Source organism: Moschus berezovskii, chromosome X (assembly GCF_049115385.1).
Source record: "Moschus berezovskii isolate FMDL1 chromosome X, NW_MosBer_1.0, whole genome shotgun sequence".
NCBI classification, from domain to species: Eukaryota; Metazoa; Chordata; class Mammalia; order Artiodactyla; family Moschidae; genus Moschus; species Moschus berezovskii.
Window position 1 is genome coordinate 110,275,531 of NC_142488.1, and position 71,732 is coordinate 110,347,262.

At 44.7% G+C, this 71,732-nt stretch overlaps 2 protein-coding genes and 1 non-coding gene across 3 annotated transcripts; all 3 read left to right on the forward strand.

The window, feature by feature from the left end:
• Positions 1-4,486: 4,486 nt before the first annotated feature.
• SLC25A43 (solute carrier family 25 member 43) lies at positions 4,487-47,418 on the forward strand. Its single transcript, XM_055393333.2, has 5 exons — positions 4,487-4,879; positions 12,528-12,769; positions 17,775-17,947; positions 44,862-44,996; positions 45,822-47,418. Exons 1-5 carry the CDS (start codon positions 4,605-4,607, stop codon positions 46,020-46,022), a joined length of 1,026 nt encoding a protein of 341 aa, XP_055249308.1. The 5' UTR covers positions 4,487-4,604; the 3' UTR covers positions 46,023-47,418.
• On the forward strand, positions 32,165-32,237 carry TRNAE-UUC (transfer RNA glutamic acid (anticodon UUC)). The gene has a single exon. It is a non-coding gene; the product is annotated as a tRNA-Glu (tRNA).
• A 10,036-nt stretch (positions 47,419-57,454) lies between the features above and the next one.
• SLC25A5 (solute carrier family 25 member 5) lies at positions 57,455-60,230 on the forward strand. Its single transcript, XM_055393583.2, has 4 exons — positions 57,455-57,648; positions 58,626-59,112; positions 59,293-59,433; positions 59,822-60,230. The coding sequence occupies exons 1-4, from the start codon at positions 57,538-57,540 to the stop codon at positions 59,977-59,979; spliced, it is 897 nt and encodes a 298-aa protein (XP_055249558.1). The 5' UTR covers positions 57,455-57,537; the 3' UTR covers positions 59,980-60,230.
• The last annotated feature ends 11,502 nt before the right edge of the window (positions 60,231-71,732 follow it).

Below are 71,732 nucleotides of genomic sequence, written 5' to 3' on the forward strand. Positions count from 1 at the left end.
GGCACAGGGAACACAGTTGTAAACAAGAGACAAGATCCCTTCCTTTATGGAACTTGCATTCTGGTAACTGGAAACAGACGATAAACCAAGAAAGGAAAATAGCAAATAGGGGAAAATGCCACACAGAAGATTGAAATGGGGCGATGTGGCAGAGTGAATGAGGGTGTGGAGACTGGGTGGGCTGGTCAGCCTTCTGACAGGAGATAACACTGAAGCTGAGCTCAGAATGACAAGGAATCAGCTCTGCAAATATCTGAGGAAAGAACTTTCCAAGCAGAGGGAGCAACTAGAGTAGTGGTTCTCAAAAGGAATGGCGCTGCTTCCTAGAGAGCATTTTGGAAGTTTGGGGGGAGGGGGCCCACAGGGACTGGAGGACTCCATTGGCATTTAATGGGCAGGGCAGGGATGCTGAATAGCTGCAAGGCACCAGACTGTCCCGCATCCTTGTTGACTTTCAAAGATCCCACCAGGCAACCATATAAGTGGAAAAGCTGTTTCTCATTATCAGAGTTGAAAACTTAACTCTGCTTAACTCATAAAGAGGAAACATTTTTCACACAGTGTTTATGCATATGGAACTTCCTAGGAATGCAATTACCATGTAAATAGAAAGCAGATTGTATTCTATTTCATTCAGAAATTCACCAAGAGTTGTTCAATATTTCAAAGCCAACACCTCCAGGAAGGCAAGGCAAATGTCACCTAATGGGAAACACTGCACCTAATGGGAAAGGCTTCGGGGAAAACTGATGATGGTGGAGAGATTTTATTTTAATGGATAAGACTTACCCAAGGTAAAATGAAAAGAGGGGAAAAAAGAAAGCAGTACAAAAGAGCACACAGTCAAAAGTCAATCTCCCTTCCACCTCTGTTCCCACCACTCCCAGTTTTCTTCCCTAGAGATAATCTGACTATCAGGGTTTTTACATACTTCCAGTGGTTTTATCTCATTTTTTTTGTTTAGAAGGGAGGGAGAGAGGGGAAATACTCATACAAATGAATATTTGTTCAAACATTTAAAAAAAGATGAGGAAAGATACACCCAGCAGAGAGAGTATAGCTCAGTGGTAGAGCATTTGACTGCAGAAAAGGTGTATGTGTGTGCATGCATACACACATCAAGCTCTTAATGTTGGCTTCTCTAATGTTACCTCAGAGGATGTTCAGGGAGACAGTTTTTTAAATACACTTCTGTACTGTTTTCCTTGGTATGACAGGTATATTCTACATTTGCAATTTACAAAATCCCATAAGGTTAAAGAATAAAATACAAATTAAGAGAGCAGGAATCCACCAACATTGGCATAAACACAACAAGATCAATTATAATCTTAGAAACATCAGCAAGCTAAACTAAGGTAATGTATTGAGAGAAGATTTCACTCTGTGAGAAGAGAAACAAAAAGTGAGAGCTGAAGAATCCAAAACCGTGCGCATCTCCCAAGGTCAGCTGAGAAGGACAGGAGGCTGCCCACTGGCCTGAATCAGCTAGCCACCCTTTTTCCTCAAGTTACAATACTACTTCTAAGATTATTTCACTTACTGCCTTTTTTCTCCTTTTTTTTAAGTTATCATACATTTATTTTTAACACAGCACCCCAGTTTCATATTGTGTGCCTTTTCCAAAGTTGGAGATCCTTAACTTACTATATTCTTCACAAACTTTTCAACAAATATGAAGAGGCACTGAAGTTAACAAGTCTATAAGTAGCAATCCAAATATATGACACCCTCAAGGACTAATTTATGTTTAAGATTAATCTACATAATGTTCCCAAGGCTTAGCAAATGAATGGGACTCTGGCTGAGTAAAATAGGAACAAACCTTGTTCTGTTTGCACATAGCCATGAAAAGACAGAAGGCAGCAAAGAAAATACTCTGCGGTTACTCATTTTACTGTGCAAGGTACCTACTGTGAAAAATTACTTTTGATAGTTAAAATAGACCATCAACTCACCATCTTTCCTGGCCCACAGCTGTGAAGACTAAAATGATTCTTCTTGCCTCTGGCTCACTAGAACATCGTATTCCTGCTGAAGACAAAAAGAACAGCAGTGCTCAAGAAAAAAGGATACCTGGTTCCTGAGGTGGGTGTGAAGAGGGAATCCATAGGGCCTAGACTCCATCTTAGGTCTGTTCATGCTATTCATGCTTGGCCACCTCTCCAATGGACTCTGAACTTCGTGCTTAGTGCCTATGGAAACTACAATAGAAAGATAAGACCACCTCTAGACAGGGGAATCTTGAAGGTCACATCCAGGTTACTCATCGCCTAAGAGAAAACATACTCAATCACCCCTGCCTCCGGACAGATCATAAATTCTTCCTGTATCTATTGGAGTGTAACCGCAGGCTTATTGACTATTAACTGTTTGAACATCTAACACATGAATGATGGGGTTATTGTGATTATATTTACCCTTCCTTTGTTTATGTATGTCTCAAGGAATTTGGGGTGGTGGGTTCGGACACGTACACATGGGGTATAAAAGGTTTTCACAAATGCTGGTCGGGGTCCTTGGCTAAGAGGAGACTCTGCCTTGGGCCTGCCGGTGTAATAAACTGCACTCCACTATCTGCATTGTCCTTCTGAGTGAGATTGTTTCCCGGAACGCATGGCTGTAACAGGTGTAGCTGAAATGCTCATATAAGTTGCCTTAAAGCCAAACAAAACCAGTACAACCCAGTCAAGCCAAACTCCACACAATGTGGTGATTCCATCAACTGTTCCATTCCAAGGGCAGAGCTCCCTGAAGGACCTTTAGAATCTAGTCCTGGTGTCCAACAGAGTGCTTTAGGACAGGACTAGTAACTGAAGGTTTCCTTACTGTAGTCCCCAAATTCCAACTCAAATCCTGTGAAATTCACGTCCTCTGGTCTTCAGAGTCATAAATCTACTTTCCTCAACCTCCCACAGCCATGAAATTAGCTTACAGCAAGACAGGAAAATTCACAAAACAAGAAAAATAAGCATCCCAAATGGTTGAGAGCAGAGCAAGACTTCTATAACTAGAACAAGTCCTCTTTTTCCATTTCCTTTTACTAAATTGAAGTATAGTTGATTCACAATGTTGTGTTTATTTTTGCTGTACAGCAAAGGGATTCAGTTGTATACATATGCATTCTTTTTCACATTCTGTCCCATGATTGTTTATCACGGGATACTGAATATAGTTCCTTGTAATCTACAGTAGGATCTTGTTGATCCATTTTCTATATGATAGTTTTCATAAGCCTATCCCAAACTCCCAAGCTATCCCTCCCCCACTCCCCAACCCCCTGGGCAATCAGTCTATTCTCTCTGTCTGTGAGCCTGTTGCTGTTTAATAAATAGGTAGAACAAGTTCCCCTGATCAAAACCCTGCAACACCTTTTAGAAAAGGATCTTTATATCATCACGTGTGTTAGTAAATGTAGAAAATAACAATACAAGCCTAAAAGCAACTGGGATGTCCTTTACTAACAGACTTCTAGACTACCTTTCCATTATTATTACTGAAACGGCTTTTTAAGAAGAGAAAACAAGGAGGAATTTTGAATTTTTAAAAACTTATCAAAATCCTTCTTAGACTCTGGCCAAGTCACTGACTGCTAACCCTTCTTTGCCCCTGTGGCCCCCTTTAGCTCACAAAACCACCGAAAATGTCTCTACTCGAGAGACACTCTGCTGTCCCAGTGGACGTTTAGTGTAGCTGTTACAGAATGGTGTCACAAAACAAACCTGAATCCAGATGGCGTCTAGCCACTGTGTGCCTAGAACAAGTCAATCTGTCTTGGTTTCCTCTTCTGTAAAAACAACATTTAATCATAGCTAACACATTTGTAGTGCTTACCTGTATCATTTTTCATTTACTACTTAGAGCAACCCCTAGAGGAAAAAAAACTATAGGTGGAGTGAGGCACAGAGAGGTTGAGTGACTTCCTCAAGGTCACACAGCTGGTAAACTGCAGGGCTCAGATGCTAACGCAGGTTGGAGTCGAAGCTCTAAGCACTGTACCTACGGCCTCTCGAATTGAGAGTAATAAATGGGGACACACCTACTAAGCACTGTTTTGAGGATTAAATAAGATAATGTACGAAAAGCCTGATACTTGTCAAGTGTTGGATATCGTGTGCATGTTATAGAAGGTTTTTTCCTTTTGCCCTGAGAAATCTGTAAAGCTTTTCCTAGGGGCAGAAAAGAAGGTCGCAGGGATGAGAACAGAGGCGAGGGAAGGAAGGCGGCAAGGTGGAACTCGGAAAGGGAGAAAGGGGGTAAATAAGGCGGGGTAGGGTGCGGGGGGTGAATATTCCGAACACACGTAGAGCGGCCTAGGCCTTGAAAGAACGCGGTGAGTGTTTCTCCACTGCAAACAGAAACGTCTTGGCCGAAAATTAGACACTAAACCGGCGCGGCCACGGCCTCAACCCCGGACCAGCCTCCTCAACCCCGCCCCAGCCCCAGGCCCGCTCGGGCCCGGCCGCGGAGCGGCTTCCCGTCCGGTCCGCAGGTCCGCCCTACGGCGGGCGGAGCCTGGCCCGCCCCCTGCGCCGGAGCCCGGGAGCCCCAGGCCCGAGCCACGCGATCGGCCGGCCGCCCGGGGCTCGGGCCGCGGACGCGCGATGGCGACTTGGCGGCGCGACGGCCGGCTGACGGGCAGCCAGCGGCTGCTCTGTGCCGGGCTGGCGGGGGCGCTCAGCCTCAGCCTCACCGCGCCGCTGGAGCTCGCCACCGTGCTGGCCCAGGTCGGCGTCGTGCGCGGCCGCGCCCGGGGGCCGTGGGCCGCGGGGCTCCGCGTGTGGCGGGCCGAGGGGCCCCGCGCGCTGTGGAAGGGGAACGCGGTGGCCTGCCTGCGCCTCTTCCCCTGCAGCGCCGTCCAGCTGGCCGCCTACCGCAAGTAAGAGCCGGGCGGGGGCGGGGCCGGGGCCCGGGAGGCCGCCGCCGGGAGCCCCGCGGCCCGACGCCGCCGGGGTGCAGGGGGTCGGGCCGGCGGCGCGCCCCCGCCCCCTTCCGGATCTCGTGGGAACCCCTTGGGCCAGAAGGCGAGCTCTTCGGCCCCCAAAGCGCAGTCCCCGCCTTTTCTTCTTCACCATATCTGGGGATTTCTGTAGTTTGAGGGGGACGCAGCTCTGGCCCAGAGAGGCTGACGGGGCTGGACGGGCAAGGAGGCGGAAGAGGGTGAGAGGAGATTTGGGGGGAAGGGGTGAAGAAATCTCCGGATAAATGGCTCCTAACCCCCTTCCCACTGTCCACCAACTTGGAAATTTTGCCTTGGCTGGTTTGAGAGAGAGACCCCTGAAGATATGTGTATGGAAGAGGGTCTGTGTGACCAGAACCCCCAGAAGCCAGTGCTTGCTAGGGACAGAGGGCCCAATCCACTGCCACCAAAAGGCCGCGGAGTTCGACTCCCCGCCCTCTCCCCCAAGAAGCTGGCCTTTAGGGTCCTACAGAGTCTGCCTCACCCTCACTGCTCACTGGCCTCCTTTGAACACCTCCCACAAAAACAGCTGCTTTTTAGAAAAACTTCTAGAGATGTAGGTTAGCCTGATGAGTCTTAAAGTTTCCTCAAGAACTCAGAGATATTTCATTTTAACTGGAAACACAGCCTAAAAGAATGAAGTGGTAGGGATGGGGTTTCAGGTAGAGATGTTTCTGTAGTTGGGGGATGGTCCCCGGTTCCCCATTCACTGGGAACTGCAGCCAACTCTGAAGCTTGGCCTTGGCTCAGAATTAGAGAAACAGTCCACAGTCTTGACCACTGTAGGTCTGCCTTGCAGACTGACAGTCGAAGGATTTTGCCTTTGGCTCAGGGAGGCTGGAGCTGGAAGTCTTATCCGACAACTGACAAGCCCAGTGGAATCTTCCTTATCACTGATTCCTCGAGGCCACTGCTCATTTCACTTATGCCTGGGAATAGCGTTGCCTCTCTTACTCTGGGAAAGGAGGGTAGTGAGATGGTGGAGCCTTGAAGGCTCTCTTTCCTCCCCAGCCCCCTTGCCCTCAGCAACATCTGGCCTGCAGTCTGTAAACATTTCTCCTCTGTGTTTTAATGACTCAATTTCTCCTCACTTTACTGTATGGTCCACAAAGTATGGAACTCCTCCTCTGGAATGTGTACCAAGGAGAGGGAAGCAGAACTTCAAAGGCTGGTTTAAGTACTGTGGCTTTGCTGCTAACCCTCTCCAATATATACAAACATCCCTCCATATCCGGGAGGGGATTGGTTTCAGGACAACCTCCACCCCCACATTCCCCCACCCCCTGCCCCAGATGCTCAAGTCTCTTCTATGAAATGGGGTAGTATTTGCATGTAACCTGCACAATCCTCCTGGATACTTTAAATCATCTCTAGGTTGCTTATACTACTTGATACAATGTAAATACTATGGAAATAGTTGTAAATATAATGTAAATGCTATGTAAATTGTTGCTACTGTGCAGCAACTTCAAGGTTTGTTTTTTTGGAACTTCCTGGAACATTTTTCTGAATATTTTCAATCTGCAGTTAGTTCTGGAACCCATGGATACAGAGGGATGACTGCATATCATTGGATTTTTAAGATTTTGGGATATCATTGACATGAAAAATTATGTTTAAGGTGTACAAGTTGATGCTTTGATATATGTATACTTTGTGAAATTATTGCCACAATCAAGCTAATTAACATCCATTACCTCTACCTAGTTACCATTTCGTGTGTGTGTGTGTGTGTAAATCGTTGGATATTTACAATATCTGTCCACAGGACAGGAAGTATGCCCACGTTACAGATGTACTGTTGGGCTCAGATTGGCCACACCACTCATCAGTGACAGAGCTGAACTCCACCACCTGGCCTTCCGACTCTAATACCCATGCCCTATTACTTCATACTGCCTTTCTGTCTGCATTCATTAAGTGCCCACTGTATGCATGATGCTGGGGACGATGCAGGGATGAAAAGGGCATGGTCCCTGTGTCCCAGAGCTTCCAGAGCAATAGAATAAAACTAGTGTACTCCAGTGTTCTTGCCTGGAGAATCCCAGGGACGGGGAGCCTGGTGGGCTGCCGTCTATGGGGTCGCACAGAGTTGGACATGACTGAAGTGACTTAGCAGCAGCAGCAGCAGCAGTGTGTCCATAGCTGTGACTGCCAAGGATAAAGTGCTATAGAAATTCACACCTCTGATGAGGAAGGAGATGTGAAGATGTTGCAGCAGAGAAAAACCATCCAAGTTTTGTCTTGGGAGAATGAGTAGGAGTTTTCTGGCAAAGATGGGGAGAAAGATATTGCAGGTAATGCCATAAGCAAAGGCACAGTGGTGGGAAGGCATGCGGCATAACTGGAGCATAAGGTGTGTCTCTGGCTGTAATGGAAAATACAGCCAGAAGAGCAGGTTGGAATGAGATCTTGGAGGGGCAGATTAGGGAGTTTGGTCTTTACTTGGAATGCAAGGGTAACTGTGGGGGATTTTGATGGGGGAGTGTTGTGATTAAAGCAATTCAACAGGAATTGTCACCTGGTAGCTGCAGAGGACAGCTAAAGAGGAATAAGGCTGGGGGCAGCAGGACCAGTTAGGAACCAGTTGCACTAGTCCATGTGGTGGCTGAGGATATCCGAAATGGGCTGATGGCAGTGGGAATGGAGAAAATATGTGTGGGAGAGGAAGAACACATAGCTACTCAGGCTAGGTTTGCTAATAATGTTTTCCTGAAAGGTTAGTTTCTTTCTGAAAATTAAAAGGAAATATTTCAGTGATAGGCAGCAAAGTGGTTGATCAATCATGATGCCAGACTTTGTACATTAAGACAATACCTTAGGTCCATCATTATACTGATTAATCTCTACCTCCTGATCATGAATTTGCAGAACAGTTAGTTGTGGGTAATGGTACAGCCTGTGATTGTGGGTTTGAATAAAAAAGCATAAACATACAGAATGTTCAGAAAATGCAGTGGTTCAGGGCTTCCCTGGTGGCTCAGTTGTAAAGAATCCACCTGCCAATGCAGGAGACACAGGTTTGATCCCTAGTCCAAGAAGGTCCCACATGCCACAACTATTGAAGCTGTGCTCTAGAGCCTGGGAGTTCTAGAGCCTGTACTCTGCAATGAGACGCTACCAAAATGAGACGCCTATGCACCACAGCTAGAGAGTAGCCCCCACTCGGGAAAAGCCCACACAGCAACAAAGACCCAGCACAGTCAAAAATAAATAAGTAAAAATTTTTTAAAAAAGAAAATGCAGTAGTTCAGTGACTTGTCCACAAACACAATTAATGGCAGAGCTGGAGCTTGAAACCAGGTCTTCTGCTTAGTCCAGTGCTCTGCTTAATGTTGTGATGATGACATATCTCCTTACTTGGATTTACAATGAAAAGAATCCACTCAGTAGAGTCAGGGAGGAGCTAGGTCCTTGTACTAAACAAATAAAATCTAACACAGTGGATGGCTATCAGATGTAGACCCTCACCCAACTTTATGCTACAACTGTTTGTCTAGCTGTAAAAGCATCGTTTTGGGTCCCTGAAACTCTGAAATTGTTCATCACCAACACCATTTCCTTATTGTGTAACCAATTCACGAGCTTGTGTTTGGCTGCCAACTTGTGTTAGGTTGAAGTGTTGGCAGTTCTAACTACATACATCAAGGGTGTGTGTAATCTCCGTGTGCCTGAAATGAAGGGGTTACTGCCGTTCATCAGCTTATCCAGTCTCACTGGAAAAGCTTCTGTACAGTGTGTGGGAGTGCAAGGAAGAGCAGGAAGGGGAACACTGCTGCCCCAGCCAATCAGACAAGCACTTAAGATGTGGGGATTCAGATGACGTCATTGATGGCCTATCAGGGTTGCCCTGCTTTGACTCTGTAAGAGGAATGATCTATAGTCTTTGCCTCTGTATAGTAAGAGTCTGAGAAAAAGGGCTTTCCTTGGTTCTTCTTTTCGATTTTGTGTATTTGTCAGCAAGACCCTCTTTATAAAGCAAACTGATAGAAGACAGGGTTCTTGCTAGTTCATCAGGTCATTCAGAGACCCTAATTTCTCTCGGGCCGCCCCTATCAGACATCTCTCTGGCAGGCCCGTTGAACTCTCATGATCTTATGCTGAAAACTCACACACTGTATATATTCAGTGACTGGGGAATGAATGCATGCACGAATGCCTTAGGATGGAGAATAAGGGGGAGGCAATCAGAATGAATAGTGTTTCTTTTGGCCTTCAAACTTCTCCTTCTAGATTATTCCAGCTTGCTGCAGACCACCCCTCTAGCCAAGCATTTCCACTTCCTCTGTCTCCCCTCCCTCTGCTAAGGTTCCCCTCCCACTCGACTGGCCAGGGGAGAGAGGGAGGAAGGACTCAAGAAGGGTGCAGGCAGTGAAACCAAGGCAGACAGCCCACTAGGGAAAACCAGCTTGCTTTACCCATATCTTTAAAAAAAGTTTGCACTGGTTCACTCAAATGACTTAAGTGAGGCTGACAAAACGAAGTCCAGACTTTCCTACAGCTTGAAGGAGACGTTTTTAATACATAAGTGTTTACTTGGGAGCAAAGGATCCAATTTAGAACTCTCTCGGTGGTTTCACCTAAACACTTATTCGTCAGTCAGGGGGCCCTGGCCTGCTGCCAAACTGAAAAAGCAGGAAATACACATCTTGGCTGGAGCTTTGGAAGCCAAAGTATTCAGGATGCTCTCATTTTTAAAAAGATACAATACTATTAGCTAGCTCTGTTCACCTTCCTTTTATTCAGATCCTTGTTATATCTCTCCCGCTCCCCCTACCCACTCTGACAGAAAATCTTATTTTTCCTGGTTTCCAAGCCCTCTTTTATTTTCTCCACATTTCCCAGGAATGAATAAAATTCCTTTGCTTCCTGGCCCAGGAACGTGCACCATGTAAAAGTCCTCTTAGAACAATTTCTGCCAATGTAGACTCTCATGACGGGATGTACTGCTTCCAGAAAGAGGGATTGTAACAAAGTGGCTTTCTAGTTTGCCTATAGAAAAGTCCACCCAAAACCATTTGGGACTAAATTGTGAAACTGCAGCGAAACACAAAGAATGGTCTAGCAAACACTCATACACCCACAGTGCAGAATTGATAGCATAAAAGAGAATTAGCTTAAAATATACAAAAAAGATACTTGAAGTATCTTTTAAGCTAATTGTGACCCCATGGACTGTAGCCCACCAGGCTCTTCTGTCCATGGAATTCTCCACTCCAGGCAAGAATACTGGAGTGGGTTGCCATTTCCTTCTCCAGGATATCTTCCTGACCCAGGGTTGAACCTGGGTCTCCTGCATTACAGGCAGACTCTACCAATTGAGCCACCAGGGAAGACCTAGTACAAGCAATAAAATATTGCAGATAATGGTAAAGTCCCCTTCATTCTCTTTTCCAGTCCCATCTGCTCTCCACCTACTTGGGAGTCTATTTTATACTTTTTTTACATGTCTATGTCTATCCATAATTACTTTAAGATGTGGTTTTGTAGATGTGTTTCTTGATTTAAATGTAGTCAGCCCTCTGTATCTTCAGGTTCTGCATCCACTAATTCAACCAACCACAGGTTGGAAATACTGTATTCAGGAGAAAAAAATCCAGAAAGTTCCAAAAAGCAAAACTTGAATTTGCCATGCCCCAGCAACTTTTTACATAGCATTTACACTGTATTCAGTATTATAAGTAATCTAGAGATGATTTAAAGTATGCATGTGAACCTGATAAGTTGCTTCAGTAGTGTCCAACTCTTTGTGACCCCATGGACTGTAGCCCGCCAGGAGCCTCTGTCCATGGGACTCTCCAGTCAAGGATACTGGAGTGGGTTGCCATTCCCTTCTCCAGGGTATCTTCCTGACCCAGGGATCAAACCCGGGTCTTCTGCATTGCAGGCAGAATCTTTACTGGTTGAGCCAATAGGGAAGCCCCTGACTTAAAGTATACTAGAGGGCAAGTAATACACCATTTTATATGAGGGACTTGAGCATCCACAGATGTTGGTATCTGTTGGGGTTTCCGAAACCTGTGGATACAGAGAAATGACCGTAGATAGTTACCATACACTATAGGTCATTCTGCAACTTGCTTTTTTCACTTAACTTTATGCTTTTATGATTTATCCATGTAAATACACGGTTCTAAGTGCATTCATTTATGGTATCATTATATGACTTCCACAATTTATCCATTCCTCTGCCAATGGACTTTTAGATTATTCAATTTCACTTACAAACAATGTGTTAATAATAAGTATCCCCAGCCAGGGGTTGAACCTGCGCCCCTGCATTGGAAGCTCAGAATCTTAACCACGGGACCACCAGGGAAATCCCTTGAGTTTTAAAAATATATTAGTTTAATCATTGTAAGAGAAGATGTACGACCCCACCAACTGTCAGAGAAATAACAAATAAAAACAGTAACAAAATACCATTTCTCACCCAGCTGACAGGAAGAGAGTCCCACACACTCCCCATCTGACTGGAGGAAGGAGTCTCCAAGTACATCTTGTGTCTTCATATGTACAAGCGTTTCTCTAGGATATGCACTGAGAAATGGAATTGCTGGGATGAAAGTAGGCTTTCTTCCAATTTTACTAGATACTGCAGAGTGACCTGCCAATGTACACCTCTCCCAGCAGTGGGTGAGCATTCCTGTTTCCATACTTCTCACCATCACTTAATGTTATCAGACTTTTTCATCTTTGCCAGTCTGCTGGGTGAGAAATGGTATCTTGTTACTGTTTTTATTTGTTACTTCTCTGACAGTTGGTGGGGTCGTGCATCTTCTCTTAAAATTATTAAACCAATATATTTTAAAAACTCAAGGAACTTCCCTGGTGGTCCAGTGGTTAAGACTCTGAGCTTCTGATGCACGGGGTTCAGGTTCAACCCTTGGTTGAGGAACTAAGATCCCACTGCCTGAGGCAGCCAAAAACAAAAAAACCTCAATTACTGGGAATGCTTAAAGTCATTGTTTCAAGCAATTCCATTGAAGTTGCAACCGAATCAAAGGAGCACATTTCACTTCAGTATTCATCGAGTACTTCTGAGCTTCCCTAGTAGCTCAGATGGTAAAGCGTCTGCCTGCAATGCAGGAGACCTGGGTTTGACCCCTGGGTTGGGAAGATCTCCTGGAGAAGAAAACGGCAACCCACTCCAGTACTCTTGCCTGGAGAATCCCACGGACGGAGGAGCCTGGTAGGCTACAGTCCATGGGGTCGCAAAGAGTCGGACACGACTGAGCGACTTCACTTCACTCTGTTCATTTACACCCTACAGGCAAGCCAGGGTTGACAGTTATGCAAATAAAAGGGGAAAATGCTTAAGATGAAGTGGGTGGACTTCAGGTAGATAGAAATAAGAAGGTTAGGTATCTCTTCCTTAGAGCTAAGTAGAATTACATAAATATAGTAGAATTGAATGTATTACTCATTTATCTTAATACATGAGTATAGTAATTTTTGCTTCATAAAGCATTTCCAAACGTGGGGAAATGTTGCTGTCATTAGTGTTGAACACTCCAACACAAGTCATAGCTGACTCCCTTGGGCCTTTCTCCCTGTTTTCTCCCAGGTTTGTCGTGCTGTTCACGGATGACCTGGGCCATATTTCCCAGTGGAGCTCCATCATGGCTGGGAGTCTTGCAGGGATGGTTTCCACCACTGTGACATATCCTACCGACCTCATCAAAACCCGGTTAATTGTGCAGAACATGCTGGAACCATCCTACAGGGGGATCCTCCATGCATTTTCTACTATTTATCAACAGGAAGGGTTCCTGGCCCTTTATCGAGGGGTTTCCCTTACTGTTTTAGGTAAGATGGAACTTGTCACCTTGTCCAAGAAAAGGCTGTGTTCTTGGATCTATACAAATGATTTGTATATCTTTGTTGGTAACCAGTGAAATCCACTTTACTGAGTTCAAAGGATATATATGAATGTATTGTATATCTTTGTAACCCGTTAAATCCATTTAACTGAGTTCAAGGTCGTTCAGTTCAGTTCAGTGACGTCTGACTCTTTGCAACCCCATGGACTGCAGCACACCAGGCCTCCCTGTCCATCACCAACTCCTGGAGTCTATTCAAACTCATGTCCATTGAGCTGGTGATGCCATCCAACCATCTCATCCTCTGTCGTCCCCTTCTCCCACCTTCAATCTTTCCCAGCATCAGGGTCTTTACCAGTGAGTCAGTCCTTTGCATCAGATGGTCAAAGTATTGGAGTTTCAGCTTCAACATCAGTCCTTCCAATGAATATTCAGAACTGATTTCCTTTAGGATGGACTGGTTGGATCTCCTTGCAGTCCAAGGGACTCTCAAGAGTCTTCTCCAACACCACAGTTCAAAAGCATCAGTTCTTCAGTGCTCAGCTTTCTTTATAATCCAACTCTCACATCCATCAATGACTACTGGAGAAAACTATAACTTTGACTAGATGGACCTTTGTCAGGAAAGTAATGTCTCTGCTTTTTAATATGCTGTCTAAGTTGGTCATGATTTTCTTCCAAGGAGCAAGCGTCTTTTAATTTTATGGCTGCAGTCACCATCTGCAGTGATTTTGGAGTCCAAAAAAATAAAGTCTGTCACTGTTTCCACTGTTTCCCCATCTATTTCCCATGAAGTGATGGGACCAGATGCCATGATCTTAGTTTTCTGGATGTTGAGCTTTAAGCCAACTTTTTCACTCTCCTCTTTCACTTTCATCAAGAGGCTCTTTAGTTCTTCTTCGCTTTCTGTCTTAAGGATGGTATCATCTGCATATCTGAGGTTATTGATATTTTTCCTGGAAATCTTGATTCCAGCTTGTGCTTCATCCAGCCCAGCGTTTCTCGTGATGTACTCTGCATGTAAGTTAAATAAGCAGGGTGACAATATACAGCCTTGATGTACTCCTTTTCCTATTTGGAACCACTCTGCTGTTCCATGTCCAGTTCTAACAGTTGCTTCCTGACCTGTATACAGATTTCTCAAGAGGCAGGTCAGGTGGTTTGGTATTCCCATCTCTTGAAGAATTTTTCAGTTTGTTGTGATACACACAGTCAAAGGCTTTGGCATAGTCAATAAAGCAGAAATAGATGTTTTTCTGGAACTCTCTCGCTTTTTCCATGATCCAGCGGATGTTGACAATTTGATCGCTGGTTCCTCTACCTTTTCTAAAACCTGCTTGAACATCTGGAAGTTCACGGTTCACATATTGCTGAAGCCTGGCTTGGAGAATTTTGAGCATGACTTTACTAGTGTGTGAGATGAGTGCAATTGTGCAGTAGTTTGAGCATTCTTTGGCATTGCCTTTCTTTGGGATTAGAGTGAAAACTGACCTTTTCCAGTCCTATGGCCACTGCTGAGTTTTCCAAATTTGCTGGCATATTGAGTGCAGCACTTTCACAGCATCACCTTTCAGGATTTGAAATAGCTCAACTGGAATTCCATCATCTCCACTAGCTTTGTTTGTAGTGATGATTCCTAAGGTCCACTTGACCTCACATTCCAGGATGTCTGGCTCTAGGTGAGTGATCACACCATTGTGCTTATGTGGGTCATAAAGATCTTTTCTGTACAGTTCTTCTGTGTATTCTTGTCACCTCTTCTTAATATCTTCTGCTTCAAAAATGACAGAATGATCCCTGAGTTCGAGGTCATATGGATTCAATATAGAGTTGACTAGCTTGGTTCTATTCCATAGCCATACACCCCACTCCTAACTTTGGCCAGAGAGGGAGTAGGACAGCCTGCAGGAGGCTCAGCACAAGTTGACAGGAAAAGAGTCCCACACACTCCCCATATGACTTTAGGAAGGAGTCTCCAAGTACATCCATACATGTATGAGCACAACCAGGGTAGCAACTGTAGCTTCTGTGATCTTCGGAACCTTTGCCAGGACTACACCTGCACAAGTCACCAGGACCCCCAATTGCCAATCCAGGAGACTGCCTTTTATCTGACCTTTGTTGCAGTATTTGATGAGCTCCATCACCCTTTATTCTAGAAACCTGTCTTCTGGGACCCCACTGTCTCTAGATGTCTTTTCCCACCTCTCTTCGGCTCTTTCTTGTGTGGCTCATCTGATGCTGCCAGCCCTCTACCTGTCGCTACTCCCTGGTTCCTTTCTGAGTTTTCTTCTCACTCTTCATTCCCTCCCCGGGTGGCCTCATCTAAGTTAGTGGCTTAAACAAACATTGTTATACTCTAATGACTCCCAATCTCATCTCTATAATAACAATGACTAACATCTGTTGCTCTTTATTATGTGCCAGGCACTGTCCTAAACGTTTTGCATACAGCTCCTCATTTAAGCCACATTTTACAGGTAAAATAGATGCTTAGGGAAGCTAAGCAACCTGCCCAAGACCACATAGATAGAAAGCAGAAGATCTAGCAATACAACCCCAGAGCCCTCTCTCTTAGCCCCTGACTACCACCAACTCATTATGAATGCCTGCGATTGGACACCCCCACCTGATGTTCCCTTGATACATCATCAGTCAGGACTAAACCTGATGTCCTCATTAGTTGCATGCCTGCTCCCTTCCTGTGTCCCTGTGAACAAGACTGCCTTTCTTTCACCCGGTGGCCTAAGCCAGAAGAAACCTCCTCAACTTTGACTCCTCCTCTCACTCCATGCCCACTTCAGCCGCAAGTGCTGTAAATTTCACCTTTTTAAACTCTCAAGTCTCCCTCCTCAGCCTCTCTGCCCCAGGTCATGCTCTCATCATCTTTCCTGCAGACATGAAAGGCTCCTGTCTGGTCCCAGTTCTGGGTCTCTCCTGCCCCAGTTCACCCTGTACCTTGCTGCAAGGGGTGTGCTGAGCTTTCTAAGTGCAAATTAATCATTTCATCAACCTCTTCCCACTGCCCTCCTTAAAAGCCTTCACTGACTCCTGTGAGCTACAGGGAAAAACCCAGATTCCTTCTGGCATACTAGGGCCTTCAGACCTGGCCCTGCCAGCCAATCCCTACCTCATCTCCTACCACGCTCTACCTGCACTCCTGTTTTGGCCATCAAGAAATACTGGCATTTCTTGGAAATACCAACTCTCTGTATATGCTGTTCCCTCTGCTTGCTCTGTCAGTGTCTGATGAACTCCTGCTCATTCCTGAAGACCCAGTTGAAAAGTTCTCTCTTCTGTGAAGTCCTTCTTGATTCCCTCAGGCAAAATGGATCCCTCTGATCCTTGTGTACCTAAAGCACTTTGTATAGCCCTCCTAGCCCCCCTGCTATGACTCGTTATCTGTCTGTCTCTCCCACTAGATGGAGAGCATCTCCAGGAATTAGCCTGCTCACTCCTCTTTGTATTCCTGGCACCTGGCAAAGGGCCCATCACATAGCATTAGCTCCACAAATGTTTTCTGAATGAAAATATAGCGTTGGTTTGTCATTTTTGTTTTTATTAAATAAGTACTACATTTTTCTAAAGATGAGCAACCCAACTAGTGTTAGCCCCTCTTTTAAATCTCATCTTAAGGGAGAAATTTAGTCCCCTGTAAACTTCAGATTGGTCCAAAATTTTCTGGAAGCTTCAAAGTGCCAACTACTGCACTACTTGCTCACCATCTTTTCCTGGAAAGGTGAGGCTGCTGGGTGGGAGGGGAGTTTGGTGGAGAATGGATACATGTATATGTATGGTTGAGTCCCTTCACTGATCACCTGAAATTACCACATGGTTAATCAGCTATACCCCAATACAAAATAAAAAGTTTAAAAAAAAAGATAACTAATAAGGACATACTGGATAGCACAGGGAACTCTACTCAGTACTCTGTAATGTCCTATATGGGAAAAGAGTCTAAAGAAGAGTGGATATATGTATATGTATAACTGATTTACTTTGCTGTATGGCAGAAGCTAACACAGCATTGTAAATCAACTCTACCCCAATATAATTTTTTTTTAAAAAGAAAGGTGAGGCTGCCACACAGTGCTGGGTGCCCACTGGGCCCTGATATGGCCACATCATTCCCAGAAGCAAGGTCATGTAACCTCCCCCGCTCACCACTACGATCTCATTCTTCAGTTTTCACAGAATGTTACCTTCTCAGCTGGAGATCAGTACCCCCTAAACTCCAAAGCTTGATTAAGTACCTCCCACTAACTTTTTTTATAGGAGTGATTTTTTTCCCAACAATCTATTTTTTATTTCAAACACCCCAAAATGTTAAGAGAATTGGAAATACCCTGGATAAACAAGGTCCTACTGTATAGCACGGGAAACTATATTCAATATCCTGTAATAAATGATAATGGAAATATATATGAAAAAGACTATATAACTGAATAGCTTTGCTATACATCACTTTGCTGTGCTGAAGCTAACACAACATTATAAATCAACTATACATAAATAAAATAATTTTTTAAAAAAAGAATTGGAAACCCCCATATATCCAGCATATACCAGGTCCTTCCATGAATGTTTTGGTTTATCATTTATCTATCCATCCCTCTAGCCATTTATCAGTCATGTATTTTTTGATGATTTTCATGTAAATTGCAAACATCACTACATTTCACCCCTCAACCTTTCAGCATGCATATTATTAACTAGAATTCAATATTTGTTTATGATTCTTCTAAAAGTGAAATGGACATAGAATATAGAAACCTCCAGGGAGTCATTCGATACATTGTGATCAATGACACAAACCATATCAAAATATACCACATTACCATTACCCAAGAAAGTGCCTGCTGCTTCTGCTGCAGTGATTTTTCACAAGCCCAGAACTGGTCCTGTTGCTTTCCCCAGGGTTCCTACTGGCACTTATGTTCTCAAACCAGTGCCTCCTGAGCCATCACAGCCTCCCTGGCCTTGTTTTTCAGGTGCTCTCCCTTTCTCTGCCGGCTCCCTTCTAGTTTACATGAACCTGGAGAAAATCTGGAATGGACCCCGGGATCGGTTCTCTCTCCTCCAGAACTTTGCCAATGTCTGCCTGGCTGCCGCAGTGACCCAGACCCTCTCCTTCCCCTTTGACACAGTGAAGAGGAAGATGCAGGTGAGGAGTTGTGTTTGGGGGGACCTTGCCTTGTTTGTGGGTGGGTGTAACAACAGCAAAGAACACAGAGCCTGAGGGAGACCAGGATCCAAAATGCTCATGACTGCTCATACAAACCCTCTGTAAAGCCCCACTCCGCGGCATTTCCGCTGTAACTTCAGGGCAATGGGCATGAGCCCACGCTGCCTCCCCATACCTACCCTCTGCTCTCTTAGGTCTACAGAGAAGTAGACCTACAGGTGAGGCCCACTTTTCTTCCCTCACTTCACAGCTGCCACTGCCCATTACATCAAGGTGGCTTCCACAGTGAGGACAGGTCACACTGGCCTTAACAGCCTGTCCTTACTTCAGTGAAACAGCCTGGAAAGAACCAAACTAAGCCAGGAACTGTCACTAACAAGGGGCCAGTAGTCCCTGATTCCCCTACTGGGGAAGTAACTGCATTTGAAATGAGTCGGTGTCTTAGTGGGCTTGGCCCTGCATTTTCCTAATTGTGACCTAGGAAAACTCAGTTTCTCTATAGACCACAGAGGCAAAAGCCTGATAGCCAAGGTCACATAGTGAGGAACTGAGCCTAGAATCAGCCAATTCTGATCAAAGAAAACTCAGAGTGGTCCAAGTAAGGATGAGGATTACAGGCAGGTTCACACAGTTGCGGGGTGAACTCAAATCCAAATGGGGCTTCGCATCTGCCCTGAACCATGCTCCTTCTCTGCTAGCCTCCCCTCAGGCTCCACATCAAAAGGCTTACCTGCCTTCCTGGACTTTTCTGGGCAAATCTGGATTTATACAATTGATGTATCCTGAAGAGCTGCTCAGATATTCATTTGGGGCCAGCTGAATCCAATTTTAAATGATCAGCCCTGGCTGAGTTTGTTTTTCCTCATGTCTGTAACTTCTCCCTCTATTGTCTTAGTGGCCCCCGACTTCCCCATGTGCTTTTTTTGGCTGAGCCATGCCTCACTTTCCTCGGCACCAAAAAACCTGCAAGTATTTATCTCAACCTATAAAGAAAAGCTGCCTTCAGGACAACACACATCACAGTTACACCCAATTCTGCTTTTCATCTCTCTGGATTGTGTTCCTTTTGTGTCCTTTGTCCAAACAAATTTTTGAAATTGTCACATTATTGTAATTGTCATGTCGACGGAAGCTGAGAGCCTGCCTAGTGTATGCTTATTGATAAAAACTGTTACCCTCATTTTAAGAATAACGTAATACATACACTTCAAAATGGTTAAAATGATCAAGTTTTCTGTTACGCATGTTTTACCACAATAAAAAAAAAGGAATACACATAGATTATAGAAAACTTGGGAAATACAGAAAAGCATGACAAAGAAAAGAATTACCTACAAGCCCAAAAGCTCTGCATTATAGTGATTAAGTTTTACTTCTGTGCGTTCATATGTATGTGCAGATGTGTATGCATAAATATATATGTATATGGAAAGTTATTTTTTCATAAAATTGCATTCCTACTATATGTAAAAATTATATAATAAATGAAAAATTATCTGTTTTTATCACTTATTATTTAATGGATATTGCCTCAGGCCATCAAATATTAAGAATGTCTTTTCTAATTATCATATAATATTCTACCACTTGGATATGCCATAATTATTTTCCATTTTAATATTTTTTTAACTAGAGGATAATTGCTTTACAATGTTGTGTTGGTTTCTGCTGTACAACATCATGAATGAATCATAAATATATATTAATATTTATATATATATATATCCCCTCTGTCCTGAGCCTCCCGCCATGTCCTGCACCTTTTAAGTCGTCACAGAGCGCCAGGCTGGGCTCCCTGTGTTATACAGCAGCTTCCCACCAGCTAGGTGTCTTACACACGATAGTGCACATATGTCAGTGCCACTTTCTCAATTCATCCCACCCTCTCCTTCCCCTGCTGCGTCCACAAGTCTGTTCTCTACGTCTGTATCTTCATTCCTTCCCTGCAATTGGGTTCATCAGTACTATTTTTCTAGATTCCATATATATGCTTTAATATACAATATTTGTTTTTCCCTTTTTGACTTACTTCACTCTATAGGACAGGCTCTAGGTTCATCCATCTCACTACCACTGACTCAAATTCATTCCTTTTTATGACTAATATTCTATTGTGTGTGTGTGTGTGTGTATAGATGTAGCACAACTTCTTTTGTGTGTGCCATAATTTTTTTTAAAAAAACAAATTTATTTTCTCAAAGTTTTGGAGCCAAGAAGTTTACTACCAAGATGTTGGCAGGGCCATGTCCCTTTCGAAGGCTCTAGGAGAGGAATCTTCCTTGTCTCTCTCAGCTCCTGATAGCCCTAAGTGTTCCTTGGTTTGTGGCAGTATAATTTCAATTTCTGCTTCCATCGTACCATAAATATTAATTTCTCCATGTTGAAATGTTTAGGCTGTTTCTAATTCTTCAGTGCAATAATACTTCAGTGAAAGCCCTTGTATTTTTTTCACATCTATAATGACACTGTTTAGCTGTATTCCTGGAAATACAGGCCACAAAATAAAAATAAGTCTAAGGTCTTAATGAAGTTTGCACCCCAGAAAGGCTGTTAGTTGACGCGTGCAACAGCAGTGAGTAGGGTGGTTTCACTTTCTGAATCCTTGTGAACCTAATAGCTGAAAAATGTTGTCATGTTGCTTTAATTTGAATTTCACTAATTACAAGCAAATTGCATGTTTTTCATATATCAATTTGTCATTAGTATTTCTTTGTAAATTTTCCATCTGAACCCATTGCCTATTTTTCTAGGCTATTTAGCTTCTTTTTTTCACTAATTGGTAAGAAGTCTTTATATGTTAAAGATATTAACCATTTGTCATTTACTGCATGCATTTGACATTTGGCTTCTAATGCCATTTATGCTGTTACTGTACTTATTTTACAATTTTTATGCAATTATATATACATGTTACTATTCTGGGGTTTTTAACTTTGCTCTTCTGTGTAAAAGGCCTACCCCATCCCACAATCATATGACTATTCACTGATATATTTCTTTAAATATTTTTATTATAATTGTTATACTTATCACTTTAATGTATTTAGAATTTACCTGTGGTGTGACGTGAGGTAATCACCTAAGTTTAAAAACAAAAATAATTTACCAATTGTTTAAGCACCATTTTTGAAATAATCTCTTTTCCCCACTACTTTGTTCTGTGACTTTCAGCCCATCCTAGATGTATTTATGTTATAGGGTCTGTCTCAGGGCTGTGTATCCTGAACTGTAGATTTGTCAGCCTGGCCTCATGCGGGCGCCACACTATTTCAATTCCTAAAGCTTTATAATAGCTTTTAATGTCTGGCAAGGCATCTACCCCCTCAACACTCTTCAACCTTCCCTTGATTATTATCAGTCATTTGTTGTTTCTGATGAACTTTAGAACTACCTTGTGATTATGACTGGACTTATGTTAAACTTATATACTTGGAATAATTTACATAAAATATTCTGCCTTTACTGAGGAATACAGTATATCTCCCCTTTAGTTTAAGTCTTCTTGTTTTACACTGAACCATATGACACTGCCAACAGCCTTTTTTTTGACATACCCAAAGGGCAACTTCATATGGTCAATTCTTAGAAAAGTTGATTTCTTCATATGATAATTGTTCAATTCAGTTCAGTCTCTCAGTCATGTCTGACTCTTTGCAACCCCATGAACAGCAGCACACCAGGCTTCCCTGTTCATCACCAACTCCTGGAGCTTGCTCAAACCCATGTCCATTGAGTCAGTGATGCCATCCAACATCTCTTCCTCTGTTGTCCCCTTCTCCTCCTGCCTTCAATCTTTCCCAGCATCAGGGTCTTTTCCAGTGAGTCTGTTCTTCACATCAGGTGGCCACAGTATGGTCTTTCTAGAAAAGATAGCTCCTTTAAAAAATCCACAGTGAAGTTGAGTGGGAAAGAAGTATGATATACTACAAGCTTTTTTAATATCCTGGCCCTCAGAATTTCTTTTCCTGTCAGGAGTGAAAATGGGCTCTCGCTGGTTGGCCATCAAAAGATGGATAAGACTAAGGCTGCTTATATCACTGGCTTCCATGCTTTGAGGATCACTTTTTGAAATAGTAAAACCAGAGGCATCCACCCAGCACTTTCTGGAACCTCTTACAATTTAGTGTTCCTTATGCAGAGTTCAAGGTTTCATGACCTCACTTCCTCCCTAGAGCAAGCTTTCCCAAACCCAGGACCTAGAGGTGAGGATGTGTGTGCTCAGTCTCTCAGTCGTGTCTGATTCTTTGAGATCCCATGGACTGTAGCCCTCCAGGCTCCTCTGTCCATGGAATTATCTAGGCAAGAATACTAGAGAAGGGTGACATTCCTTTCTCCAGGGGATCTTCCTGACCCAGGAACTGAACCCACATCTCTCGTGTCTCCTGCATTGGCATGCAGATTCTTTACCACTAGTACCACCTGGGAAGCCCAGGGTTTGGGGTAGTCAGTGAAAAGAGGTTAGATTCTAGGACCAACTCCAGTGTATGGGTTTTTTTTCCCACATACCAAGCAAGTCTCCAATGGCACATTGCTGCTGCTGCTCCTCTGTCCATGGGATTTTCCAGGCAAGAAGTGGTTTGCCATTTCCTTCTCCAGGGGATCTCCCCAACCCAGGGATTGAACCATCATGTCCTGTATTGGCAGGTGGATTCTTTACCATGAGCCACCAGGGAAGCCCAGAAGTGGGTATTTGGAGGAAAATTTGATCATCTTTTCCCTTCGATAGAAACCTTCATAATGCATACACGGAGCTCCAACAAGAAGCTTTAAAATAGTGCAAAGTCATGATGGTTGTAAGAAAAAAATTCAAAGAGCCAATTGCTTGGTTTTCATAAAATATGATTAACATCCAGTTATGAATGACAACATAAATGTCATTCAAAGATTCAGGAAGTGAATTCTTAGGGTTGCAGTCAAAATGTTATTTTACAGGAGTTAATAAGCAATAATGGGGCTTCCTTGACTGCCTGCAGTGCACGAGACATGGATTCAATTCCTGGATCTGGAAGATCCCCTGGAGAAGGAAATGATAGCCCACTCTAGTATTCTTGCCTGGGAAATCCCATGGACACGGGAGCCTGGTGGGCTACAGTCCATGGGATTGTAAAAGAGTCTGACACAACTTAGCAACTAACCAATAACAACAATAAACAGTAATACCCTGTCCAACCTACATTATTTTTTAATTAATTTATTTTAATTGGAGGCTAATTACTTTACAATATTGTAATGGTTTCTGCCATACATTGACATGAATCAGCCATGGGTGTACATGTGTCCCCCATCCTGAACCCCCCTCCCACCTCCCTCCCCATCCCATCCCTCAGGGTCCTCCCAGTGCACCGGCCCTGAGCGCCCTGTCTCTCATTGAACCTTGACTGGCGCTCTATTTCACATATGATACGTGTTTCAATGCTGTTCTCTCAAATCATCCCACCCTCGCATTCTCCCACGCAGTCCATTCTGTTCTTTATATCTGTGTCTCTTTTGCTGTCTCATATATAGGGTCATCATTACCATCTTTCTAAATTCCATCTATGACAACCTACTTTAAAAAAAAATTAACCTCCCGAGGCAGAACCACAGGCTGCTTTTAAATACAAATATGCATTGCTTTCTCTGGCCGTTAGATGTCGCTGCAGTAACGGAGCGTATCTGAGCACTACCCGAGGGTATGGAAGCCTTGCCGCTGGTGATTACTGTCCAGTTTACAACCTCCTGATCCCAGCTCAAAATACATCTTCAGTTTGGAGGATAAGGAACCTAGAAACAACAGGCTAGCCCTAAATTCTGTTGCGGTTGTTTGTTCCTGCAAAGTACTCAATCCAACTTCTCCAAGAAGAGAGAGCATTCCTAAGTCTCCCTCCACCTCCCCCTGGGGAGCAGGCAAGGTTTGCCAGCTGAATGTATAAGGAGAGAGCTTTGCAGGGCAGCCAGGCTCCTCTGACCTGAGCACACTTAATGGTAACATTTCCATTCCATTGGTTTTCCTCCTTACACTGTCCATCAGGAAGCAAATCAATGTCAGGTGTCCATTAGATAACCAGCTGGACAGGAAATTTCCTCACCCCCACACTGACTGGCCACTTTGTCTGAAGGTCTCATTCTTCTAATATATATGCTTTATCCAGACACACACATACACACGCACTCTGTCCGTTTAATGCCACTTTGGGTTGGAACTCTTTTGAGCGCTAATGACAGTAATCAGAAGTCTTGTTTAACCAGCTGAGCCCTTCCTTCACCGTGCTTACACTCATTTTATTCCTTTTTCTTTCTCTTACCCTGGCTCCTGGCTGGCATGCTAGAGACCGGAGAGGTAAATAAAATTATGCATGTGCATGTTCTGATGGATGGCTGCTGGTGGGAAGGGGGTGAATCAGCCCTGTGCACACACATGATGAGGTGCCCCCCACCTCATGCGCCATTGTGGCCCCCAAGACCACCGTGCCTGAAATGCCCCTGGCCACACTTCAGCACATTTCAGCTCAAGCTCTTCCAGGTACACCCAGCCTTGCCACCTTTGTCTCTCCCACACTAACCCAGAGATTGGGACTGAAGAGTCTGGCAGCACTGAGCGTATTGAGAGAACAAGTAGAAGGGAAACAAGTAGATGGAGATTGATTTGCCTGCCTAAGGACTAGGGAGTCCTGAGCAAATGGTTCTCTGAACAGTTCATGTGGAAAAAGAGAGAGAAGCTGCCGGGAAAATCCAGGGAGCAGCTGAGAAGGTGGAGCTTTGGAACACGGTGGGCCTTCTGAGAGGATCAGGAGGAAGGCGCCAGCCACAAGCTGGGTCCCCCCACAGTTCTGCCTGACCTCCCCACTCCCTGCAGTCCATATTAGGTGTCTCTGTTTCATCAAACATAAAACCAAGTGTTAGCCTGTCGCTTTCTACACAGGGGACTTTGACCCCATCAGGGCTCACAAGGCAAGCAGGATTAGGCCCAGTCAGCATTTGAACTAAAAGCACATAAGATGAAGGACAAAGGTGGTATCCAAGTGGCACAGCTGACTGAGCAAAATATGCACAGTCTCTGGGTCAAGAGAGGCCCCAGCTGTTCAAACCGAGATGCTGAACTGGGCACAGAGCTTCATCCATTCCCTCCAGGGTGCCTCTCCCCTCTCTGGGCTCCTCATGTTCATAACCCACATCCTCAGCCCTGAGCCAGATTTCCCCAGCCCTGCTCCCGCACTTTTCATCGCTTGCTGGACACTGCCGTTTGGCCGCCACCTCTCCAGGGTCACCTTGAAGTGTGTATCAAACTGATCTCTCCCTCCCCTGAAACTGTCTTCCCAGGGTTCTCCATTTCAGTGCGGTCATTCCTCACTTACCCAGGCTGCAGACCCAGAAGTTGTCTCTCTTCCCCCTCCCCCAGTCAGCTTTGAACCCAGTTGGGTTTTCATTCCTAACACTCCCATGTTAGTCTTTGTCACTGTCCCTTCCCTCCTCTAGGACCTTATCAGCTCATACATCGACTCCTGCAATAATCTTCCAATTGATCTCAAGATTCATTCTAAAAATAATCATAAGCATTGGGCACTGATGTACCAACCAGGCACTGTGCTACATGCTATATGCTGATGATCTCATTTTAATCCTGGCAACAGACCTGCCAGGTTAGTACTGTTCTTATCAAGCCCATTTTACAGAGGAGAAAAGTGAGGCACTAAGAGGTTCTGTAGCCAAGCCAAGTGCACACACTCAGTAACTGAGTAACTTGAATCACCAGGGTCAATATTCATTTCCTCCTCCTCCAGCCCAGCCTATGGGCTTCTGCCAGATGAATTTTCTTAAGATCTGCCTGTGTCGTGTCTTTTATTGCCCTGAGAGGATGAAGGCTGGGCCCCTTGGCCTAGCAGGCTGCCCTTACCAACTTTGCCACCCTTGTTGCACCGAGGCCCTCTCTATCAGGAGTTGCACAATCAGATGCTGGCAGGAACTTGAAAGTAACGGAAAAAAGAGAAAGTAGGGAAACCCGGATAATATAACACTCACCTCCTAAAGAATAAGCTTGCAAATGCACTCTGAGCCGTCCTGGCTTTCAGAAGCATTCTGGAGAGCTAATTGCACTGTGCTTACAAAATGTGATCAGCATCTAAATACGAATCGCAGCATGGAACAAAGTGGCCAGGGGAGGCTGCAGTGAGTTCCCCTTCTCCAAATGGTAGATGCCATTGAGAAATGTGGGCCCATTTTTCAAGGGAGCCTAAAATCCAGATTTTCCTGTGAGATCCCCCAATCTTTCAATGTTGGCAAATACAAGTTGTCAGATTTTGCCTGAGCTAAACAAAACAGGACATTTTTTTAAACCTTTGCCTGTTCCAGCCTCCAGTTTCATCAAAATTACCTCCTTAGCCCTTCTCCTCCATACCCCTGAAGAATAAGTGTATTTCACATTCCTGTCACCTCTGCCTGGATCATCCACCTCCATCTCACCTGAGATGTGCCTCATGGTGGCTGGCTCTTCTCAAGTTGTTGTTTAGCTAATTCATGTCCAACTCTTTTGTGACCCTATGGACTGTAGCCCACCAGGCTCTTCTGTCTTTGGGATTTTCCAGCAAGAATACTAGAGTGGGTTGCCATTTCCTACTCCAGGTGATATTCCCAACCCAGGGATCGAATCTGCACCTCCTGCATTGGCAGGCGGATTCTTTACTGCTGAGTCACCTGGGAAGCCCACTTTTGACTTATAGGAGCACATGTCTGTTGATTTCATTTGATAAATGAGTTCACTTTTCCTGCCCTTCAAGCAGCGGTCCTATTGTGATGGATCAAGACATCCATCTTGCGTTTTGCCTCTGTAAAACCACAAATGAGGGTGTTCCAAACCACTTCGGAGGGCATTTGGGGGTAGGAGAATCCAAGTTAACTAAAAGTGTGCTCTGTCAGTAACTCGAGATGCTGTCTTCACTGTCGCTACCCCCACCCCCAAGGTCATATTTTGTTCCAGAAGCTTTGTGGTTGAACAGCCCCTTTTAGGGGCTTCCCTGGTGGCTCCGATGGTATAAAAAAAAAATCTGCCTGTGATAGGGGAGACCCAGGTTTGTTCCCTGGGCTGGCAAGATCTCCTGGAGAAGGAAATGGCTACCCACTCCAGCATTCTTAGGGCTTCCCTGGTGGCTCAGATGGTAGAGAATCTGCCTGCCAATGCAGGAGACCTGGGTTTGATTGCTGGGTGAGGAAGATCCCCTGGAGAAGAACATGGCAACCCACTCCAGCATTCTTGCCTGGAGAATCCCATGGACAGAGGACCCTGCCACAGGTTCGCAAAGAGTCAGACACAACCGAGCAACTAACACTTTCATTTTCACTTTTCAACCCCTTTTAAATAATACACTTAGCCTGTGTGTACACTCTGGTCCAGCTGGTTTAGTTTCCAGAGCATTTCTCCACGTGCCCCACCTTCTACCATCTCTCCATTGCTGCACGCCTCCACCCTTCCCTCCTGAAACCTTCTCTCACCTTCTCGAGAGGAAAGAGGTTCCCGGTTCTGAACGCCCATGGCTCCCTCTCTATAGCTTGCAGGCCCGTGTCACATGCTTCCTTGTGTCATAATCTTCTGTGCTCATGATTCCTTCCAGACTGAGCTCCTTGCCTTTGGGACGTGTGTCTTACACATCTGTTTGTCCCCACAGCACATAACCTCATATTGCGGGCACTTGATACTTGTTTTAAAATGAATAAAGTTCAGGGCTGGCTTCTGAGTTCCCACTGCCTTGTGAGTACAGCATTGAACCTTAGCTGCCGCTGGGTGAGCCCCAAGCCTGTGTGCTCATCCCTGCCCCATGCCGAAGGTAAGAACAGCCTGCCTTTTCCCGCCTGCTGACCTAGGGAAACCTCGGCTTTGTCCCCTGCCTCAAACTGCCTGCAATCCTTGCTTTGATAACGCACTATCTCCTACCCCCGGCCTTAGCTCTCCTCTTCCGTGTATCTCAGCTCCAACACCTGTTACCATTTCAAGATAAGTAAATATGCTAAAAGGACAGAGAAAAACAGTTCTGATGGACACCCCCTGTTCACAACAGCTCCCACCACTTTGTGCTTGATGAATCAGCACCATAACATTTGTACTTGCATGCTGATTTCAGTAAACGTGATATGAAAGAACAGATCTAGATCTGGCATAAGGATGGGGACAGAATATGTCTGGAGGAGGTAACCACAGGGAAGTCTTCCCCCAGAAATAAGAAATGACAATAATGTGATAATAACTACAATTTATTCATCATGTGATGTGGACTAGGCCGTGTATCATCCCATTCCATCCTCTTCATCCACCCTAGTAAGTATACTTAGTATCCCTAGTTTCTAGGTGAGGAGATGAGGCATGAGGCACAAAGAGGGTAAGTTACTTGCCCAGCATTCACTTAGCTACCAAGTGGCTCGGGGGCTAGGAAATCAGGTCTCCTTCAGGCCCATGCTTTATCCACCAGGGCTCCAGGGGCTTGTTTCTAGATGCTAGGTAATCAGTTAGGGTTTGGTTGTTTTTTTTTTCAGTTCAGGATGACAGAGAATGAAACCTAATCTTGAGATTTGGGAACGCTGGGCCTCAGTTGAAAAAAAAAAAAAAAAAAACAGTAGCACGCAAGCTCAGAAACGGACACGAGAGTGGCTTTGGCCAAGGAATGGTTAACTCAGTTGGAAGGGGGAAAAAAAGTCTTTGGAAAACCAGGCTGTCGGATGCCCTGGCTTTCTTTGGTTGCTGGCAGCCTGACAACAGAAGGCTTGAAGCCAGCAGATTGAAATGAGGAGCAGAGAACATTCAGCAGCCTTGGACCTTTGGCCGCCTCAGACTGGCCATGCCGCTCAGACAGACTGGGAAGAAAGCCCCAGCATGAGAAAGTTTATTCTCATCACACCTGCCAGGAAGTGCTACGTGAGTTTCAGGTGTTCTGGCTAGTTCAGCATTTCTTGGTTGACATGGATCTAGTCTCAGGAGGACTACAGTTCTGTTTCCCAAGCACAGCCAACTCACCCACTGGTCCAGAAATACAAACACTGCTGGGTTCTCAGCTCTCGGGGTCATGGGAGAGGATGGGAATGTTACCTTGGGTTCACTGCATCTTTAACTCCTTGCCATCATTTTGCTTTGGGGGCTGGGCCCTTTGGGAACTGACTGCTTCTGCCTCGGTCAGTAGCATTACCTTGGCATTCTGAGGGGGAAAAAAAAAAGGACATTTTTCGGATCCAGGTAGAGGTCTGGACATCCCTCAGGCCAGGTGGCTTTGTTTGAGTATCATCATTAAGGTGTAAGGAAAGAAGTCTCCCCTTTGTTTTTTCCAAAGGTGTTCAGTTCAGTTCAGTTCAGTCGCTCAGTCGTGTCCAACTCTTTGCGACCCCATGAATCACAGCACGCCAGGCCTCCCCGTCCATCACCAACTCCCGGAGTTCACTCAAACACATGTCCATCGAGTCGGTGATGCCATCCAGCCATCTCACTCTCTGTCCTCCCCGTCTCCTCCCACCCCCAATCCCTCCCAGCATCAGACTCTTTTCCAGGGAGTCAACTCGTCGCATGAGGTGGCCAAAGTATTGCAGTTTCACCTTTAGCATCAGTCCTTCCAGTGCACACCCAGGATTGATCTCCTCTAGAATGGACTGGTTGGATCTCCTTGCAGTCCAAGGGGCTCTCAAGAGTCTTCTCTAGCACCACAATTCAAAAGCATCAATTCGTCGGCGATCAGCTTTCTTCACAGTCCAACTCTCACATCCATACATGACCACGGGAAAAACCATAGCCTTGACTAGACGAACCTTTGTTGGCAAAGTAATGTCTCTGCTTTTTAATATGCTATCTAGGTTGGTCATAACTTTCCTTCCAAGGAGTAAGTGTCTTTTAATTTCCTGGCTGCAATCAGCATCTGCAGTGATTTTGGAGCCCAAAAAAATAAAGTCTGACACTGTTTCCACTGTTTCCCCATCTATTTCCTATGAAGTGATGGGATCAGATGCCATGATCTTAGTTTTCTGAATGTTGAGCTTCAAGCCAACCTTTTCACTCTCCTCTTTCACTTTGATCAAGAGGCCTTTGAGTTCCTCTTCACTTTCTGCCTTAAGGGTGGTGTCATCTGCATATCTGAGGTTATTGATATTTCTCCCGGCAATCTTGATTCCAGCTTGTGCTTCTTCCAGCCCAGCGTTCCTCATGATGTACTCTGCATAGAAGTTAAATAAGCAGGGTGACAATATACAACCTTGACGTACTCCTTTTCCTATTTGGAACCGGTCTGTTGTTCCATGTCCAGTTCTAACTGTTGCTTCCTGACCTGCACACAGGTTTCTCAAGGGGCAGGTCAGGTGGTCTGGGATTCCCATCACTTTCAGAATGTTCCACAGTTTATTGTGATCCACACAGTCAAAGGCTTTGGCCTAGTAAATGAAGCAGAAATAGATGTTTTTCTGGAACTCTATTGCTTTCTCCATGATCCAGCAGATGTTGGCAATTTGATCTCTGGTTCCTCTGCCTTTTCTAAAACCTGCTTGAATATCTGGAAGTTCACAGTTCACATATTGCTGAAGCCTGGCTTGGAGAATTTTGAGCATGACTTTACTAGCGTGTGAGATGAGTGCAATTGTGCAGTAGTTTGAGCATTCTTTGGCATTGCCTTTCTTTGGGATTGGAATGAAGACTGACCTTTTCCAGTCCTGTGACCACTGCTGAGTTTTCCAAATTTGCTGGCATATTGAGTGCAGCACTTTCACAATACTTTAGGGATGGCAGTTGTTGATCATGGAAACAAGACTATTCCCTAGAGGGCAGGCACTGGGTGGGGGCGGGGGCAGGGGCGGGGGCCGCAGGAAGGAGCCTTCCTAATTCCACTCATTGTCAAATCACTCTGCCCTTTCCTCCTGACCTACACTGTCTTATTCTTTCCAAGAGATAAAGTCTGGGAATCAAAATGGCCAGGCTCTGCTAAGCAGACTTCTTTGAGTTCCAGCTGGACAATAACAGCAGCTAAAACAGGAGCTCCCCTTCCCCCTGCCTCCAGGGATGGGGTGAAGAGAGACAGGGCAAGGGTGGAGAGTCCCAGGAAAGGTCCACAGCTGCGAGCACTCATCCACAGGCTCTGCTGTCAGGGGGAGATTCACACTGGTGTTTGTGAATCCCTCTGCTGGCGTCAAGCCAGCTTTAGAAATGCAGCACCAGTTTTTACCTCCTTTCCCTCACATAGATGTTATTCATTTGTTTTGGAGGTTTGTTTGTCTCTTTTTTGTTGTTGTTTGTTTCTGGCCCGACCAGGGATTGAAACCGTGCCTCCTAAGTTGGGAGCTTGGAGTCTTAACCATTGGAACACCAGGGAAGTCCCTGTTCATTTGTTAGGGGAGGTGGTTGTTTGTTTTTTAATAATTTATTTACTTGTTTTTGGCTGTGCTGGGTCTTCGTTGTTGCGTGGTCTTTTTTCCTTTAGTTGCAGCTCTCAGGCTTTAGAGCACAGACTCAATAGTTGGAGGCGCACAGGCTTAGTTGCCCTGCGGCATGTGGGATCCTCCTGGATCAAACCTGTGTCTCCTACATTGGCAGATGGATTCTTTACCACTGAGCTACCAGGGAAGTTCCCCTGCTCATTTGCTTTCGGTAGCTGTGTTTATACAGCTTTCACTGGCAGACTAGCTCTGTGGTCCAGAGTGTGGGGTTTAGATGCCAGCCCTGCCCCTTGCTCTTTGTGTGAACTTGGGTAGACCACGTCACCTCTGCGAGCCTCATCTTTCCTCCTCTGTAAAACATGGGGAGAAGCCTAGTGCCTGGCTCATATTCCTGCAGAGAAGACTGAATGAGGTCAATGCAGACACAGAGCCAGACAAATGATAAATACTCAATAAAGCTAAGGTACTATTTTCATTCCTGAACCATCTCTTCAGAATCTATTCAAGCATCGAAGACCTGATTAGAGCTACAAAAGCCAGGCCGGGTGTGTTTATGAGTTTTCTATGATCACTGTAAACACACAAATGAGTTAGCATTGAAAGACCTCAAAAGATCTTCCATCACTATAGATAATGGTGAGAAGGAATGGTAGTAAAGTGGATCATTCATTTGTGGGTTAATTTAACAGGTGTTTACCCAGAGGCCACTGCGTGCAGCTACTGCATATGTCTGTGTATTCCCAGCCTGCTGCAAACTGGCATCTGCCAAATCTTCTCCCTCAAACTTCCTTCGCAGTCTCGCTCCCTGTCAAGATGACACTAGGGACACCCCTGATAGTCCAGTGGTTAGGACTTGGTGCTTTCACTGCCAAGGGCCCAGGTTCAATCCCTGGTCAGGAAATTAAGATGCCGCAAGCTATAGGGTGTGGCCAAAAAGTAAAACCAAAATTTTAGAAGGTAACACTAAAAGTTGGCTCTGCCCTGCACACACTCCCACGGCCTCCCTCTGCTGCTCCTGTGCCTGCATCTCAATTTCTCGAGTCTGGTCCAGCTGCACTTTTGATTTCCCCACCTCCACCCCCAGCTGGTGCGTGGGAACTATTTCTCTTCTTTCCCAAGCAAAATACTAGCCTGCTGTCCATTTCCTTGCTGCCCCCATGTCATTGCAGGCTTTCCGAGTGGGTCATTATGGGGGATGGCTTGTAGGCCTGCCAAGCCGGGAGCAGCTGCCTATGCCCGCTTGCATGGACATCCCCCCCTTCAAGAAGCCAGGGTATTTCTCAGCTGTATGAGGACAATTTGGGGGCACCTAGCTCTGCCAAGAGAAACTTGAGCCGTGTGGCTCACAAGACATAAAGGCCCTTTTACTTTAATACCATTGTTTTTTTTTTTTTTTTGGCTTGTTTGACTCTTCGGGATTTGCCAACAGACAGAAGCCTCTTAGCCCAGCTGCCTTCCACGAATATACCTTCTCAGACGGCTTGGAAACTGGATGGTGTGGTCTTCAGGTTGTGCCCTATATTGCTGCAGAGGTTAGAAGTTGTTTCCAAAGCAGACTCTTATCTTCTTTTTTTGTGTATTCTTTCATCTCTCCTTTTAAATACTCTTTTTTTTAAATGAAGGCTTTGAGTTTTGGGGGGAAGTTTTAGGTTTACAGCAAAATGGAGAGGAAGATACAGAGATTTTCTATAGACCCTCTGCTTCCACACTGCACAGCCTCCCCCAGTATCAACATCCCCCACCAGAGTGGTACACTTGTTACAACTGATGAACCTACCGTGACACAGCAGAATCACCCAAAGTCCAAAGTTTACCTTAGGGTTCATTCTAGGTGTTGCCCATTCTATGGATTTATGCAAATGTATAATGACATCTTAAGTATCCTCTGTCTCTTTTCATGACTTGATACCTCATACCTTTCTCAGTTTAATAATATTTCATTGTCTGATGCTGGTTCATTTATCCATTCACACACTGAAGGACATCTTGTTGCTTCTAAGCTTTGGAAATGAAGAATAAAGCTGCTTTAAACAACTATGTGCAGGTTTTTGTGAGGGCATAAATCTTTAACCTCCTTTAGGTAAATACCAATATCTAATCAGCACAATCGCTGGCTCCTATGGTATGAGTATATTTAGTTTTGTAAGAAACCACCAAACTATCTTCCAGAGTGACTGTATCGTCGTGCATGCCTACCAGTAATGAATGAGAGTTCCTCTTGTCCCACATCCTCACCGGTATCTGTTGCCCCCAGTGTTCTGGATTGTGGCCATTCTAGTTGGTATGTAGTGGTAATTTGGTTGTTTCTTATTGCTGAGTTTTAAGAGTTCTTCCTATGGTTTGGATAATGGTCCCTTATCAGATATGACTTTTGCCAATATTTTCTCCCCGCCTGTGGTTTGTCTTCTTATTGTCTTGATTAATGCTCTTTTACAATTAACATTCTACCTTTTGCATAGGAAACATACGCATTTGAAACAAAATCCAAGAGGTATAAATAGTGCCATTAAAAAGTTAGTCTTCCCCAACCTTTGTCCCTTGGCCCCTCCAGTTCTCTGCAGAGAAAACCCTATTGTTTCCAGTTTTTTACCTAGTCATTCCAAAGATGGTCTATCCAAAGATATACATAAACATGCATATTTATATTCTTTTTGTTTTTAGAAAATCAGCAGCAGGCATATCTCTTTTCTACACTGTTTTTTTTCCACCTAAAATGTATCTTGGAGATAGCACCTTATCAGTCCAGATTTAACTTCCACATACTTTTAAATGGTGACATAGTGTTCCATAGTATGACATACTATCTCTTTAATAGACATTCAGATTATTTCCAGTTGCTGCTGTTATTAACAATACCACAACAAAAATCCTTGTAACATACATCATTTGCCACATGGGCAAATATATCTGTAGGATAGATTCCTAGAATTAGGATTGCTCTAATCAAGGGAATATGAGTTTACATCTTCACAAGTATTATTTAATTATTTCAGTACTCATGGAAAGAATAAAAAACCTAAAACGTTGCCTCTGGTAGAAGACCTCTGGGGAGTTTATCACAGAAACAATCAAGCACATTGCTTTGAAGTGTTTACCTATCATTTCCATTGACTGCAAATCCGACCGTTCTTTCCTTCAATCTGTATTAAGTACATTCTGGGTACTGAGCATATTGGTAGCCTTTGGGAACAAAACCATAAACAAGATAGACATAGTCACTGCCCTCATGGTATTTAGTCTGTGAGGTATGGGGGGTGGGGAGACATGAAATAATTATACACTGAAAGTGAAAATATTAGTTGCTCAGTCATGTCTAACTCTGCAACCCCACGAACTGTAGCTCTCCAGGCTCCTCTGTCTGGATTCTCCAGGCAAGAATACTGGAATGGGTTGCCATTTCCTTCTCCAAGGGATCTTCCCAACTCAGGGATCAGACCCAGGTCTCCCACATTGCAGGCAGATTCTTTACCGTCTGAGCCACCAGGGAAGCACTATACACTAGATCATTACAAACTGTATCACATGCCATGAAAGAGAAGTACGCGGTGACCAAAAGTGTTTCCTGGGCTCCTGACTTAGGCTGGAGATCTGGGAAGACTTCCCTACAGAAGTAATGTTTAGTCTCATCAGTGAGAAAGACTTAGCTAGGCAAAGGGAAGCACAGATTTGAAGTCCTAGGGGCAGGAAGGAGTGTGGAGTAGGACCAGCAGCGTGGATTAGAGGAGCAAGAAAGAGCCTTCAAGGTCATTTAGTTCCAGCCTCCTTAACCTGACATGTGAGGAAAGGAAGGTTCAAGGAATTCAAGACCTTGGTCAAGGTGATGCAAATGGTGGCAGAGCCAGATCTAGGACTCAGCTTTCTCAGGTGATGTCTGCTGCAGAACACTGCATGTCCATTCTGGCAGATCTGAACTTGACACCACAGGATAGTTGCCTGGGTTTGTATGGAGGGAGGATTTAAGTTCAGGGCCTTGTGGTTAGTAACCTGATATACTTTGTGTCTCTTTACTAATAAGATACAGTTTGGGCAAATGGCAGTCTAGCATTCTAGGCTCCTGGGTTGGTTTAGTCTTCAGTATACTTGTCTCTTCTCCAAGCTTTGGGAGGTTTTGGGGGTTTTTTGTTGTTGTTGTTGCTGTTGTTGTTTGGGTATTTTGGGTTGTTGTTTTTTTTTTTAGGTTTTGGGGGTTTTCTGTTTTGGCCATGCCGCACAACTTGTGGTATCTTAGTTCCCCAACCAGGGACCGAACCTGAGCTCTTGGCAGTGTAAGCACAGAGTCCTAACCACTAGACTGCCAGGGAATTCCCTCTTCTCCAAGCTGAAATACTCTATAGTAATGATAATGGTGGTTACTATTTGTCAAATGCTGTTCTAAGCACTTTACATGTATTTCATTTAATCTTGACAACAGCCCTATAAGATAGGCATTATTATTATTATCCCATTATACAGATGAGGAAATTGAGGCTCAGGTAGGTCAAGGCATTTGCTCAGCCCCAGGGTTAGTGAGTGGCAAACTGAAGTCTCAGTCTAAGCAGTCTGGCCTCAGTGCCCATGTGCTCTCACTGCCCAGGCACTCTTACTGTCAGCAGCAGGGGGGTGGGCTCAGGTCTTAGCCTTAGCTGCTGTGTGCTATGAAAGGCCCACGACAGTGAAACTCAACCTGTCTGCCTATCAGACTCATGTGGGGAGCTTGCCAAAAATGCTGACATCCAGACCTCACCCCAAGTCAGTTAAATCACAGTCTCCAGGGGTGATCCCAATCATTGATGGTTTTGAAAAGCTTCCATGTTTAGTCTAATATATAGCTAAAGGTTGAGAAGCATGGCTATATAGCCATACCATTCTTTCTTTCTTTGGGGATATCTTAATCCGAGCTGCTATAACAGAAATACTATAGATTAGGTGACTGGACAAGCACTTACGTCTCACGGTTCTAGAGACTGGGAAGTCCAAGATCAAGGTGCCAGCAGTTTTGGTATATGGTGAGAAGCCACTCCCTGGTTTGCAAATAGCCACTTCCTTGCTGTCTTCTCCCATGGTGGAGTGAGAGACATTATTTCCCTTGCGTGTCTCCTTATAAGAGCACTAATCCCATTGATGAGGGCTCCACCCTCATAACCTAATCACCTGCCACCTCCAAATACCATCACAGTAGGGATTAGGGATCCAACATATGAACTTTGGGAACACACAGACATTCAGTCCAGGGGGCAACCAGCACATGATTTTGCCTTTGCAATCTGGGTGTCTATTTGTTTTGTTTTTTTTTTATTAAAAAGTTTTTATTTTGTATTGGAATACAGCTGATTAATGATATTGTGATAGTTTCAGGTGTGCAGCAAAGGGACTCAGTCATACATGTACATGCATCCATTCTCCCCCAAACTCCCCTCCCATCCAGGCTGCCACATAATATTGAGCAGAGTTCTATACACTATACAATAGGACCTTGTTGGTTATCCATTTTCTGGGTATCTGTTTAGTGTGACCCTTGTAGAGGCATTTATTCATACCACACCATGAGCAAACTCATGACTTTGAGCAAACTCCAGGAGATAGTGAAGGACAGGGAAGCCTGGCACACTGCAGTCCATGGGGTCACAAAGAGCCGGACACGGCTGAGCAACTCAGCACCACCACCACAAGCTCCACTCCGAGCATAAGGAATTCATTCAGTGTGTGCTGTGGCACCGCATCCAAGGTTGATATGTGGTAGCAGGTTTGCAGAGGGCTGAGGCAGCAATCTAACTGGAAATAGTGCAGCTTAGTGGGGTAGAGCTTCAGTCTGACCCAGATTCAAGCTGATGTTTTTTCAAGCAGACTGGTTTTGAAAATTTCTCTTTTCTCGGGCTCCATTTTGCCATCCATAAAACTGGGCTAGTAAGATAATACTGCCTATTTCATGAGGCATCTGTGAGGATTAAATGAGCTAGTCCATGTCAAGTGCTCAGTGTAATGCCTGACACCTATAACTCTGTAAATATTGGCCATTATTTTATTTCCTGGCCATACATGTGACTTATTTGAGCCTGGTCACAGGTAAACATGGGCTTTCCTGGTGGCTCAGAGGTTAAAGCATCTGCCTGCAATGCAGGAGACCTGGGTTCAATCCCTGGGTCGGGAAGATCCCCTGGAGAAGGAAATGGCAACCCACTCCAGTATTCTTGCCTGGAGAATCCCATGGAAGGAGGAGCCTGGTAGGCTGCAGTCCACAGAGTCGCAAAGAGTCGGACACAACTGAGCTGCTTCACTTTCACTTTCACATGTAAACAGTTGTATTGGGGAAAGCTACTAGTGACACTGATATTGAGGGGAATTTCGTTTGACATTTGACAAGTGCCTGGTATGTGCAATGAAAGATATTAGACCCTGAAGAGCTGGGACAGTGAGGACTGCCTAGTGTCTGTTCCCACGAGCTTGCTGGCTGCCAGCCCAGAGATTGCATCCAGATAATTTATACCAGGTAGCCTGGCCCACAGCAGAGGTCTAACCAGTACCTCAGGGAGCACAAAACAGGAAAAGAAAAGACTGGAGATGTTTCAGTTCAAATCCAAAGGTGTACTGCAGGCAGAATTCCCTGTTTCTCAGGGCACCTCAGTCAGTCTTTTTCCCTCTAAAAGCCTTCAACTAATTAGATGAGGCCTGCCCACATTATGAAGGGTAATTTGCTTTACTCAAAAGCCTAGTGATTTTTTTAAAATTGAAGTCTAGTTGATTTACAATGTTGTGTTAGTTTCAGGTGTACAGCAAAGTGATTCAGTTATATATATACACACACACACACATATATTCTTTTTCAGATTCTTTTTTATTATAGGTTATTACAAAATATTGAGTATAGTTCTCTGTGCTATGCAGTAGGTCTTTGTTGTTTATTTTATATACAGTAGTGTGTATATATTAATCCCAAACTCCTAATTTATCAAATTAACAGTCTAGTGACTTAAATGTTAATCACATCTACAAAATACCTTTACAGTAACATCCCAACTGGTATTTAACCAAATCTCTGGGTACTGACCATGGCCTAGCCAAGCTGACACATGAAGCTAATCCATCATGGGGTGATGTTGGGAAATGATGCTGGGATGATAGGTGGGGGCCAAATTGTAGAGAGTTTTGAATTCTATTAAGTTTTCTTAGGAAAACACTCCTTCTGGAAGTTTTCCTTTGGAAAATTGGGGGTTGGTGAAAGTTTCGAAGCAAAGCAATGACAGTATCTGATGAGTTTTGAGTGATATACATGAGGGGTGAAGAGAACTGAAGGGCAACTCCAATTTGGGGCCTGAGCAAAGAGGGCAAAATACATATACAGTTTGTGGTGTTTATTAGACTTTTAAGTGGAGAGATGTCAAGTAGATAGTTGGTGACATGATCCTCTGGCTCAAAGGAGAGAGGGGGCCAGAGGAGAACAGGAAGAGGGCCAGTGTAGTTGAAGTGTAGTGGCGCAAGATGAAACTGAAAATATGTACTGGGACAGGTCACACAGGGCCTGAGCCTTCGCGTCATGTGTTCAGCCTGCTCCTACCAGCTCAAGAGAGCTGATTATTAAATTGCAGCAAATTTGGGTGCTGGTTGACCTCACAGTCAGTAGCCTGCAATCTGCCACGGTGGGAGTATTTACAACATTGAAATGAAGAAATGCTACAACTCAGGGCTTCCTCCACCCACAGAACCAGTTGTTAAATATTTACTACAATATTACCACTACAGCTTACAAACAGCAGTGAAAAATTTATTCTCAGTGGCTTTAATAAAGTCATTAAAATATTTTAAGCAGGTGAGTAAAAAGATTTTATTTTTTTAAAAATCACTCTGGCTGCTCTATAGAGACAGAAGGCAAGAAGTCTCAAACTTTTTCTGTCCCAAAGAGACTGCTAAGGATGCTGCTGCAATGGTCCATGTGAACACTGAAGGTAGAGTGAAGGAAAGACATCTGAAAGATTGTTATGGTCCCAAGACTGACCATAGATGGCCCCTGATTCATCACAAATTGACTATAACTGAACCTGTTATATAATTCATGTAACTTGGTTCGTGTTTTTTGTTTTAGTGGTGGTAGGGGACCCCAGGTTGCAAAATTATTACCTTGACTCATGACTGGGGGCTTTTTGCTATTTTACTGGAAACCAGCAGAAGATAAATCAATAATATTATCTCATAACAGAATAAGACAGTTAATTTCCTGCGTGAGCACAATCTCCTCTTTTTAATATTTCAATCTTCCAGTAGCAGGAGGCACTTCAAACCTTGTAATTAGGATGATTCTTTCTAAGGGAAAGGAGGCCTCTTTGACTGCAGATCTTTCTCAATGGGGTAGAAAGGAAAAGAGGCCATGTCGGAACAGTGCTAAGATGAACACTTTAAAGACATTCGCCAAAGACCCCTGACCATTTTTGGCTCCTGTAACTCTAGGCTGGAGACTCAGCTTGTTCATTTCACATTCCTTTTCTCATACTCTGGTCTGTGCTTGGTTGTTATTATACCTCAAGGGGAAGGCCTAACTCCAAAGTTCACCCTTTGCCTTGATGGAGAACAGAAATCCCTTTCCTACACAGCTGAAATTCTAGTTGGGGGTAGGAGCAACCAATAAAGAAAATAAGTAATTATACCAACTATGAAAGAGCAAGGAAAGGAGATAGGCCTGACTACAATCAGTTCAGCAGGGTAATGGAGACAGATGCTAAACTGAGTGGGTAGACTGGGGAGATGGGAAAAGAGGAAGTGGAGTCAGCCAGAGTAGACAGCCATTTCAAGAAGTGCAAATGGAAAGGGAGAGACATGTCCATCCACAGCTAGATGGATAAGCAAATTATGATACGTCTGCACAATGGAATATGATTCAGCAGTTAAAAAAAAAAAAAAACTATTGATGAATACAACATGGATGACTCTCAAAGGCATCATGCTGAGTGAAAGAAGCCCATCTCAAAACAGTTACAAGCTCAATGTTTCCATTTATGTGACATTCTCAGGGAGCAAAACTATAGGAACAGAACAGATCAGTGGTTGCCCTGGGCTAGGGTGGGGGTGACTGTGATTATAAAGGAGCAGGAAAATTCTGGGGGCTAATGGAGCAGTTTTATATCCTGATTTTACAGGGGTGGTCACACAGATCTGTACATGGGCGTGCATGTATGCTCAGTCCTCAGTCGTGTCTGCAACCCCATGGACTATAGCCTGCCAGGCTTCCTTATCCATGGAATTTACCAGGCAAGAATACTGGAGTGGGTTCCCATTTCCTCCTCCAGGGGATCTGACTCAGGGATTGAACCTGCGTCTCCTGCACTGACACGCGGATTCTTTATCATTGTGCCACCAGGGAAGCCCATCTATACATGTGTCCATACTCACGTAACTAACTACACCCAAACAAGGTAATTTTACTGTATGTTACTTGGGGAACGCGAGATTGGGCAGAGTCTAAAAGACAAAGATTGGAGGAAGGAGTCGACTTGAGTTTATTCATTTGCTAAGTGAGAAAATCAGGTCTCTTGGGAAAGGTGGCCAAGAGGAATTCAAAGGTGTGAGATCCAGGGCACCAGTGAGAAGGAAAGATGATCTGTTTTCCCCACAAACTGTGCGGCACAACACAAACTCCATCTGGGACGGAGGACACAGTGTGGTGTGCAGGGCGTTGTGTGTGGTGAGGTTGGGAAGAGCCACCGGGAGGAATGGGAAACGGTGCTTCCAGAGCTCGCCCTGCAGTATGATGGTCCAGCAGAGGCTAGAGACCTCAAAGCTTCAGTGGCACCGACCTGTCCCTTTGTGGATTCGTGTTCAGCAGCTTGGTGCAGAGAAGAGGTTGGTGGGGAGGGGGTATGGAGATCAGCTGAAGGACAAAGGGCAAGGATTTTAAGATGAGGAACAAAAAGAAGGGCTGGGAGGACAAGAAAAGGAGGACCATGAAGCCAACAGGGAACTAATAGCATGGGAGACAGGGAGAGGGCATGTGACTAGATCAGTTAGCAAGCCAAATGATTATGGTTAATAGGCATCAGGGAGTGGGGGAGCTGGATGGATGAGGAAACTGGTCCAAGCAGTTCTGATGTGGAGACAGAGGACTCATATGTCAGGTTAGGGGTTTGACTGATATTTAGAATACTTTCTACAGAATAGTCATAGCAGGACTTCCCCAGAGGTTCAGATGGTAAATAATCTGCCTGCGGTACATGAGACACATGTTCAATCCCTGGTTGGGAAGATCCCCTGGAAAAGGAAATGGCAACCCACTCCAGTATTTTTGCCTGGAGAATTCCATGGACAGAGGAGCCCAGTGGTCTACAGTCCATAAGGTTGTAGAGAGTCGGACACGACTAAGCAACTAACACTTTCACTTTCAGCTCATATTTATTGATCCTTTCCATGTGCCTGACCCCAGTACTTTGCATGCACATCTCATTCATTCTCACAGCAGGTACTATTCCTATTTTCTAAGTAAGGAAACTGAGGCTCGAAAAGATTAGATGAGTTACCCGGGGTCACATGACCAGTAAGTGGACTAGAACCCAACCTATTTGACTCCAGGGTTTATGCTTCTCTGACTCATATACTCTATTGCTTCTCCCACATGGAAAAGCTTGATTCCATCATAATAAAATGCTATATTGACCTCAACTAGACATCTCAGAAATGAACCAAAGTAGCTGCATAGCTTGATGTAAATGTATCAGCATTTCTGAAAGCCAGCTATAAGAGGCTATCCCCCTCACACTGGATGAGTGGTGTCAATTCTGCCTGTAGATGGTATATTGAAAAGTTCTTTCATTTGATCATAAAATTATTTTGTTAAAGGACAAAAAATTACTTTCAGAGATGGGGCATTTTGGTGGTCAGACAGAATGGTACTGGGAGTGGTGATGAACTCCATGGGGTAACCAAAGGAGTAGGTGGTCAAAGGGGTATCAAGGTGAGGATCACTGATGCCTATGTCTAGAAACAAGGTATGAAATGGGATGACTATAGATGCTAAAGTTCCCTATGATGGTGGTGAGTGTGGAAGAGGGGGAGCTACTAGGTGTCACAGGCCTCAGTGAGTGTAGAAGAGTGGCCAGGAGGCCAGTAACTGAAAACAGCAACGGGTGTGGTTTAGTACCACCAGCCCCAGCTGAGAGCTTTTGACATGAGAGTGGCCAGGGTCTGGGAACAGAAAGCGGGAGCTGGAAGAATGCCGTTCCCTCTGCTGTCCATCCTGGGATATCTGTGAGGTGGGGAAATGAGCAGCCCCCACTTGAGGGCTTCACAGAGGAGGGATCAGTTAAGACAAGGAAACAGAAGGCACTTAAAAAAGATTAAAGTCTCTGTTACAACCCATTTAATGTAAAACAGTATCCTTGGCAGCCTGCAGCTGTTTGTGAGTATCAGTTCAGTTCAGTCGCTCAGTCGTGTCTGATTCTCTGCAACCCCACGAATCACAGCACGCCAGGCCTCCCTGTCCATCACCAACTCCTGGAGTTCACTCAAACTCATGTCCATCGAGTCGGTGATGCCATCCAGCCATCTCATTCTCTGTCGTCCCCTTCTCCTCCCGCCCCCAACCTTTCCCAGCATCAGAGTCTTTTCCAGTGAGTCAACTCGTCGCATGAGGTGGCCAAAGTATGGGAGTTTCAGCTTTAGCATCAGTCCTTCCAATGAACACCCAGGATTGATCTCCTTTAGAATGGACTGGTTGGATCTCCTTGCAGTCCAAAGGACTCTCAAGAGCCTTCTCCAGCACCACAGTTCAAAAGCATCAATTCCTCGGCAATCAGCTTTCTTCGCAGTCCAACTCTCACATCCATACATGACCATGGGAAAAACCATAGCCTTGACTAGACGGACCTTTGATGGCAAAGTTATGTCTCTGCTTTTTAATATGCTATCTAGGTTGGTCATAACTTTCCTTCCAAGGAGTAAGCATCTTTTAATTTCATGGCTGCAACCAGCATCTGAAGTGATTTTGGAGCCCAAAAAAATAAAGTCTGACACTGTTTCCACTGTTTCCCCATCTATTTGCCATGAAGTGATGGGACCAGATGCTATGATCTTCGTTTTCTGAATGTTGAGCTTGAAGCCAGCCTTTTCACTCTCCTCTTTCACTTTCACCAAAAGGCTTTTAGTTCCTCTTCACTTTCTGCCTTAAGGGTGGTGTCATCTGCATATCTGAGGTTATTGATATTTCTCCCAGCAATCTTGATTCCAGCTTGTGCTTCTTCCAGCCCAGCGTTCCTCATGATGTACTCTGCATAGAAGTTAAATAAGCAGGGTGACAATATACAACCTTGACGTAATCCTTTTCCTATTTGGAACCAGTCTGTTGTTCCATGTCCAGTTCTAACTGTTGCTTCCTGACCTGCATACAGGTTTCTCAAGAGGCAGGTCAAGTGGTCTGGGATTCCCATCTCTTTCAGAATTTTCCATAGTTTATTGTGATCCACCCAGTCAAAGGCTTTGGCATAGTCAATGAAGCAGAAATAGATGTTTTTCTGGAACTCTCTTGCTTTCTCCATGATCCAGCGGATGTTGGCAATTTGATCTCTGGTGCCTCTGCCTTTTCTAAAACCTGCTTGAACATCTGGAATTTCACGGTTCACATATTGCTGAAGCCTGGCTTGGAGAATTTTGAGCATGACTTTATTAGCGTGTGAGATGAGTGCAATTGTGTGGTAGTTTGAGCATTCTTTAGCATTGCCTTTCTTTGGGATTGGAATGAAGACTGACCTTTTCCAGTCCTGTGACCACTGCTGAGTTTTCCAAATCTGCTGGCATATTGAGTGCAGCACTTTCACCGCATCATCTTTCAAGATTTGAAATAGCTCGACTAGAATTCCACCACCTAGCTTTGTTTGTAGTGATAATCTCTAAGGCCCACTTGACTTCACATTCCAAGATGTCTGGCTCCAGGTTAGTGATCACGCCATCGTGATTATCTTCATCATGAAGATCTTTTTTGTACAGTTCTTCTGTGTATTCTTGCCACCTCTTCTTAATATCTTCTGCTTCTGTTAGGTCCATACTATTTCTGTCCTTTATCGAGCACATCTTTGCATGAAATGTTCCCTTGATATCTCTAATTTTCTTAGTATATGTGTTAAATCTTTATAGCTAATAAAGAAGACAAATGAAAAAAAAAAAAAAGATTAAAAGCCCGAGAGGTGTCTACCATGTCCAGAGGGTATAGATTGAGAGGCAGTGGTAAGTGTGAAGTGGAGTCTGTCCAGAATAGCTGCTTTCTTCCAAGAACAATAGCCCCAAACATGTAAATAGGGTGTCATGGCTTTCCTGCACACTAATACTCATTGAGAAGCAGTGGTAAGTGTGACGTGGAGTCTGTCCAGATTAGCTGCTTTCTTCTAAGAACAATAGCCCCAAACATGTAAATAGGGTGTCATGGCACACTAATACTCATTCTAAGACCACAGAAAAGATAGAGTCCTGTGGCAGCCATTCTTCATCATCATCTTGGCCAGGACCTTGGTTGCTTGACAAAACCATTATTTCCCGGTGACTAAATCACCTCATCCCATCTTTTCTTTCCTACCAGGCTCAAAGCCCCTACCTTCCCCATGGTGGAGGGGTGGATATCCATTTCTCAGGAGCAATGGACTGCTTCCGGCAGATAGTGAAAGCCCAAGGGGTCCTGGGGCTCTGGAATGGATTGGCAGCCAACCTACTGAAGGTGAGAGGAGTGGTCAGTCTTCTGCTTGTCCACCTCTGCCACTGCCACCCTGTTCTACACCTTTGCCACTCCCTCTGCAGTTTGCCTGGAAACATCTCCTCTAGCACAGAGCCTGTGAATGCAGGCTGGCTGTCGGCCCTGAACAGTGGGGACCCTGGCAGTGTTGGGGCGTCTAATATCCCATCCCAGAGGAGCTAAGCATTTAGTGCCAAGGTTCCCAACAGGGAGGTTCATAGACTCCTAAAAGGACTGTAACCCCCTATCTTAAAATTGTATGAAAAAATGTGTCCATATGGGCGTATGTGCGTCTCTCTGGGGAAAGGATCCATAACTTTTATCATTTTCCAAAAGAACTCCATGACTTTAAAAAAAAAGGTTAAGAATTGTGGACTAACCTTGCACTAGTTGGCACAGAAATGATTCCAATCAAGACAAGATTATGTTAGCAATTGCCCAGCTGTCCAGTGGTTAGGACTGAGCATTTTCACTGCTGAGTTCAATCCTTGGTCAGGGAACTAAGATCCCACAAATCATGCATGGCATGGCCAAAAGAAGGCAAGTGTATGTTGACAGGCTGTGTTAGATTGTCTACATGCATATCAACCCACACCCAGGCTTCTCCAGGGCAGCTCTTCAATGGCTCTGCCACTCCTCTCCCCATCCCTCACTGGGCCAGCTTGCATTTTTCCATCTTCCCTGATTCCAAAAAGAATGACCATGTTGTATTGTCCACAGCCTTTATCTCAGTTTACCCTGATCCAAGTTGATTGCAGATGCATTGATGTTTTAAGATTTTCACATGATTTTCATTTTCTTTCTCTACAGATAGTTCCATATTTTGGAGTTATGTTTGGCACCTTTGAGTTCTGCAAGAGAATCTGTCTTTACCAAAATGGTTACATCATGTCTCCTCTGAGCTATAAATTGACCCCAGGGGTGGATCAGAGTTTGAAGCCCCAGGAGTTACGGGAATTAAATAAGTTCTTCAAAACTGGACAACTAAAGTCTAAAAAACCAACTCTTTAAAACTGAATGGAACTAGAGGTGCACTGATTGAAGGCGTGTTGCAATCAGAGAGGAATGTAGCCTCAGAATTGTGCACGCATGGAGTAACGAGAGGGTGCTCCTGCCTGCTGCTCTTGGAAATGAGAAGATTCGGCCACACCTGAGCTCCAGAGTGATGGCCCTGTGAACACCTGCACCACCGTGATTTTATAACAAAACCTAGCAGTAATGAAATGTACAGTTTACACTCTGGATATAAATAGGCAATGTCAGTCAGTCAGTTCAGTCACTCAGTCATGTCCAACTCTTTGTGACTCCATGGACTGCAGCACGCCAGGCTTTCCTGTTCATCACCAACTCCCACAGCTTGCTCAAACTCATGGCCATCAAGTCAGGATGCCATCCAGCCATCTCATCCTCTGTCGTCTCCTTCTCCCCTCGCTTTCAATCTTTCCCAGCATCAGGGTCTTTCCCAATGAGTCAGTTTTTCGCATCAGGTGGCCAAAGTATTGGAGCTTCAGCTTCAACATCAGTCCTTCCAATGAATATTCAGAATTCATTTTCTTTAGGATTGACTGGTCTGATCTCCTTGCAGTCCAAGGGACTCTCAAGAGTCTTCTCCAACACCACAGTTCAAAAGCATCAAATAGGCAGTGTACACAATACCAAAGAAAGGGCCTGGCCATGACCCCTCAGAGCAACGTGCTGTTGAAGTGACAGGGCAGACAGCATGCTGGAGCTCCGCCACAGGCTCACAGCTTACACTAACCCACAGCAGCCTAGTTTCACCCAGATTCACTTGAGACTTCTCGATCCAGTCATTGTAGAACTCACAATCCTGGCTGACTTCGGAGTGCACACACCGTGATGTAAATTACGCCTTACCAGAAACTAAATGAAAACATTTAACATGTAAAAGTTACCACCGTCATAATAGATCCAGCCTTCTTTATTTAAATTTGAAGCCTTCTTGTGTTTCTAGAGGGTAGCTTATAGTATGATTGCTTCGTTATGCCCCAGAATTCCTTCTTTCAGTTAGTCATGTATAGTTCAAATGGCCTGAATTCTCTGCCTTTTTAACTTGCTTTGCAAGCCTACCCAGAAAATAAATTATTTAGTCAACTTATTCTCACAGCATGTCCCAGTTACCTAGAGAGGATCAAATAGAACATTTGACACACACACAGACCCACAATATAACTAAAAAAGCACTTTGGGCTAATCATGTCTACTAGATTTTTTTTAAATCAAATTTTGGGTTTATTCCACCTTGGGGATTCTATGTCGTTTATGTAATTGTACCTTTTGAATAGCCTATCTATGCATTAAAAAGCAATATCTAATATTAAGTTGTTAATTTATATACACACAGAAAGAGACTTTCAGTATGTTGGAAGTATTTTCCCTATTAAATTTATTTTTCAAAGAAAAATTATGTGTTGGTCATTTATTGCTACATATATACTGGCCAAAATCTTTAAACTCTCAGAAACTTGTCCTATTGAAATATATCAAAATAACTCATTTTTCCAGCCACTGGGCAGACTGTGTTTTATGGAAAAGAGAAGTTAATACACACAAGAAAATCTCATCTGTAGCACAATCAGTTCAGTTCAGTCACTCAGTTGTGTCTGACTCAGTCGATTGCAACCCCATGGGTTGCAGCACGCCAGGCCTCCTTGTCCATCACCAACTCCCAGAGCTTGCTCAAACTCATGTCCATCAAGTCAGTGATGCCATCCAACTGTCTCATCCTCTGTCATCCCTTTCTCCTGCCTTCAATCTTTCCCAGCATCAGGGTCTTTTCCAAGAAATCAGTTCTTCACATCAGGTGAGTTTAGAGGTGACAGGTAAGTTTAACAGATTTTAACCCAGAGTGAATAGTTCATGTTAGTTACTCTTGATTTTCCTTGAGGTGAACAACTTTTTAAAAAATTCTGAAAGCTGTAAAAAATATATATTTTTAAAACTCTAGTACTGTTCCTAAAACAAATTTCCAACTTCTTGTATTTTCCCAGATGTATGAAGGAAGTGTTCTGCTTTTCTGCTTTATGGTTTGCAGTGGGCACCACCAAACTGGGCTAAGTACTTTAGGAGGATTATAAAGATATGTGATGCAATATTGAGCCAGGAGTAACCTCTAGTCTTCAGGAACAAAACATACCTACACATATGAAATGACTATAATTACAAAGCAAATACAAGCAAGGGCATGATAATATAGCAGCAACCGTTAACAAGATTACCAAGGCGCTCCATAATTGATTCACTTAGTGAATCAGTGGTTTAAAGTATAGTCGAAAAAAAGCAGTCTTTTTTTATATGGTAGTGGTTTAGTCACTAAGTTGTGTCTGACTCTTTGCAACCCCATGGACTGTAGCCTTCCAGGCTCCTCTGTCCATGGGATTTCCCAGGCAAGAATACTGGAGTGGGTTGCCATTTCTTTCTCCAGGGGATCTTCCTGACCCAGGGATCTAACCCAAGTCTCCTGCAATAGTTATTATTTATTTGGCTGCTCCAGGTCTTAGTTGTGGTAGGTGGGATCTTTGATCTTTGTTGCAGCATGTGGCACTTTAGTTGTTGCACACAAAAGCTTAGTTGCAGCATGTGGGATCTAGTTTCCTGACCAAGGATCAAACCTGAGCCTCCTGCATTGGGAGCTCAGAGTCTTAGCCACTAGACCACCAGGGAAGTCCTGGGAAGGAATGAGTCTTACATTACATTTTGAAGAAAATGAAAGGATAATGGTTGGTGAAGAATAGGTTGAGGGGAGAATATGTTGCAGGCTGAAGGTAGTGTATGTGGTATCACAGAGATGGAAGGAAGCAAAAGGTATCTGCAAGAGTGCGAAGACTGGCTTCGTGCATTCGTTCAATGACAGCTTGCACTCTGGGCATCAAGGTACACCAGGCAGCTAAGGTCCTTGCCCACGCTTAGTGAGGGGGCAGTCAAAAAACTAATCAACAAGTGAGGTATAGATTGTAATGTTATGAGGGGGATAAACAGGGTGCTTTATTAGAGAATTACATGGGAGGTAAGGGAAGTATTTTTAATCAAGGAGCCAGAGAAAGCCACTATGAGAGGTGATATTTGAAATGAGACCTGAAAAATAAAAATGAATCAACCACATAAGGAACTAGGGAGAAGAGCATTCTTGGCAGAGAGAACTGAAGGTGCAACAGTGGTACTGGTAGCGGGAAAGGCTGGGTGAATGACAAAGAAGCGAGCACAGCCAGTGTGGTGAGTGAGAACGGATGAGATGTGGTTGGACAGAGGGCCAGGTCATATGTGGCCACTTGGGCCGTAGTAAAAAGTTTAATTCTAAAATAAACGAGTAAAATGAGTTTAACTCTAAGTACAGCAGGGAGTCATTGAAGGCTTTTATGCAGAGATGCTATATAATCTGATTTTCATTTTTGAAATATTCCTCTGGTTGCTATGTGGATAATAGATAGGAAGGAAGCAAGGCTGTGAGAAGGAAAACCAGTTAAGAGGCTACTACAAAGTCCAAGGAAGAAATGATGACTTATGGGGAATTCCCTAGAAGTCCAGTAGTTAAGAATTGGTGCTTTCACTGCCATGGGCCCAAGTTCAATCCCTGGTCCAGGAACTAAGATCCTGCAAGCAACACAGCCAAAAAACAAAAATAAAATAAAAAAATTTAAGTGATGGCTTGGACTAGAAGGGTGGCAATAAGGATGAGAGGAGTAAATAGGTTCAAGATAGATTTTGCAGTTTGGGATCAGCAGGATGTGCTGAGCAAGGATGGCACCTGGGTTTTTCACTTTTGACTTATTAAAAAGGTAGATAATGTTGCCATTTGCTAAGGTGGGGAAGACTGGTGGGGGCCCAAGTTTTGCTGGAGAAGGAATTAAAAGTTCTGTTTTGGACATGTTAAATTTGAAATGCCCATTAGACATCCAAATAGGGAAGTCAAGTAGGCAGTTGGCTGGACCATGGGCTGTTCATGTAATTGTCCAAACCAGTTGTGGTAGACAGAATAATGAACCCCACACCAAGGGTGTCCACACCCTAATACCTAAGAACCTGTAAATATTTACCTTACACAGCAAAAGGGACTTACATAATTAAGGATAAGGATGTTCAGATGGAAAAATTATCATAGTTTATCGGGGCTTTCCAGGTGGCGCTCGTGGTAAAAAAAACCCACATGATCCCCTGGAGAAGGAGATGGCAACCCACTCCAGTATTCTTGCCTGGAAAATCCCATGGACAGAGGAGCCTGGTGGGCTACAGTCCATGGGGTCACAAAAAGTCAAACATGACTGAAGCGATTTAGCATCCGGGTAGGCCCAGATAAAGTGGAAGAGGAAGGTGGAAGAGAGACCTGAGGTTGCAAAATGAGGCAGAAGAAATGGGACACAAGAAGGACTTGGCTGACTTTGAATACAAAGATGCCCAAGAGCCAGGAAATGGGGATTTCAGTCCTACAACCACAAGGAATTGAATTCAGTCAACAACCTGAATGAGCCAGGAAATGGACTTTCCCCCAGAGCCTTCAGAAAGCATTGCAATCTTGCCAGACACCTTGATTTAAGTCAAGTAAGACCTGTGTGAGACTTCTGACCTCTATGACTGTTAAGATAATAAATTTGTGTTGCTTAAGCCATTGACTTTGCAGTAATTTGTTACAGCAGCAATAGAAAACTAATATACCAGAACATTATTGATAATTATGTCAGGATACAAAGCATACCTGGGCTGTCCTGGCCAAACAGGACAAGTCTGGAGCTCAGGAGGGAGTGGTGGCTGGAAGTAGAAATTTGGGTGTGGTCAGCAGATAGATGGCATGTAAAGCCAAGAGACTGAATGAGACAACCAAGGGAGTAGATGGGAAGAAACTCCTGGGCGAGGTGTGTGTGCTAAGTCACTCTAGTTGTGTCCCACTTTGTGCGACCCCATGGACTATAGCCCACCAGGCTGCTCTATCCACAGGATTCTCCAGGCAAGAATACTGGAGTGGGTTGCCATGCCCTCCTCCAGGGGATCTTCCTGACCCAGGGACAGAACCCACAACTCTTAAGTCTCCTGCATTGGCAGGCAAGTTATTTACCACTAGCGCCACCTGGGAAGCCCTGGGGGAGAGGGAAGCAACAAGAAATGACATTGAGGAGATGTTAGCTAAGGAAAGGCCTCGAGATGTGGAGGAGCTGGAACTCTTGTACTCTGCTATTGGTACAATTATTTTGAAAACAGTCTGGAAATTCCTCAACTGGTTTAACATGGAGTTAACCATATGACCTAGCAATTCCACTCCAAGGTATCTACCCCAGAGAAATGAAAACATATGTCCATACAAAAACTTGTACAGGAATGTTTATAGCAGTATCATTCATAATAGGCAAAAAGTGGAAATGACCCAAATGTCTATCAACTGATGAATGACTAAACAAAATGCTATATAGCCATACAATGGAGCTACTTAGCAGTATAAAGGAGCTGCCTACTGACACACACACATGGGTGAATCTCAGGGTGTGTGTGTGTATATATATATATATAGTGAGAGAAGCCAGATGCCCCCATCCCCAAAAGAATGGTAACATACTATATGGTTCCATTCATATGAAATTCTAGAAAATGCAAACTGATCTATAGTGATAGAAAGATTAGTGGTTGCTTGGGGAGGGATTCTAATGGGGCTCTAGAAAAACTGTGGTGATGGATAGGTTCACCATCTTACCTGTAGTGATAATTTCATAGGTGTTTATGTATGTTAAAAGTTTTAATATGTAAGTTTCATTGTATATAATTATACCTCAATAAGACTGATATTTTGTTTTATCTGAAGTAGTTATCCAGGGCTGGAATATATCACTTTCTAAATCTGCTCAAACGGGCCAAAAACAAAGCCCTTGGGTGAGGTGGAGGGGCTTCAAATGCTAAGCTGTGGAGTTCAGGATTGATCCACTAAGCAAAAGCGAGTCACTGGTTTCTTGAGCAACATAGGTGGTGTGATGAAAACTGGATGTGAACAAGATTGTTTGAGAAGCTGAAATAGAAATGAGAGATTAAAGACAGGAAGACTGGCCAGCAAATGAGGAGAACTGTTTTCTCCTCCACAATCACACTGGTTTGGTGGTTTGGTTTTTTGTTGTTTGTTTGTTTTGGCCTCAGGATTGCAGGATATTGGTTCCCCGACCAGGGACTGAAACTGGGGCCTTGGCAGTCAGACTTCCGAGTCCTAACCACAGGACTGCCAGGGAATTCCCAAGTAGCTCATGTTTTAGAAAGTCGTTTCTTATTCAGTTGAAGCCTACCTTCATGATACTTCTACCAGCTGCTATTGATTCTACACAGGATGTCTAATTCTCTTCCATCTGACAGTTCTTCAATTAGGAAGAGAGTCCTGATGGCCCTCCTTCACCCAAAGCCCTTTCCCAGTTAAATCTCTCTTATGCATTCAGCCATTTCTCATATGACATGATTTGAAGGCACTTCACTTTCCTGTCTTTTTTAAACATGTCCCAATTTGTTAATGTCCTCTTAAAATGGCATCCAGAAGTAAGCACAAAGCTCTATGGGCCAACAGCAGAGGCCCAAATAGGACTGAAAGTCCCCTGATCTGTTCATGACTATCATCTCGACCCATCTCAAGACTCATTAGCATTTTTTGGCCTTGCCAACTTAGTCAACTAAGACCCTCGGTTCTTTTTCACACATGTTCTAGCTCCTTATCCTTAAATGTCCTGCACTAAACAGAACATTAGAAACCTTTATTGTGGTCCTTCCCATTTTATAAGCCTTGGTTTATTCTGGACTTTAGCCCTTCTGACTCAGTTCCAAGAGATCTGTGATACTCTTTGGTCTTTGTCAGAAGTCTAGCCTTCATTCTGTCATCTATATATGTACTTTAAAAATTTGAGCTCATCAGAGAAGAATCTGGAAGGACAGCTTAATTTACTAGATATCTCTCCTTTTTTAATTTCTCATTCAATTTTTGCAAATTGTATGGATCTGAATTTTATCTTTGGAATCTTTCACCCTCCTGAGCTATCTTTCTATTTGGAGTTTGAACAAGATATCATATTTATCTTTTCTTTGATCCTTTTGACTTTTAAAACACACACACACACACACTCTCACACTCACACACACACATACAGGTTAGTTAACCTATCTGACTAAGCCCAGCATTCCTTTGTTTAACAGATCCAGACCAGTCAGTCTTGGTCTGTTTCCCTAAGATTCTTGTCACTTTCACTTTACAATGAGATCTTCCTTACTTATTATCAGGAGTAAGCCTAGTTTAGCAATTTGCCTCATTGCTTCTTCAGTTTTCTGAGAACTATAATTATCAGCAACAGAGTCAAGTATTTATCAATGTGTTGCTATCAGAATAATGAAACTTGTAACAGACACTCAGATGGTTTTTGTCTCTGATCAACATTTCTCAAAAAAAAAAAAAAAATTTCTCCCCAAGATGATGACTTCATGAAGTACTATTCATGGTTTTTATCTATATGGGCAGTCTCTTGTATGCTTTCACAATCACTTTCATTTCTCCCTTTCATTTTCATGGAATGCTTTTCACCCTCCTACCAATGAATTACTGGCTATACTTTCTTGATATATTACTACCCTGCTATCCTATATGGTATCTCTCTGAACCAGGTTTACCCTTCTTTCTACTCATGCCAGTCAGAAGTCCCATTCTACCAAGTTTGAACAGTACCTATAAATTTGTCTTTTCTTGCTTGTATTAACAGTTTACATTCACTTTATTACTCATACGGTGGGCGTGTGCGTGCCTAGATAACTGAGGCATTAAGTATCATTTCTGACCTCCTTCCTTGTTTTTTCTGAGAGAGTAGGCACTGCCTTAGCTCTGTTTTCTCTCCTTAATTGTATGTTATTCTACACAACTTCCAGAAACATAGTAGTTACTAAGAGCTCCCACTATGTCTCAATGAAGGCATTTCTTTTTAATGAATTGACTAGTCTATATCATTATCAACATCATCATCATTATCACTGACATTAGTCCCTGTTTGACTGGACTCTTGCTCCTGGTTTCTTTTCTTTTTCCTCTTTTTTTTTCTTTTGACTTTTTGATTTTTTTAACTTTCAGAAATAAAAATGTTTCCCACAAAAAAAAACAGTATAAAGAATTTCCATGTATCCTGCACTCAGCTTCTTCAAATGGTAACATCTTACATAACCGTTGTAACTAAAAATAGTATTGGTAGAATATTATTAACTAATCTACAGATTATGTATCTAAATCTCACCAATAGTACCACCATGTCCTTTTTCTGGTCCAGGATCCAATCCAGGATCACACATTGTATTAACCTGTCTTTCTCCTTGGTCTCCTTTAATCTGTGACAGTTCCTTAGTCTTTCTTTTTCTTTCATGACCTTGACACTTTTGAGAACATCCAACTCCTTGAAGTATACCTTGTCATAGGCAACCAGGAGAGCTCCAGCTCACAGTGGATTCAGCAAAATACCACGTCATGGCATGAAGTCACTCTTAAATGTATTTCACCTTCAGTAAAACTACACTTAAGCACCCAAAGACTGCTGCTGCTAAGTCACTTCAGTCGTGTCCGACTCTGTGCGACCCCATAGACGGCAGCCCACCAGGCTCCCCCATCCCTGGGATTCTCCAGGCAAGAACACTGGAGTGGGTTGCCATTTCCTTCTCCAATGCATGAAAGTGAAAAGTGAAAGTGAAGTCGTTCAGTCGTGTCCGACTCTTAGCGACCCCATGGACTGCAGCCTACCAGACTCTTCTGCCCATGGGATTTTCCAGGCAAGAGTACTGGAGTGGGGTGCCATTGCCTTCTCCGACCCAAAGACTGAGAAGGGGCAAATTTTACATAATTATTTGATCATCTTTTTGTAGAAAGCGAAATGTAACAGAACAGTAAATGTGGAGATCCTTGAAACAGTAAAAGAGCTTTGGAGTAGAATATGGCAGGCACATCATGCTCAATGGAAATAGCAGATGTGGCCAAGGAAAGGTTAAAAAAAAAGGGTACATAAGTGATAGTGAGCTGGGTCAGAGTAATTAATATTTGAATAAAAATGCATTCATCAGAATGTCAAGAGTTCAGACTAGAAAGGTTTTGAATTGTACAGTGAAATGCATTCTAAAACCACTTCTCTCTAAACAAAATGCTGTCAATGTTTTGTTTTCACTGTTCATTCTCTCACCACTAGAGGTAGAGGATTGGCTATCACTTTCAGAGAACACACTCTATCGTTGAAACTGTACAGCAAGTTCATTTCTGTATCCAGCTGCATTTCTATTATAATCAACTAATGAGAACCAAGTGGCCTCTCCAGAACACTGGTCAAAGATAGCCCCCAGGATCAACAAAGCTGGAGTGAAAATTGCTCTTCTCTGAACACGCACTGTGTGTGCTCATCACTTTGAATTGCTCAGGTTCATGGAAAGACTAATGAATTGCAAAGTATACTTAGAGGAAGAACCTGGCATGCTCGAAGGAATCTTAGAGTTGGGTCCTTTAACAGGCAGGTCTGGAGAAGGCTGAAGAGGGCAAGAAATTGAGTGGTATGCCATCTATGTTTTCCATGTGCTGGGTATCTGGGGCTCAGCTACAGTGGGTGTTTTCAACAGTTATTTCTGTAAACATGGCTATGATGACTTAGACATAGGATTTGTGAGGACACCTTCAGCTTCTGTTCTGAATCTGAGGAAGGGCATTCAAGCTAACAAGTAGGCTTTGGACATGTGTGGCAAATGTTTTCCCAGTGCAGAGATTAAGGGACTGACTCAACAAGCCCTTGTCTCTTGACAATAATTGGTGTCAATCTAGTTCTGTTGACTCCTCTGAACTTTTCTGGAGATTAGCAATCCACTCAATGCAAGAGCACTTTACCTGGGCCCAGAGACCCAAATACCAACCTAGTTCACACAACCTCTTAACCTTAACGATATAACCTCTATGCTTTGGCTTCTGGCTCAAATAATTTCCCAACCCTCCAGCCCAGTCCTTTTGGACACTCCTCTGCCAATTCCCTGCAAGATCTTTGTTAAACTACATTTGCAAACCAGGGTCTGGGGAACACGGACAGTGTCCCAGCTCTGCTGCTCCTCCAATTTCCTTTGGCTTCACCAGTGGTCCCATCACTTCATGGCAAATAGATGGGGAAACAGTGGCTGACTTTATTTTTCTGGGCTCCAAAATCACTGCAGATGGTGATTGCAGCCATGAAAATAAAAGATGCTTACTCCTTGGAAGGAAAGTTATGACCAACCTAGACAGCATATTAAAAAGCAGAGACATTACTTTGCCAACCAAGGTCCGTCTAGTCAAGGCTTTTCCCGTGGTCATGTATAGATGTGAGAATTGGACAATAAAGAAAGCTGAGTGCAGAAGAATTGATGCTTTTGAACTGTGGTGTTGGAGAAGACTCTTGAGAGTCCCTTGGACTGGGAGGAGATCCAACCACTCCATTCTAAAGGAGATCAATCCTGGGTGTTCATTGGAAGGACTGATGCTGAAGCTGAAACTGCAATACTTTGGCCACCTGATGCGAAGAGCTGACTCATTGGAAAAGACCCTGATGCTGGGAAAGATTGAGGGCAGGAAGAGAAGGGGATGACAGAGGATGAGATGGTTGGATGGCATCACTGACTCAATGAACATAGGTTTGGGTGGACTCCGGGAGTTGGTGATGGACAGGGAGGCCTGGCAGGCTGCGGTTCATGGGGTCGCAGAGTCGGACACGACTGAGCGACTGAACTGAACTGAACACCGGTGAAGTTCCAGGCCAGGGCCAGACGTAGGGTAAGAAGAATGAGGCACTTGCCCGGGCGCCAAATGTTAGCAGACACCAAACAACTCAGGAATCAAAATGAATGATTCTTTTTAATGCACCATTTTAAAAATCCAAAGGAATGCAAAAATCCTTGATGAACAACATTTCAAATTTCTGAATAAAGACAGGCTCCCTTCTTGCACTGGCAGGGCCCTGCTTCACTTGCCTCACTCTCACCCCAGCCCTGGGGCTCCAAGTAAACTTGATTTACAAAAGCAGGCGACTGACCAGCGTGCCACAGTTTATCTATATGAATTTTTTAAATATTGCATTCAATATTATTTCTCTTGACAACCAAATTTGGGTAACGGGGGGGTGGATGTTGTTTGTTGGTTCTTTGGTGTCCCCTTAAATACCGCGCCTCACCCTGGTCCAGACACACCGTGACCTCTCCCCCTCCCTGCCCCGGGGCCTCCCCCGGGGTCCAGCGTCCCGGCCAGGTACTCTGGGGCCGCCGCCTCCTCGGGCCGGGTCAGGTGCTGCGGGCGGGCCCGGGCGGCTCGGAGGGCGTTCCCTGCCGGACTGCACGGCTCCTCCCTCCACGCGCTCAGCCACTCAGCGGCCTCGCCGGCCGCGCGCCGGGGCTCAGCGCCCGCCCCCGACGCCGGACGCCGGCTCTGCGTATATAAATCAGCCATTTGCTTCGCTCCGCCCCAGAGCCCCGGAGTCCAAGCCGGTTCCTCGCCGATCGTTCAGTCGTCCGCTTACTCTTTCCTTCCAAGATGACAGATGCCGCCGTGTCCTTCGCCAAGGACTTCCTGGCAGGTGGAGTGGCCGCGGCCATCTCCAAGACCGCGGTCGCGCCCATCGAGCGGGTGAAGCTGCTGCTTCAGGTACCCTCAGGATCCGAGAGCCTGACCAGGAAGTGGGGGGAGGGGCCGCGCGGGAAGCGGTGGTCCGAGGCCTGGGGGGAACCCGCCCTCGGGCTCTGCCCAGGGAAGTGGCAGCGTGGGAGCAGGGGTGGCCGCGGGGTAGGACCAAAAGGCAGACTTGAGAGAGGTGTTTTAGTGATCTGAAGTTCAGGATCTCGGAAGGGGTCGGGGGCGGAGGGGGGGCGGAGGAAGACCAGGGCCTGGGCATCCCTGAGGCAGCGAACTCGGATGGGGCAGCCCGGGAGTGACTGGCTGCCGGGCCTTGGGGTCAAGGGCGAAGGCGCTGAAAAGAGGGACACCTGCCCGTACCGTGGACCTCACGGTCGTGGCAGGGAGATAACAGCCTGGGGGAGGCCATGAGGCCGGTGGAGCGGCCTTGCAGCCGGCAGCCGCGCTCAGACCGGCCGGGCCGGAAGCCGGCGCCGGGAAGCGCGTGTCCCTTGTGCGTCTGCCCCCGCGCAGCCGCCGGCGCGTCCCCGCGGCCTGGCGGCGCTCTCTGCTACTCCGGCTCTAGAGGGCGCGCCCGCACAGGCCGACGGGTGGTGGCCCTCGGGTCACCTCCAGGAGAGGGGGACCGGAGCGGGAGGGAAGCTGCTCCCGGGGACCTGAGGCGAAGGCCACAGTCACCAGGGTGACAGCGCCTGACGTGGGACTCGCCCTAATGTCTCTGAATAAGGGTCTGAGATAATGACCTTTCTTCCAGGTCTAAAGGTCACGGCTACGCTTGAGGGTGGCACCTCCTCACCCAAAGGGGTGGAGGCTTAATGCTTCTAGCTGTGACACCGTCAGGTTAGGAGGGTCCCACCTGTGGGACACAGAAGACTAGATTTGGGGCAGGCGGGAGCCAACTAACCTTTAAGGGTGTCCATTGAGATGCTATATTTTCTTCCCTTCTCGTGATTATCACTCTTTCTGTTGGCCTCCTTCTTGTCTGTCAGGTGCAGCATGCCAGCAAGCAAATCACTGCAGATAAGCAGTACAAGGGCATCATAGACTGCGTGGTTCGTATCCCCAAGGAACAGGGAGTCCTGTCCTTCTGGCGTGGTAACCTGGCCAATGTGATCAGATACTTCCCCACCCAGGCTCTCAACTTTGCCTTCAAAGATAAATACAAGCAGATCTTCCTGGGTGGTGTGGACAAGAGGACCCAGTTCTGGCGCTACTTTGCAGGGAATCTGGCATCAGGTGGTGCCGCCGGGGCCACATCCCTGTGTTTTGTGTACCCTCTCGACTTTGCCCGTACCCGTCTAGCAGCCGACGTGGGCAAAGCTGGAGCTGAAAGGGAATTCAGAGGCCTCGGTGACTGCCTGGTTAAGATCTACAAATCTGACGGGATTAGAGGCCTGTACCAAGGCTTTAACGTGTCCGTGCAGGGTATTATCATCTACCGAGCTGCCTACTTTGGTATCTATGACACTGCCAAGGGTAAGTTTGCCCGTGGGCCTCAGAACTGTCCATATGAGATCGTTTAAAGGGTTGTCTGAAGGCAGCCAGGGTCACCCCATACAGCCCTTTGTGTGCAGAGATGTTGGGGGTGGTGGTGGCGTGGAAAACAAGTCAGGAAGACTCTGCTTACTGGTAAAAGTGTCTGTCTCCTGTTCTCAGGAATGCTTCCAGATCCCAAGAACACTCATATCTTCATCAGCTGGATGATCGCACAGTCGGTCACGGCGGTTGCTGGGTTGACTTCTTATCCATTCGACACTGTGCGTCGCCGCATGATGATGCAGTCAGGGCGCAAAGGAAGTAAGTTCCACTGGAGCAGAAGATACAGATGTGGGCATGGCACATGGGCACAGACCAGCCATGCCTGCCTTTGAAAATGGCAGTCTGTTGAGATCTCAGGTGGGGTTGATTGGTCTGCGTCCACTGCACAGTCTCCTTTCAGTGGGCCCTTTGGGTGCCTATGCCTAAGGGGGCTTGCCTGGTGTCAGAGGTTAAGTCCAGCACGTTGTCTGCACCTCCCTGTTGTCCTTTAGTCACCATATTAAGATTGCAGTATTGGCCACACTAATGTGTAAATTTTTTAAAACTGACGATAGCTCTTAGAGGTGGGGCTCTGGGTTAGTCTAGTTAAACTTAAGGACTTTTCATCAGCCTCAGGTCACCAACCCTTTGTCTTTGTCCTTTGCAGCTGATATCATGTACACAGGCACGCTTGACTGCTGGAGGAAGATTGCTCGTGACGAAGGAGCCAAAGCCTTTTTCAAAGGCGCCTGGTCCAATGTTCTCCGAGGCATGGGTGGGGCTTTTGTGCTTGTCCTGTATGATGAAATCAAGAAGTTCACCTAAGTTATTTCCTAGTTTTTCTCCTGTGACTAGGCATGTTGTATTATATAACATATCTTGAGCATTCCTGACAGACTGTTAGCTGTCTATTTATCAATGGCAACTATTTACTGGTTGAAAATGGGAAGCAATAATATTCACCTGACCAGTTTTCTCTTAAAGCCATTTCCATGACGACGATGGGACCCAATTTTTTATTTCAGTCACTCCTGGCAAATAACACATTTGAAGAAATAAAAAATACCTGGAATAGTTTTGTTTGTGGTTTATTTTCATTCAAAAAATACATTTGATAATTTAGTAAGGGCTGCTGCTGCTGCCAAGTTGCTTCAGTCGTGTTCAACTCTTTGCGACGCAATAGACAGCAGCCCACCAGGCTCCTCCGTCCCTGGGATTCTCCAGGCAAGAACACTGGAGTGGGTTGCCATTTCCTTCTCCAATGCATGGAAGTGAAAGTGAAGTTGTTCAGTCGTGTCCGACGCTTAGCGACCCCATGGACTGCAGCCTACCAGACTCCTCCGCCCATGGGATTTTCCAGGCAAGAGTACTGGAGTGGGGTGCCATTGCCTTCTAAGGAAGGGCTACATTTGAGTAAATGCTGCCTGTTTAATGAATGCTGCAGTATATCCTGAGGTGACGAGCTTTCTTCTAAAACCAATCTTCAGCCATCCACTTAGCAAAGAATAGCTTGGCTGTGTGACCCATCAACATTCCAGCCCCAGAGCAATGGAAAACTTGGTCCATTACCTGTAGACAGTCACAGCTGATGAGCTTTCTCTGAAAAGCACTCGACCCACTTTTCCTATCTTGTGCTTATTAATGATGAAATACTAGCTGAATTTTACACTTGAATTTCATTTCATGATGAAATTCATTCCATTAGTGTTATAAGGTAGTGCTAGTGTTAGTCCCTCAGTCATGTCCAACTCTGACCCCATGGACTGTAGCCCACCAGGCTTCTCTGTCCATGGGATTCTCCAGGCAAGAATACTGGAGTGGGTAGCCATTCCTTCAGGGGACCTTCCTGACCCAGGGATCAAACCCAGGCCTGTATTGCAGGTGAATTCTTTACTGTCAGCCACCAGGGAAGCCCATAAGGTGGTAACAGTTAACAATTTTTGTCCAGTTGCCTTCCCTCCTCCATCTTCACCTGTCTCAAGTCAATCTAATCCTTTTCAAAGCAGAGGATTAGAACTGGCATAGTTAGGCAGTGCTGAGATGGCAGTGCTGTTAAAGATTATGGAGAGAGCTGCCACGAACTCAAATCTCACTTTACAAAAAGGAAACTGCCCAGTTAATGGAGGATGTGTGTTTCTTTTGGAAAAGTCCTTCCTTGGGATCCACATGAGAATGTGTTTGCAATTTCTGCAGCTCTTGTAGCCTCAGAAATCCAGGGATTTTACCTGGAACACGAGGTTTGTAGGAAGCACCATGGCTGGCAAACCACAACATTCAAAGTAGAAAATGATAGGTAATCCACTTGCACAGGTGAAAGTTCCTGAGGAATGCGACACACACTAGCATGTTTATCTGCCACTCGCAGATAGGGTCTGCATGGCAGGCGTTATTGCCCACAGGATCCTAGAGTTTTTTGTTATGTGCCACCTGGCCAAGCACCTGAGTCAACACAATGTACCCATATCAAGTTATATACTTTAAATATACATAATGTTTATATATAATGGATTTATCCCTGACCTTCAGTGATACCTACAATAAAAAGTATCTTACTAAAGTTGCTAAAAAAAAACCCACAAAACTACTGGTATCAAGCCTGGATTCTGCCACAACTGTGCTGTTGCGGCAGTTAATTTCAAGCCTCAGTTTTCCTCATCTACAAAATGAGGATATTAATAATGCCTGCCTTTGAGAGTTGTTTCAAGGATTAAAGAAGGAGATTCCATTTCGCATCCTGGGTCAGGAAGATCCCCTGGAGAAGGAAATGGCAACCCACTCCAGTATTCTTGTCTGGAGAATTCCATGGACAGAGGAGCCTGGCGGGCTACAGTCCATGGGGTCACAAAGAGTTGTACATGACTGAGTGATTAACACTACCACCACATCTACCATAGAACATACATAATGTTGTAAGTGGTAACTATGATAATTATTAAGAGACAGTTAAAATTTCAGGGGCTCCAAAATCAGAAGTACCTGGATATGAATCCCAGCTCTGCTGCTTACTTAACTGTATGGCCTTGGGAAAGTCACTTATCCTGGGTCTCAGTTTCCTTATCTATAAAATGGGGATATAACAGCGCTAGCCATATTTCCTTGGGGTCTTGGGAGTGAGAGTTAAGTAACATAAAGCATGTAAAGCAAGGAATGTAGTGCCCGGCATCTAGTAAGCTCTCTGATGTGAATTTTTCATAATTAGACATCCATTGTGTGAAATGAAGATCTTCCCAAGCAGAGAACTACTTAAGAATGAACACACACCCACTTCTCTTTTCTCTGTAACAGCCTAGATACACTATTTTGTGTAGGATTTATATAAAATAAACTTCAGATTGGGTTTTTTTCAGAGAATTTGATACTGAATGGGGATAAGAGGCTCTTCACTTAGGGCTGCAAACCATAATACGAGAGAACCCAAGCCCCCTTTATGGTTATTACAATAGATGTGGACTCACTGAGCTGGCAGCTATTAAAATAAACCTAGGACCAAGCGTAAATGATCAGAAAGAAAGAAGTGGTGCTTCCTACAATTGGGTGGCTGACATAGATGAGGTGTGTTTTTTTTCCCCTCGCTCATTCTATTCTTGTTGTTCAATGATTTTTTGAAATTTAATTTAAAGACAAAGTGGTTTTAATCTCTCCAAGCTGTGCAGGATAGTGCTATAGAATTCATTATGTCCATTATGCTCATGCGAACATTGATAGTACACAATCTTAGCAACCCCCTAATTTATGCCATTGTTTTGTTACTATTCAAAGCCTAACAGAATCCGTGAAGCCCGATTCCAGGTGAGAGAGCCAGTATACAGGTCAGCTTGCACACAGCCTCGCTCTCCATTCCAGGGGCCACTCGGCTCAGTCACTGGAGGCAGTGCTCCGGGTGCTCCAACCGCTGGATAAAGAAACCAAGGGTGTCTTCCCACAGGGGCAGTTGTCGTGGATGGTAAGTCATTTAAGCCATTATTTGTATATTAAAAGAGATGTGGATATGTTAGCGAGTCTATTGCACAATTTGAATGCATTTTAAAGCTGTAGAAAGAGTTCTGGCACTGCCCTCAGACCCCAGGGGGAACCCTTTAAGCCTCCTCTGCCATTACAGATACTAAGGTACAAAAAAATTTTAAAGTACTGCCGTGCCGGATGCTAGATTTTCAAGAGTCCATGTTCCTGCGGTACATTGCCTTTTTCCTAGGAGGTTTGTAAGCATAGTATTTCTAATTTGTTTTGGGGGTTTTTAACACAGTTAATATCTGTACATTGTCCTCAAAGTTGAACAGTAAAGATATAAAATGAAAAGTAAGCATTTCCTCTGTCCCATCCTTAACCCCTGTCTTCAAAAGTAACCATTATGAACAGCTTCTTGTCTATTCAGACAAAAAAATAATTTGTAATGCATATTGTTGTGAGAGTAGCTGATTTGTTTTTTTTTATCTGAATCCTATTCTGATGGCTTGGATTCAAAATGGCATGATTCTTTTAGACCGGTGTCAGACTCTGAGGACCAGGACTTACAGATGCTGTCAGAGGCAGGAGGGTGGGGAAGGGGTAGTTTCTGGATTCTGAGCAAGGATTTCTAAATATGATCCTTTATTAAAACCTTAAAAGGAAGCCAGTATTTTCCTTTGCGGTTTTAGCTTTGGTTGCTGAGTGACCTGGGGGCAAGTCACTTTTCACATCAGAACCTTAATTTCTCCTTTAAAGTTCCTTCCAATTGAGATGTTCTCTGGCCCCATCATTTTTACATAAAGCATAGTCAGTGAAAGGACTGGTATTAGGTGATTTAATCCTCCCCGAGAACATTTTAAAATATCTAACACAGTCTTAAATGAATAGTCTCTGACTCAGAACAGTCATTTGCAGACTGTGTGGGTGGGTTGGTGTTGGCAAGTAAAATTACAAATGTAAAGATTTACATTAATTTCGAGACCAAGAAGCTGAGCAACAAAATTACAGCTTGGAGTTTGGGTCAAAGGAGGTTTGATTTACCTCAAAATAGTTAATTTCCATCTTTTCAAAGCCTCATCTTATTATCTGTAATATGCACTTTGGTATGCGAGTGGAGATTTATTTGAACAACAAATACTGGATGCTACAATTTCTGGACACAAAAAAAGTACCTTGTGTTCCACTCAAAATTTTTGGAGGAACTTTCCCATCATTTCAGCCATTTATTTGGTTTAAGTGCAGGTGAACAAGTTCAGATGCATGGTGTTCTTCTTAGCCAAAGGCTTAAAAGAGCCTTTGGTATCCCAGCAACAAATATAAACAATGTTCAAGTGACAGATTGGGCAGTATTCTCGCTATACCCTCTTCAGAGACACAACTGAGTTACAGGCTTAAAGTATTAATCCATGACTGTCAGTTGAAGGGAGGTCCCCATTCTGGGATTTCATTTCCTTGGGTGACTTTTGTAATGAGGGGAGGAAATTTAGCACTGTTGAGATTTAAGGGAACTTCTGGGATCTAATCACAAGACATGTTTCACCGTCTCTAATGTTTTCACTCCCACAATGGAGATGGTTGTGGCCATAAAGACATAACCAGGACAAAGTCTTTGCTAGACCGCTATTGACAGGTCAGCTTCCTAGGGCTTCGTGTTTGGGAGTGCAAAGGGAAATGCTTCTGTCTAAATGAGCTTCCAACGCCCTGCTGGGCGAGGAGCAAATGTACTCTGTCCTGATGGAGAGAGACGTGCCAAGAACCTAACGATGCTTCAGCCTTGAAGCCACCCATTGCATGGGCCCCTTCCAAGCCCTGGGAGGTGCCACAGCAATATATTCATTTAGGCATTGGGTTTTGTAAAATGTTCAAAAGATATGTTTGTGTTTTTTAAAAGGGGGCACCCAAATAATATAATTATATAAACTGATATCCCTACAAAACCTGCATCTACGCCTGCTGGTGGAGCTGGAATAGATGAAGGAATTTGGAGGCAACCTTGTACATGAAGGCAGAGGCATCACCCAGGTCTGGGACTTCCTTGTCACCTGGTCTCCTCACTGCTCCCCATCTTCTCGCCCAGGACTTGCTCATAAGACTCTTCTGGACTGGAAGTCTCATTTTCTTTTTTTCTTTTCTTTTTTTTAAATTCAAGTATAGTTGCTTTGAGGGCTTCCTCGGTGGCTCAGATGATAAAAAAAATCTGCCTGCAATGTGGGAGACCCAGGTTTGATCCCTGGGTGGGGGAGATCCAGTGGAGAAGGAAATGGCAACCCACCCCAGTATTCTTGCCTGGAGAATTCCATGGACAGAGGAGCCTGGAGAACTACACTTCATGGGGTCGCAAAGAGTCAGACACAACTAAGCAACTAACACACACACAACACACATTGTTGCTTTACCCTGTTGTGTTAGTTTCTGCTGAGGTCTCATTTTCAAAGACCAAACTTTCTCACTTGACAACTATCTAATTTTTACCTAACTGCTTTCTGCCTCAGCTTCCCCATCTGTCATACACAGATAACAACAGTACCTACCTCATGAAGATTAACAGGGTTAATATGTGTGAAGTGCTTAGAGCAATGTGGACACCTGCTTTACACAATTTTGCTGTTATTATGACTATTACTGGGCTTCCCTGATAGCTCAGTGGTAAAGAATCTGCCTGCTGATGCAGAAGACGTGGGTTTGATCTCTGGGTAGATCCCCTGGAAAAGGAAATGGCAGCTCACTCCAGTAGTCTTCCCTGAGAAATCCCATGGACAGAGGAACCTGGTGGGCTACAGTCCATGGGGTCACAAACAGTCGGACACAACTTAGCAACTAAACAACAACGACTGTTACTGTTTTATTGGAATGCCTTAAATGAGTTTTGTTTCATCCATGGGAGACTGATGTAATGGACTTATCCCTGACCTACAGATTTCTAAAACAGTCGAGAAAATGCCACATGGCCCATAGAAAGTGAATCACACACACACACACACACACACACACACACACACACACAAAGAAAAGGTTGTAAAGAAAGGGAAAAAAACACTTGGAATGCACTGAGTAAGAACATGTGGTTATGGTGGTAATCCTGAACTCTTAAGTTAGAGCACTTACTTTACAATTCTGGTTATTCAAGGGAGCAGAGGCCCAAAAAAATCCATCCTGCCTCACACCCAGACCCCCACTGCCCTGCTGGCCCAGGAACGCTATGTGATCACCAGGATTCCCTTTGTTCTTACAGTATTTCAAGGAATCCACGAGGTCCCTGCCTGATTACCCAAGTCTATGATGTGGCTCCCTAGGGAAAAAAGCTGCTGGGGAGAGGGAACACTAAGACCTTTGGAAGCAAAAGATCTCCTTTCACTTTTGCAATTCAGTTCAGGAGTCAAGAGTCCCTTTATTATAAAAACTGAGCTTTGTAGTGGGCTGACCCTAGAAGTGAAGGTCGGAGGCCGGGGGCTTGGACTTCTGGGTAAAAGCGTGCTGCTCGCCAGTTAGGATAGAAAGCTGGGAGTTTGGCCACTGAAATTGTAATCCCACTTCAGCTCCATGCTTCCCTGTCTCTCTTAGGTCATATCAGAGCTCATCATGGATTAGTTCCTCAGTCTGTCTACCAGGAAAATTGGAGATCAACTTTTCTTGTTTGGGTTACAATATCATTTTCATTTATTTATTTGTTTTTGGCTGGATCTCTGTTGCTGTGCATGGACTTTCTCTAGTTGCGGCATGCAGGGGCTATTCTGGTTGCAGTGCGCAGGCTTCTCATTGCGGTGCACAGGCTTCTCATTGAAGTGGCTTTTCTCATTGTGGAGCACGGGTTCTAGGGTGCACTGGTTTCAGTAGTTGGGGCACACAGGCTTTGTAGACCCCACAGCATGTGGGATCGTCCCTGACCACGGATCAAACCTGTGTTCCCTGCATTGGCAGATGGATTCTTAACCACTGGATAACCAGGAAAGTCCCCATTAAAAATTTTTTTTGTTGAAATATAGCTGATTTACCATGTTGTGTTAGTTTCAGATGTACAGTAAAGTGATTCAGTTATACACACATGTATGTGTGTGTGTGAGTGTGTGTGTGTTTTAACAGTATCAGCTGCAACATCATTTCTTAAATCTTCTACCAAGGTCTGTGACTCTTTTCAGAATTTCTAGAGCTAGAAAGATTGGATTGTTAAGCCTGCTTCTGCTGATTAAACAATCAAATACTATGATTTCTCTAAAACTACAGAATCACGATCATAACTAATTATTTTGACCTCCTATATGCCAATGTTGTGCTATTCACTTTGCCTGGATTAACTCTCTTGATTCTCTCAATAGTCCTGAGAGGTAGGTATTATTATAAGCTCCATTTTACAGCTGATGAAACTGAGGCTTTAAGAGGTGAGCTCTGAGCTGTCCTTGACTTTCAAAGAGAACTTTAAGGTGAGCCTGTCCCACTATTTATTTTGAGTCATGATATATTAAAATATGAACACTGACTAGTTTCAACCACAGACAACCACTTGACAAATATTAAATAGAAATTGTAATAACCAAAGCACTGTTTACAGAGTTCATTTTTAGAATATGAGTTTTTTACTATTCCAGCCAATTTAAGAATTATTGTTCAAATAATTACTTTAACCTAAAGCTACATTTGATTTATTCAAATTTCCTTAAGTTTTTCAGGACAGACCCTTCTTTTAAAAGAAGGCTCTTAGCAAGGAATGCTGAGCCCCCTACTAAGGTTACTTGCCTGAGGCGGGGGCTATTGTGTTATTGGACCATTGGGTAAGGCTCAACCCAACTAACACAACCACATGACCAGGTGGTGTTTGGTGCCCCCTCACCTCTTGCCAAGGGTGGGGGGCAGGTCTCAGAAAAATGCTGACACCAGGGCGCTGGTCTATTTTAGCTGATCAAACCATCTATGGAGAGACAGTAACTTGTGCCTTTTGTTCTGCTACATCCGTGCATGCTCCAAAATCCCAAACCAAACCACTTGCCATTCCCTCACCAGGTGCTCATGCTCATAATTCTAAGCTTTGATGTACTATGACTGCAGAAAAACCACAGCCTACAAGGTGTGAGGTATGTTTTATTCAGGGACCTTTTTAAGGACCATACTCAAGGAGGTGGCCTCTCAGATAGCTCCTAGGAAATGTTCCAGAAAGGCAAAGGAGGAGCCAGGATACAGTGGAGTTTTTGCTGGGGAAAAAATATATAGTCAAACATCAGAAGATTACTGCTAATTAAAAAAAAAACCAGACATCTCAAGTTAATGATTGTAGCACTTTTGTATGTATAGAAGATTCAAGAATCTGGGCTCATTGAAATTATTCCTCAGATATGCATCTAGGGTTGGTATCCTCTTTTTCTCCATTCTGAATTCCCCCTCAGGGCACACCATGTTAAGGTGGGAGGGTGGCAATTGCAGTGGCTGTTGGCTTGATGGCAGGCAACATTCTTTGTTTACTGAAATGGAGAGCAGTTTTGTCCAGTTACTCACTCCCCGCCCCCCACCCCACCCACAAGCTGCCTTTCCCTACCTCTCTGCCAAGGTATAGTCCTTCAAGACCCAGTTGAGATCACCCCTTTTTCCACAAGTCTTCCCAGACTCCACTAGCCAGCGCTTGCTGCCGTTTCCTCTGAACTGCTAAAGTAGTCTATTTATGCTCAATTCATGGCTGTATCCCCAGTGCCTGGAACAGTGCCTGGCACATAGTAGGTATTCAAGAAATAATTAAGTGAATGAACTCTAATGTTTGTGTCACTGTATAATGACAAAGTATTTGTCTGGCCCCATTAGGGGCTGTGTCTTTTTCCTCTTTACATTCCTAACATGGAGCAGAAAACTTTGTGTGGTAACTGTCCACTGGAGGGAGAAATGAATGAACGCGTGAACTTTGCTCCTTGGTTACTGATCTGCAGGAGTAAATTTTGACTGGATCCAGCCTCTTGCACCCTGGGAACAGCTCTGCAGTAATATGTTGCACTGGGCCTTCTTGACTGGCATCTATTGTTGGCCCAGCTCCTGGGCTTAGAGGGAGTCTCTGGATACAGCAGGGGTTGGGGAATCACCGTGTTCCTGTATTGCTGCTGTGTGGTCCATGCTAGAGCCAGGGCCTTGGAAACCCCCCTAACCCAAATCTGTGTGAAAAATAGATACGACTCCACAGCAAGTGCCCCTAGCTTCCTGGGAATATATGCTGCCTATTCGATCATGAACCCCAAACACGGATCCCTCCATCAAGTAAATACTTGATGGATATCTGGTTGTGATGGTGACAGTGCTGAACACTGACTGTCACACAACATGACTCAGGCCACTCCAAGGGGAGAGGAATAGGCATGTTACTGGGGCACCTGAGGACGCTGCCATCAGAGCTGTACCGACTGCACACCCACGTGATATATTAGGGCTGATTAGACCAGACATACTCTTGTGCCTGGGCCTGATGTTCCCAGCTTCCAAGACAGCCCCGGCCACAGAAAGCCGAAGAGAACCCTAGAGTGAAGGTGACCCTCTGATCTACTCTGAAGGCAAGTGGGTTTGCTCCCTGTTTTGAAAGTGGGTGGGAAGCCCCCAGGGATTCGGTCTCTTATTGCTCACCCATTGTCATTTCTTGAGCTTTTTATTGTGGGCCAGACACTCTTCCAGTGGTGTATGGGTTCTCTTATTTAATCCTTTCAGCTTTTTTTTGATGCAGGTGTTGTGATTACCATTTTCCAGATGAGGATAACTGAGGCAAGCCATATATGTTTATAAATAGCACCTGCAGCTAAAAACCCTGAAAGCAGAGCTCTGCACCTCCCTGCCCCCCACTTAAGTGAGGGCCAGGTGATGCTGTGGTTCCTGAAAAACAACCAGGGAGACCCAAGGAAGGAGAGTGGTGTGTAGGGAACCATGCGCCTGGGTGGGGAAGGACCCGATGTCTGCAGCGTCAGGAGACGCCTTGGTGTAGTGGTTAGAGGATGGCTCTGCCTCTTTCCAAGTGTGAGGCCAGGAGGTGGACAAGGTAATAAGTTCTCAGTGCCTTAGCTTGCTCAGAGGTAAACTAGTGTCAAGAACAGCACTATTGTGCAGAATAAATGAGTTAGTACTTGCGAGGCTCCTGGAACTGAGCTGGGCACAGAGTAAGTGCTTAGATGTGAAATGACCACGGCGTTCTCTGGAGACCGCCAGCCTCGTCCGTTTAGGTGCCGGATTTTTTCAAGAGAAACATTGCAGTGGGCGCTCTCGGCGTGTTGGCGACAGTAGTCTTTGTGGCGGATGGGGAGTGAAGGGAGTAGCAGAGGGAGATGTCCCCTTCTGCCACGGAGGCGACTGCAGGCAACTAAGAGAGAGGAGGGCTGGGCACGCCCTAAGGGGAAAACGAGGCTGTCGTGGGCCTGATGGCGACTGAAAGCTGCTGGAAATGCAAGGCTGGCTTACAGATACAGGCTGGGAGCCCCGCCGCGCAGCCGCCGCCGAGACCAATGGCGAACTCGCCTCTCCGGGCTCAGTAGCCTCCTCGCAGCTGCCTGCAGAGGGCGCGCTACGTCTCTGCTCTACCCGGCACTGCTGCCTGGGTGGGGGCTCCAGGGGGTTGCGGCGCCCTCCACGCCGGCTGCTCTCCACCCAGCTTGGGCCAGCCCACTTCCTCCAAGTATCCTGCTCTGACCACTGTGGCCATACTCTTACCCCCATGATCCCCCAAAGCATCGTCCATGCTTGCATAATTTAGAACTCGGATACGTGCCGGCTGGCTCAGTAAGTGTGTCTGGTGTACTGGGAAGTCTTCGCTCCACAACAATATCAGAAGGGTTGAAATATCAGCCCTCCTCACCACCACACGCAGCCCCTGGCACACTGGTAGCCACAGAGCGAGTGCCCAGAGAACACTTGACTCACCTCCATGAAGTCCCACTGTAATGACCTCCCAGGGGAGTGTCGGGGTCCTCAGTGTCAGAGCACGGAGGTGGCAGAACAGGCGCCTAGCAGGATGCCTGTGTGTCCTCACTTGACACCTGAGCCTTCACTAACCGGGTGGGACCGGTATAGCCCTCCTCCTGAGGCAGTGGGTGCCTTGTGCAGAGGAAACCGGTGTGCAGGAAAGCCCACTGATAATGGAAATATCTGCTGAGTCCCAGCTTCAGTGCAGAGCCCTGTGCACAGCACCGGGACACAGCTGTGTAAACAGGGTCCTTTTCCTCATGGGAGGCAGCGTGGAAAAAACGGAAACGAGAGATTTAGAGCCAGAAAATCGCCACACACTCGCTCTGTGACCTTGGTCACTTCTCTGAGCCTCAGTGTCTTCATCTGTATCTCTAAAAGAATCTGAAATGGGAAGGCATAGGGGTGGTCAACGAGTATGGTAGCCAGACCTACAGTATTTCCACTTTCATGAGGAGAATATATTTATTAAGTAATCTAAATTACCATTTCTAAGCCAAAAAATAAAATGGAAGTGGTAGCGTTTTGTGACAATCAAATGATAAATTATTTATGAAAACTTTTTGTTTATTCAAAGAGGCTCCACAATGGTTTATCACTTTCTGCACTTCTAAAAATACATAGTAGGTGCTCGGATAAATGATTCTTGAGGAGTGAAAATGTTTCCCATTATGAGATGAACAGTGAAGTTGTTACAGAGTCCAAGCTCGCTCAACCCACCG

Coding starts and splice junctions, on each gene's coding strand:
- SLC25A43 (XM_055393333.2), top strand. CDS start 4,605: ATGGCGACTTGGCGGCGCGACGGCCGGCTGACGGGCAGCCAGCGGCTG. Junction 12,770..17,774: donor GGTTTCCCTTACTGTTTTAG/GTAAGATGGAAC, acceptor CTTGTTTTTCAG/GTGCTCTCCCTTTCTCTGCC. Junction 17,948..44,861: donor CAGTGAAGAGGAAGATGCAG/GTGAGGAGTTGT, acceptor CTTTCCTACCAG/GCTCAAAGCCCCTACCTTCC.
- SLC25A5 (XM_055393583.2), top strand. CDS start 57,538: ATGACAGATGCCGCCGTGTCCTTCGCCAAGGACTTCCTGGCAGGTGGA. Junction 59,113..59,292: donor TATCTATGACACTGCCAAGG/GTAAGTTTGCCC, acceptor TCCTGTTCTCAG/GAATGCTTCCAGATCCCAAG. Junction 59,434..59,821: donor GCAGTCAGGGCGCAAAGGAA/GTAAGTTCCACT, acceptor TGTCCTTTGCAG/CTGATATCATGTACACAGGC.